Consider the following 72,089-nt stretch of genomic DNA (forward strand, 5'->3'; position numbering starts at 1 on the left):
ATCATTAAACATGAAAAAATGTACATTCCAGAGGAAAAAACCCTGCTTTATCACAAGTAGAGATGAGCGAGCACTAAAATGCTCAGGTACTCGTTATTCGAGACGAACTTTTCCCGATGCTCGAGTGCTCGTCTCGAATAACGAGCCCCATTGAAGTCAATGGGAGACTCGAGCATTTTTCAAGGGGTCCAAGGCTCTGCACAGGGAAGCTTGGCCAAACACCTGGGAACCTCAGAAAAGGATGGAAACACCACGGAAATGGACAGGAAACAGCAGGGGCAGCATGCATGGATGCCTCTGAGGCTGCTTAATCGCACCATTATGCAAAAATTATGGGCAACAGCATGGCCATGACAGAGTGACCGAATGAGGCTAGATAGCATCTAAAACATGCAATAATTGACCCTGACACTCTAGGGGACGGCATGCAGAGGCAGCGGCAGCAGTGGCAGGCTAGAGAGTCTCATGGCGACATACCCTAAATGGACTCAGGTTTCACCAAAGGAGGTGAAATGATTTCCTATGTGAACAAAAGGTTGACGGTATATTTAGTCGATAACACAGCATGGTGGCGACATAGTGACCAAGTTCCATAACGTATCTGGTGAAACACCCGAAAAATGAGCCTGACACAGCTCTTTTGATAAGGGGACGACATGTGGAGGCAGCCATGGAGACGACTTCCATGATTAAGAGCGACAGTATGGGGCATTCATATTGCGCTGCTATGATTGCAACTTCAGGTCTCCAGCATGGCGGCGACAGATGGGCCGAGTTCCACTATGTATCTGGTGAAACACCTGAAAATTCTGCCTGACACAGCTCGTTTGATAAGGGGACCATGTATGGAGGCAGTGAACTAGTAGTAGATTAAAGGTGCTGCAGTTAAAACTATGTTAGTTGGATCTTGAGATGGAGCTGGCGCTCCGCTGCCAGGCGAGCTTTCGCCAATCCAAGCCCCTGTCTCTAGGCTACTCCCCAAACAGCACTTCTAAGAACCTTTTGTATAAGATCAAGTGTAGTAGCGTTCTTATAAGTTTAGGATATGGCGGGTGAGGGGAATGTAAACAGATGCGCAAGAAGCGCTGAAATAATATCGGTAAATGCCTCTGCCTCTTCCAACCTGTTCTGCTATAGGACTCGCCTCCGTCTCAGAAGCACTGTGTTCACCCGGCCTATCAACCCAGCTTGGGTCTGTCACCTCATCATCCTCCGATCCCTCAGTCTGCTCCCCCCTCGGACTTCCTGCCCTGACAACAACTTCACCACTGTCTGACAACCGTGTCTCCTCATCGTCCGACACCTCTTTACACACTTCTTCCACTACGTCAATAATGTCATCATCACCCACAGACTGCGACTGGTGGAAAACCTGGGCATCGGAAAATTGCTCAGCAGCAACCGGACAAGTGGTTTGTGACTGTGGGAAGGGTCCAGAAAACAGTTCCTCAGAGTATGCCGGTTCAAATGCCAAATTTTGCTGGGAGGGGGCAGACTGGGGGGAAGGAGGCTGAGGTGGAGGAGCTGGAGGAGTGCTGATTTCGGTGACATGGGTGGACTGCGTGGAAGACTGACTGGTGGACAAATGGCTAGAAGTATTGTCCGCAATCCACGACATCACCTCTTCGCACTGTTCTGGCCTCAACAGTGCTCTACCACGAGTCCCAGTAACTTGAGACATGATGAACCTAGGGAGTGTAGCTCTGCGGCGTTCCCCTGCTCCCTCATCAGCAGGTGGTGTCTCACCCCGCCCAGGACCACGGCCTCTGACCCCTGCAGTAGTTGGACGCCCGCGTCCACACCCTCGTCCTCTACCCCTAGCCCTCGGGTTAAACATTTTCAAAATTAAAGTGTAAACTTCACATTTTTTTTTTTTTGTGTTTTTTTTTAAACAAAACGATGCTATCCTATTGCTATGGCTAGTTTCTAACCTACACTGACAGCACACAACTGGATTTTGTGCTGTGCCAGATGACTTTGAGTTATAAGATAAACGTAAAAAATAGGCACAGACTGTGCCTAATTCAAATCAAACCCCTAATAAATTGTCCCACTTCGGTGTTTGAGGTGGATATGTGTGTCACTAAGAGCTAAACACAACGGTCGCAAGTCTCCCTGCAAATAACTCACAATATGGTACTAGCTGCACTACTAATGCCAGCAAGCCCAGCCACAAGCAAACCAAAAAAAAAAAGGAAAATATAACGCTATTGTAGGCCTAAATAAGCCGTTGGGGTTCTCCTATGGCTATTTTCTAGCCCACACTCAAAGCACACTGCTTTGGCAGATTAATGTGAGTTCTAAAAAGAAATAAACGTAAAAAAAAATAAATCAGCAGACTCGGCGTAATTCAAATCAAACCCCTAATAAATTGTCCCACTTCGGTGTTTGAGGTGGATATGTGTGTCACTAAGAGCTAAACACAAGTCTCCCTGCAAATTACTCACAATATGGTACTAGCTGCACTACTAGTGCCAGCAAGCCCAGCCACAAGCAAACCAAAAAAAAGGAAAATAAAACGTTATTGTAGCCCTAAGAAGGACTGTTGGGTTCTTATAGAATCACTCCTGCCTAACACTATTCTAATAGAACACCCTAACGCTTTCCCTGACCAGCAGCAGCTCTCTCCCTAGCGGCATCCAGACACAGAATGATCCGAGCAGCGCGGGCAGGGGCTAGTCTATCCCAGGGTCACCTGATCTGGCCAGCCAACCACTGCTATCGACGTGTAAGGGTACCACGTCATGCTGGGTGGAGTGCAGAGTCTCCTGGCTTGTGATTGGCTCTATTTCTGGCCGCCAAAAAGCAAAACGGCGGAAGATGCCATTTTCTCGAGCGGGCGAAGTATTCGTCCGAGCAACGAGCAGTTTCGAGTACGCTAATGCTCGAACGAGCATCAAGCTCGGACGAGTATGTTCGCTCATCTTTAATCACAAGCAAAGAATTGAACGAGGTGCTGGATTCAGCATTAAAAGCAGGCCTCTCAAAGAACAATTTGTTCTAGGGAATAGGTCAGCCACCCAGCAACAGCTCCCCCCCCCCATCTCTTTAGAGGTTTTAAGGATCCTAATAGTGTCTCCTAGGAAACTAAAACTATTGCAATTCTATTCCAATAGGATTGAAGACTCGGAAACCAACCACGTCACAGGATGCGACAGAAGTTAAGAAATAGCCTGGCGAGAACAGAATAGAAAGCTTCACCTATTCTGTTATTGGACTTTATTTCAGTTCCAGTTATCTGTTGTTGTCCATGAAAAAAAAAATCGTTCTTCATGTAGAGTGATCACAAGTGGAAAGCTTGACAACTCACCAAAGATAAATATTGCATGAGACCTGATTATCTTGGTTTTCTCTACAAATAAGTGTGACAGAAAGGATCAAACACCACATCTATAACTCTTATGACAGTACATAGGGGGTCTGACTTAAGACTTAGTGGGGGTCATTTACTAAGGGCCCGATTCGCATTTTCCCGACGTGTTACCCGAATATTGCCGATTTGCGACGATTTTCCCTGTATTGCCCCCGGTTTTTTGGCTTACGCGATCGGATTGAGGCACATCGGCGCCGGCATGCACAAGACGGAAATCGGGGAGCGTCGCCGAACGAAAACCCGACGGATTCGGAAAAAACGCTGCATTTAAAAAATCTTTCGCCACGCGCTTACCTTCACTCAGCTCGGCTCGGAGTACTCCAGTGCGTTCCGATGCTCTTCAACGCAGCAGCGCCACCTGGTGGACGTCGGAGGAACTGCCTTAGTGAATCGCCGGAAGACCCGAATCCACCGCATAGAACACGGCGCTGGATCGCGAATGGGCCGGGTAAGTAAAACTGCCCCAGTGTCTGCAAAATGTTCTTAGGGAAGAAGTTTGGCATTTCAGTACGCCAACAGAATCAGAAGGAAGCAGCCGCTGGAAACTTTAGCTGTTGCTGGGTGGCTGATCTTTTCCCTAGAACAAAGATTCCTGCAAACTGAGCTTGACCGCCCAATGCAGTTGATCGACATCGCAGGACCAATCAAATTGGTCCTGTGATTTCAGCGGTTAGGTGTCGCCTTGCGATCCCCACCTGTCCCCTATAGCTAGCATAAGAGAGAGGAGCCCTTATAGGTACTATGCTTGATTGTTATTGGTTTATACTAATTTGGTCATGTATCCGTGTATTCGCAGAGAGGTACATAGAATAGGCAGCTTATCATGTGATTTATATATACACGTTATATGTAAGTATTGTAATGTTCCCTCTTCTAGGCTGCTGAAAATTGGTTTTCTGTAACTCTGGTTGTAGTACATTAGTTCCCTGGTTTGTTAACTTATGTGTGGATGACGCTTATTTTCTACTTCTCTCATTAGGCCGACCACCTAATGCTCCATTCTCTTCTGCCTGGTATCACCACCTGGGAGCTATGTACCAAAACCAGGGGATGTGCTGTCACAATATAAAACCTTATAATATATATATGTTCTGTTCTACTTTCCTGCTGCACAGTGGGGCAGATTTACTTACCCGGTCCTGTCGTGATCCTGTGGTGCATTATCCGACGAGGATTCGGGTTTGCCGCGATTCACTAAGGTTGTGCGCCTGAGTTCCTGCATCCGTCGCTTCGGCGCTAAGGTCCACCGGAGTTCACCTTCTTCTTCCCGGTGCTTGTAAGTGAATGTCTTGCGACACAATTCTAAATGTTAAATCTCGCGCGTAGTCCAAATCCGTTGCCAAAATCTGATCGTGTGCGTCAAAATCCCGGGGCAATTTAGCGCAAAACGGAAATCGTCAGGAAGCCTGACGAAAATGCGCTCCGCAGACCCTTAGTAAATGAGCCCCAGTGTTTGCTCTGACCTTATAAGAGACAGTAGTGATGTGTCTAATAGCCGACTCTTGTTCGTGAACGATGGGAGCTGGCTCCCCTCAGTGAGCCGGTGGCTCACTTAACCCCACCTCTAACTGGCCCACCACGTGGAGTGATGTGGGGGGACTTACTGGCCTGAGGCTCCCTATTATATATTTAATAGGGAGCAGTTCAGGAGCCACTAGAGCCGGCTCACTAAGGAGAGCCGTAATTCCCATCACAAACAGGCCAGCAGCACCTCTAGTGTTTTATAGGGTCAGCTGCAGAGAATTGTGGGAATTTTCAATTGTATGTATAATCAACGTTTATTGGACAAGACAAAATATAGAACAGTACAATACAATGAGATAATGACTGTACAAGGCTGATCGCGCAGGATCAGAAATAGCAAGAACATTTGTTCATTATAAATTGTAAATTAGGGGTTGGAACCAACTTGCATTACATTGAGTAAGAAACCCCAAGGGTCCCTCTTGTACAGAATAACTATTACAATATGCCCAATATGGGGATATAAACTGACAAACATAGGCATATAATAGAAGAAAAAAGGAACGAAAAGGAGAGGGGGGGGGGGGAAGGGGGAGGGAAAGGTGCGTGAAAAGGAGGGGATACGTACAAGGGGTGGTGGACCTGTAAGACCGGGTTTCAGCGAATAGGGGAGGGCTGTGGCATGTGCCTGCCTATGATAGAAAGTCGTGGAGTTCCTGAGAATTCGAGAATGGGATCCAAGCTGTGTTCGCCTTGCCTGGATCTGCTGAGTCATTAGCTACCAACTCCTCCATTCTATGAATAAACCCAAGCTCTTGGATCCATTCAACTATTGTGGGAGGATATGGGCTCTTCCAATGTCTGGGAATTACTGTACGAGCTGCGGTTAAAAAGTGACGAAGCAGGCCTTTCTTGATGGTAGAGATAGTATCGGGTATAATCGATAATAAAGCTAACTGAGGAGAAGGAGTGGCACTTTTACCAGTGACCTGATGGTAGGCGTAAAAGACTTTATTCCAGAACGGCTGGAGGACCGGACAGCTCCACCATATATGGAGCAAAGTACCCACTTCCGCACCGCAGCGCCAGCACACGTCTGAAACCTCAGGGAAAATACTGTGAAGCCATGAGGGGCACCTGTACCACCTGGATAGTATTTTATAGTTCTTTTCCTGCGCACTACAGGGAAGTGGCATTTTATGCGAGAATAGAAAAGCCTTATCTAGTTCCTCTTCTTTAGTTCTATAGAGAGAGCTGTCTCCCATGCTCCGATGTAATTCGGCCTACCTGGAGTGGCATCCTCCAGCAACAGGCCATATATGGTTGAAAGAGCATGAGCTGGTGGGGAGGACAATCTAAGCAATGCTTCTAAGGCCGTGGGAGACGACCCCAACGCAGTACGATCAGGGTCAGCCGTTATGTATGATGCTAGTTGTCTATGTTCCAGCCAGGATAGTGAAATATCAGGGTGGGAGGCCCTCAGGGACTCCATTGTGGGGATGGTCCCACCAACCACAATCTGGCCCAGACGGGTGTCAGAAGAAGCCTCCCAACAGAGGAATCGCTGTCTACCCACACCAGGTGGGAATGCAGGGTTATGAAATAGAGGAGTCAAAGGGCCCCCCATCCTAAGTAATGTATTCTTGCTCATCAGTCCATCCCACGTGAAGAAGAAGTATGGGGAGAATAGTGAGTGAACGAGGTCCGGCGGTTTAGAGTTAACCGGGACCCAGGGAAGGTAACGTAGCGTAGGGGAGACCAAGTCACGTTCCAGCCGTGCCCACTGTTTAGTCTCTGTATTGTAAATCCAATCTACCAGTCGCTGGACGATGGCCGCTGTATGATATAGCTGTGGATCAGGGAGTCCCATCCCCCCCTAGCTTTTGTACGGGACAGCACTGAAAAGCTAATGCGACTAGAACCGCCTCCCCAGATAAACTTCCGAAAAGCGGTACGGAGTTTCGAGAAAAAAAAACTTGGGGGTCGGATCGGCAGTGTCTGGAATAAGTAAAGAAAACGGGGCATTGTGTCCATCTTTAAGACATTAACTCGGCCGAACCAGGAGAGGTGGCGGCCACGGTACTGGCTGAGGTCGCTGAGGGTTCTCTCTAAGAGAGGTTTGTAGTTCAAGGCATACAGAGAGGAAAGGTCCGCTGAGATATTGTGATACAAATGTGAAGCATTTGGAGTGTGAATGATAATTACATCAATTAGAATGTGACAATGTGGCCTATTAAGTTTCTAATAAGGACTATACAAAATGGAGTAAAACCTTGTCCTTTGTCTCATCCATGATGTGATCACGCAGTGTTAAAAGCGAGAATCACGCGCTGCACAGGACAATAACAAGTCTTCTGCACATACCAGCGCGTGATCATTGATACATATGTTACAAAATGATGATGTGACAGTATCTAGTACGGAATAATGCCTTTGTTCATTTCATGTTCATATATGATACAAAATGATGATGCGGCAGTATCTAATATAGATAATGCCTTTGTTTATGAAATGTTATAAAAGCAAGGGGATCCGGACAGGGGGCAGGGACTTTCCAGACAGGACAAGTGGACGCACGTCTGTCTGTGATGCAAGCCGGGAAACTGCCTTCCTCTGTCGAGGTCCCCCGATAGGAAAGTGATGCTACAATATCCGGTAAATATATTGATGTTTGCTTCTCATGATTATAAGAACTAGGTGATAAGGATATAATTATATGGTTTTATGTAATTTTCAATAATAAAGTATTACTGTTTTATTAATCCCAATCTGTGTGTTGGTGAGCGCTTCGTATGTTTGGGCACTGCCCGCACTTAGCTGACTCAGTAATACATAAATTGGCGTAGTCAAGGCAGGATATCGGAAGCGATATCTAAAGAACCATAGGGGATATCCTAAAACTAACTACATAGGGTGGAAGCATATTGGACACCGTACATTAGTGCAAATTTTTGACAATTGGCACGGTGCCAAGATGTTCCGGAAAAAGAAAGATACCAAAACTACGCCACATGTACACGTCCCGGGCTGGTCCCAGGCTCCGTATGATAATGGGGTGCAGGAATTGTGTAGTTCAGGATTGTTGGAACCATGGGAAGCAAAATTAAAAGGGTCAGAACACCTTCATCTAGTACACATACTAGAGGAGGTCCCTGTTAGGACAGGTGATGTAGTAACCCCTTCATCTAGTACACATACTAGAGGAGGTCCCTGTTAGGACAGGTGATGCAGTAACACCTTCATCTAGTACACATACTAGAGGAGGTCCCTGTTAGGACAGGTGATGCAGTAACCCCTTCATCTAGTACACATACTAGAGGAGGTCCCTGTTAGGACAGGTGATGCAGTAACACCTTCATCTAGTACACATACTAGAGGAGGTCCCTGTTAGGACAGGTGATGCAGTAACACCTTCATCTAGTACACATACTAGAGGAGGTCCCTGTTAAGTCAGGTGATGCAGTTGCTTTAGGCAGACATTGTTGGATATTGACCAGTGCCTACAGACGTATGCATGAGCGCAATCAACAACTTCATAGGAAAGAGTCTCAGTTAGAGCAGAAACTGAGTTGGGAGGGAAGAAGGTGGTGTTGGAATGTAATACCCGCCTTCTGAATGATAAACTACAGCATTATAAGAGCATTGCAGAAAATACTGCTGTAAAAATAGCCCAGAATAAGTACAGGAAAAGAAAGAGCAAAGTTAACAAAAACAAGGTGCACAAAATTATTGCAGAAGCATCAATAGATTGGAATCCAGGTAAGTGGGATGGGGATGTGTGGGATTCTTCCTCTAATTCAGAATGGGAGGACCCCCCAGACCCTGTAATAGAACCCCCCCCCCCCCCCGAGTGTGTTAGCCAAACCTATCAGAAAAAGATTAGAGAGAACAGGAGAAAGTGAGATGCAGTGGTTGGTCAGAGTAAGTGAATATGGAGGAACGGGAGTAATGCTGGATGAGGGAGATGTGGGAAAGTTTATCACTCTATCCAAAGACCCTATTACACAGTGTTCTTTTAAGACCTACTTTGTGGATACCGGGATAAGGGTGCAGTATTTACATTTAATTCTGGCTCACTGTTTCCAGAACAGGTATCCGGCAGAGTCAGATTTGCCGTTGAATGAGAAACCCTGGTATACTATAAGGGATGGTCTTGAGAGACTAAAAGAGGAGGCAATGCGTAGCGCCTTATCTGTATTAGGGATGGAAGATGATTTTCTGAACTACCCTCTCACAGCCAGCATAAGAAATAGTCACACCTCCAGCATATAAAGCAGTCATTTTAACCCTTACGGTAGCAATGACTGGAGAAGCTATTAGCACAGTGTTGGCCAGAATGAGAAAGTTGCAAGATATTAGAGATTCGAAAGAGCCTGCAGCCCCCAAACACTCGGGGAACAGTAAACCTTATAACTCAGATTGGAGGAAAAAACAAGAAGGGGATTCTAGTAGGGTCTTGAGGAAAGATATGTTCCAAGCTCTGCTGAAAGCTGGGGTGAAAAAGGAACATATCGATGGGAAGGAAACTCAGGAATTATAGAGAATGTATAAACAAAAAGTATTATCAGTAAAAAAGGCTAGCACAGGAAAGCCCCTAAAAGAAGGACGTTCTTAAGCCATAGGAAATTTCTTGGACAGATTATCAAGCTGTGTATCCTTGGGAGGAACTGGCGGCCGCGGTTGCAACCAAGGTAACACAAGAAATGGAGAAAAAGTAATTAATCACTGATTTAGGATCAGATAATGAAACAGCATGAGTAGCCAGCCAAACCCCTGTGTTTATAAAAAGAGATGATCACCCCTATGTTAATCTTAGCATCCACTGGAACGGGGGTAATGTTCAAAGAGTCCCAGCTTTGATACGGGGACGGAGGCTACTTTAATATGTGGAAATCCCTACAAATTTAAAGGTCCTAAAGTACAAATAGCAGGATTAGGTGGTAAGGTGATTACAGGGGTACAAACCAAAGTGGCCCTTAAAATAGGCAACTTGCCCATTAGAAACTACCCCGTTTTGGGATATTCTTAAAGGGATAACACTACATTTGAAAGAAGGAAAATTTGCATTTGGGGTAAGAAAAACGGAAAATTAAGCATGTCCGTTATTGGAAGGGAAGGTATAAATGCCCCCAATACATATTCTCCCGGCTTCTAAACTAGTTGCCCTGAAACAGTATCAAATTTCCGGGGGGATACAAATAAATTGTTGAATACACCCCTACTACTGTTTTTCATGTTGATGCTCATGTACCAACTGATTCACTTGAACGTTTGTTTAATTCCAAAGCAGATAAACAAGCAGCGATCAGAACAGCAGACACTTCTTCCAGAAAGAAAAGCAATCATGGCTTCAGGGTACACAACAAAAGTGGACACTTGAAAAAAAAAAAAAAGCTACTTACAGGTGGACCCAAGATAGAGGAATTCCTCTAACACTTGACATAATTAAAGATACCATCCAGAATTGCCCAATATGTCAACATAGCCAGAAAAGAGAAGTTCCCCACACAGTAATGGGACACATAGGTCGAGGACAACTACCAGCTCAAATTTGGCAAATTGATTTCATTGGTCCTCTGCCAGAAAGCAGGGGATGCAGATATTTGTGTACGGCAGTGGATACATACTCAGGATTGAGGGTAGGATTTCCTTGTAAGTCTGCCACTCAATGGAGTACACTGAGAACTTTGGAAATTGTTACCCAGTATTGTGGAGTCCCGTTGCAAATGCAATCAGACAATGGGTCACATTTTACTGGAAAACAGGATAAAAAGTATGCACAAAACAACAACATCCACTGGGTATATCATATGCCTTACTATCCTCAAGCAGCAGTGTTAGTGGAAAGGATGAATGGGTTGCTTAAAAGCACCCTAAAGAAGCTAAACCCGTCAGACAGTGCATATGGGCAATGGAGGGATCACCTTAGTGAGGATCTACAGATTTTAAATAATAGGCCCATTACTGATTCAATGACTCCTTTAATGAGGATGTTGACCCCTAATATCACTGTAAAAGTTAATAATATAGTAGATTCACTGCTGTATAAGAAAATTCAGGAGAATGCAGTTACACCCATTCGAGCTACACCACTGTCGGCAGGTTTGGATCTCAGCTCAATGGAGGTAAATCTTATCTCCTCAGGTAAGGTTCAGGAAATAGCCACTTGTTTAGGATGTAAAATTACAAAAGTTCACTATGAGCAAATAGTCACAAGATCTAGTTTAGCTCTGAAAGGATGTGTAGTGTTGGGAGGCGTAATTGATGAAGATTATCAGGGTGAGATGATCAACTTGGGTACAGAGAAAAACCAAACAATTGCCCAGTTATTTCTTATTCCCATCAATAATGCTACTCCAAAAGAAGGGTCTGTCCCATTAGAAGTTAAAATAAGGGGAGATAAAAGTTTTGGCTCTTCTGATGCTACCAATTTTGGAGCTAAAATATGGGTTCTACATAACCAAGGACCGCCCTCTCCCACAGAAGTGATAGCAGTGGGGAAAGCTAGAACCTTGTTGATCATGAGACCTGGAGTAGAAAAATGGGAATATGTTCCACAGGAAAAATGTTACTTGAGAGAATGAGGAAATATAATGTTTGTGTTTCTTTCCCTTAGACGTACCTAACTATTGGAATCCTTGGAGGCCGGTATTTGGCCGGTAGTAAAACCTGAACGCCTGGTGCCTTATTGGAAAAGACTAACATCACCACACTAGGATGGAGTTGGAAAGGAAATCCTACTAATCGAACCTAGGATAATTTCACCTGTTTTGCAAAGAAAACATGTTTGGTTGCTGATATATCTTTTGAACAAGGACAAGGTTGGAGAGGACCACCGGAATCCTCCAGCAACCTATTTAGGCCTTGGTATTTGATGTACCAGGACAATTTGAATACAATCATTGATTCTAAAGTACAATTAAAATGTTGTAAACAGCTAGCAAATTAGCCATGTGCCATGTACCTAGTCCTAATAACAAAAGTAGATCCAGGACATATTAAAAGAATACCCTCTACTTGTGCCAAAGTGGGAACAAAAAAAAAACTGTTATAATGACTACAGTGACATTTCTTCCTCTACCTGAATGTAACCAGAAAAGAAAAAGAAGAGCTTGGTATGATATTTTACTGGGAGGATACGGTGCAGTAACCGGTACTCTCAATGGATTTGATATTGAGACTATAGCCAACAAGCTAAGCCAAGCTGGAAAAGGAATTCAAGATGCATTGACTCTACGGTGACAATGGATGCCTACCATATGGCACCCTTGGCGATAAGCCATTGATGTGGACACTTTTCTATCAAGGACTGTTAATAGAACTGATAATATTTTAGAGGGTTTAGAGGTTAATACTGGCACAGTTTTGAATTTCACTCTATGTACTATGCAAGTAGTATACTATATACAACAGCATGATGCTATACAAACTAAGTTGATGACTGGGAATGAAGCAGTGTGGCGAGAAGTGTTTAAAACTGCCATACCGAGTCAATCCTGGCTCAAGATTGATGCTCCAAAAATGATATATATATATATATGGTATAATCAATGTATACAATGTAACCAAGGTAAAAACTATGTGTAAATTTGTAGTAATGTTTATACTGTTGGGGCCCCCAGGATCTCAGCACTATTGGATGCAAGAGTTCCAGGGGACCTACATAGATTCACAGAATTATACTCATGATTTATCTTTTTGCAATGACACATTAGAGGGAAAGATTTGTAGATTACAATCCAAGACTTATGAATCATGCTTGTTACAGGGCTCTATTAATGTATGTAAATTTACTATATTGCCATTAACCTATCAGTTATTAGTTGAAGTAGCCCCTCAAAAAATATGTGTGGTCACTAATGTTCCTGTTATTCCAAGAATGGAAACGCCCTTTGTAGGATGCATGAAAAATGTATCTGTGTTAGTTTGGAATAATGAAACTTTCTTGTTAATTCATTATCACATCATATCCAAAGATATAAAATGGACTCCACTTACTCTAGAAGTGCAGTCATGGGATTTGAATTTGACTAAGTTAAAACAACTAATCCAACATTCAGAGTTTGGACAACAATTGATTCAACAATTGAATAAGAGTGTGCAATACCATACTGTCACAACAACTATAGTAGCTGATAAAATAGTTAAGATGGGTTCTTCCATCCAAGAAGCTACATCACATCACTGGTGGGACATTTTCATGGGATATTCTCCATCTGCAGAGAGGATGTTAAATTGGTTGATACATCCTGTGCTTGTAATTGCTATTATTGTAATTACATTATCTATCTGGAATTGCTATATGACTTATAAATTGTTTACCAGACCACGAGTTGTCATGGTCAACTACAGAAACATCAAATAGTCTACATTGTCAAGGACCGATTGTGATACAAATGTGAAGCATTTGGAGTGTGAATGATAATTACATCAATTAGAATGTGACAATGTGGCCTATTAAGTTTCTAATAAGGACTATACAAAATGGAGTAAAACCTTGTCCTTTGTCTCATCCATGATGTGATCACGCAGTGTTAAAAGCGAGAATCACGCGCTGCACAGGACAATAACAAGTCTTCTGCACATACCAGCGCGTGATCATTGATACATATGTTACAAAATGATGATGTGACAGTATCTAGTACGGAATAATGCCTTTGTTCATTTCATGTTCATATATGATACAAAATGATGATGCGGCAGTATCTAATATAGATAATGCCTTTGTTTATGAAATGTTATAAAAGCAAGGGGATCCGGACAGGGGGCAGGGACTTTCCAGACAGGACAAGTGGACGCACGTCTGTCTGTGATGCAAGCCGGGAAACTGCCTTCCTCTGTCGAGGTCCCCCGATAGGGAAGTGATGCTACAATATCCGGTAAATATATTGATGTTTGCTTCTCATGATTATAAGAATTATGTGATAAGGATATAATTATATGGTTTTATGTAATTTTCAATAATAAAGTATTACTGTTTTATTAATCCCAATCTGTGTGTTGGTGAGCGCTTCGTATGTTTGGGCACTGCCCGCACTTAGCTGACTCAGTAATACAGATATAAATACCCAGGTAGCATATGTGGGAGCTCTTCCATTTAAAGGGGAATTGAGAGGCCAGGTGGAGCGCTTTAAGATCTCTGATTTTGAGAGGTTCACCTTAAAATTACCAAGGGAGCCGAATTTTGTATATTCTTCCAAAACATTGGGGAGAGTAATTCTAGGCTGCGAGACATATAAAAGGAGATCATCAGCGTAAAGGGCCGTCTTGTAATGGTGGGTTCCAATTTGAAGACCATGTACACTAGGGTTCCGACGGAGGGCAACAGCCAAGTGTTCCATGGCTATAACATACAAGAGAGGAGATAGGGGGCAGCCCTGTCTGGTGCCATTCTTAATACGGAAGGGATCAGACAGGATACCGTTAGTTTGGACCTGGGCCGTGGGGGCCGAGTATAATGCCTGCACCAGGCCCAGAAAGCGAGGACCGATGCCCAGCTGTTTCAGCGAGGCCCAAAGGAAACCCCAGTGTACACGGTCGAAAGCTTTCTCTGCATCCACCGAAAGCAAGCACATCTGCTGTCTGGTCGACTTAGCCCTAGAAATAAGAAGCAGAGTCTTATTAGTGTTATCGTGTGCTTCCCTCCCCTGGATGAAGCCCACCTGGTCATTATGGATAACGGCTGGGAGTAAGGGCCCTAGGCGGTTGGCCATTAATTTAGAGAGTATTTTTATATCCATATTAATAATGGAAATTGGGCGGTAGCTGGCGCAAATGGAGTGGTCTTTGCCGGGGTTGGGGAGCACGGAAATAGAAGCCTGTAACGATTGCGGTGGGAGGGGAGCCTCTAGGTCCTCACGGCCCTCCCTAATCAGTCTTGGAAGAGCAGTATCCTTAATGTATGCTTGTATTCTCTCCAGCTCTCTGGCCCCAGCCGAGTCAGATAATGGGCCCTGCAGGTTATATAAACTTTCATAGTAGCTCTGAAAAATTGTATTAATCTCTTTGGGGTCATGGGTCAGTCTGTCTGAACGGTCTTTGATTTGTGGAATATATGTACCGATCGTACGGGGGTGAAGATACCTAGCCATGGCTCTCCCACACTTATTAGAATACTCATAGAAGAAACGCTTGTTCCTATCTACAGACCTCAAGTAGTTCTGGTTAAGTAATTCCTTCAGTTCCTCACGAGTATTCAAAAGTTCATTCAATACCGCCTGGGACCCACCATTTTTGTGTTCCTGATCTAGGGTACTGATCCTGGACAGAAGTGCCAGGGTACTGGCCGATCTCTCCCGCTTCAGACGGGCCCCATGTTTAATAAATACAAGTTGGAGCATACCCTTGAGGGTCTCCCACTGCATTGGAAGGGGAGGCTGTTGTCCCGAGTGAGTAGTGAGGAACTCGGCAATTTGCTTGCGGACATCCGCAAGACAAACGGAGTCCCTGAGCAAATTATCATTAAGACGCCACCGCCATGGCGAGGCATAAGGACCTGGAATGTCTAGAGCGAGAGAGATCGGAGCATGGTCTGACCACAAGGAAGGAGCCACCGACGCGGCGAGCCTCCATGTAAGGGCATGGTGACTCAAAAAGAACATATCCAGCCGGCTGTGAGACCGATGAGCCGGGGAGTAATAAGTATAGTCTCTGGAATGCGGATGGAGGATTCTCCAAACGTCTATTAATTGTGATTCCCACAAGGCTTTACGTAGCTTCCGCATTTGGACTGGGGCCAGGGAGGGTCGTGCTACGGAGCAGTCAACAGTCGGGTCCATCAGGAAATTAAAGTGTCCCCCCCATAACCACTATGCCCTCCGAGAAGTCCCGTAGCCTAGCCAGGAATTTACGGCAGAATCGTATCTGATCTCTATTGGGGAGGTACACTGAAGCTAGCGTCAGCAGGTGGCCCCATAGTTTTATTTTTACAAAGACATATCTACCCTCAGGGTCAGTCTGGGAGTCAATAACTTCGCGCAGCAGGCGCTTGTGGATAGCAATAGATGCCCCTCGGTCCTAAGTGGATAGGTACGCACTGGGGGAGGATAACAATGGGGTAGGGAGACAACAGTAGGAAAGATTCAAAGAAAGTCAAACGATGGGAAAGGGGATTCAAGAACAACAAATAAAGAAAGAAGAAAAAAAAACAATAATAAGGCAGCTTCAAGGGCTGCTAAGGTTCTAGGGTAAAATTTTGTCATAGGCGACAGAAATGAGCCTATTGGGGTCAAGTTATACCACGAGTAGACCTGCTAGTCGTGGGGCCCACTGGGAAACGAGCTGTCTATGCAGGGCGCCCCCGGGGGCCAGGGACCGCCAAAAATACAATGCACATTTATCCATGCCTTACTTTAAACAAAACTCAGGCAGAGCAATCATGTATATATGCAACCAATGCAACGATTCAACATTGTAATTATATAACAAGGCAGCCAACAATGGGCCACTAAAAAGGATACGTTAGAGGACCGGAAACACCATTCCTGAGTATGAGGGTAGAGACCCAAGTTGTCTTGGAGGGAGGATGCGAAGTTCAAATAAAAGGCAAAGGGTCCTCATCTCAGCTGGGGGGACCCTGGACGTTATCTTCTCCTCTGTCAGGAGAGCGTCTCCTGCCTCTCCGGCGGGGGAACCTCTTGGTGGTTGGAAGGGTAGATTGGGTGGGAGGAAAGAGGGCCAGTCCGATATAAGAACATCCGGCAAATTAAGAGCAGCAAGGAATGCAGGAAGGTCTCCAGGATGACGAAGCGCTGTTGTTAGGCCATCACGCCTAACCTGGAGGCGAAACGGGAAGCCCCAAGAATATGGTATATTCCTGTCCTGTAGGATGCTCAGGAGGGGCTTGAGGGCCCTGCGTTTCAAATCAGTTAAGCGAGACAAATCAGGCAGCAGCTGGATTTCTGCATCCCGGTAGCGCACCCTGTCGGCCTCCCGTGCTCTATTCATAATTTGCTCCTTGATCTGGTATCTATGGACTCTACAGATGATGTCTCTAGGTCGAGAAGGATCATTTGGGCGAGGGCCCAAGGCTCGATGGGCTCTGTCGAGCTCTAAAGGGGAGTCCACAGGGACCCCAAGAATGTTGTTGAATATGGCTCTGAGGGTACTGTCAATCTGCTGGTTATCAATGGCTTCTGGTAGTCCCTGCACTCTGATATTGTTCCTGCGGCCCCTATTCTCGGCATCATCCAGCTGCTCAGTGAGGGACAGAATTTGTTGTGAGTGAAGAGAGATCTGTGTGTCATGGGCTGTGAGTCTTTCAGTAACGGTGCGATGAGAGGACTCATTGGTGGATACTCTCTGTTCAAGCTGTTGAACTTCACCGCGCAGGCCGGCCATCTTCACTCTGTACGATTGTTCAAGGCGAGCCACATAACTCTCCATATCCTCTCTGGTTGGGATGGCTCTGATATGATTACGGAGGGCACGTAGGTCTGCCAGCACACCCGCTTCAATCGGGTTGCATTGATAATTTGAAAAAGGCTGCGGGGGAGTTGAGGCTGCCCTCACGGGCGAATCACCAAGAGATTGATCAGGATCACTATCCTGGGTGCCATTGTAGTATAAACGCGGGCTCCTTGATAAGGAGGACTCTGGAGGACCAGGAGACTGTTCTACCGGCGCATCCTGAGGCCAGGTACCAGGAGAGTCGGAGGGGGCTCCCAGGGAGCACCTAGCAGGGCTAGCAGGTTGGTGTGGGGGCGATGAGCCTCGCTTGTCACTCAGCAGGGGGGCCTTCAGGACTTTCACAGTCGGGTATATCCCTGCATGATGTGAGGATATATGTGGAGCTGACCCATAGGCAAGGGCCCCCTCTGTGCCTGGGGGGTAAAACTCTGGGGCCAGGGGACATAAGTCTGTGGCCTTCCCTGGCTGAGACCCAGTGGCCTCCTGCTCTTGTGAGACCCTAATCGGGTCAAAGTCCAGCACCTCAGGGGGGATTTGTCGCTCACCTGTCACCGCTGGAGCTGCAGAGGGGCTGTGCTGCGGAGTGGTGTCACTCCGGACTGGAGTGAGGCATGTGCCGTTCATCCCTGACCGGAGGGCAGCAAGGTCGGGAGGTGATGTGTGGGGCCTCTCAGGGGTCCATAAGGCGACGTTCCCTCTCAGGGCCTTCGGCACCGGAACGCTAATGGCCTCCGCTATTACCTCTGGAGCCGGGGCAGAGTCGGGAGAGGTCGGATCCACGCCAGTGCGGTGTGTGCGGTATGTCGGGGACCCGGCGGAAGTGTAGGCCTGCGCCTGAAGGTGAGAGGAGGCCGTGACATCTGCCATTTTGGCGCGCTCTCCATGCTGCTCTGGGAGCCCGGAATCGAGTCCCTCCGCTGGCTGCGGTCTGTATTCTGGTGAGCAGGGAAGAGTTGTGGGAGAGGACCCTTGAGGTGGGTTGTCCGGGGGAGCCAAATCAATCAGGTCCCTCGCGTCCGCTGGAGAAGGCCGCGTGTCCTGGGAGGCCTGAGGGACCAGGTACCGGTCAATTCCCTTCGGTACGGGCCTCGTTGGGGTTGGGGCGGCAGGCCCTGTTTCCCTCTTCTTTCTGGGACCCATGTGGGGTAGAATCAGGCAGGATGGATGTAGATTCTGCGGTGGAATCCTGGCTAAACCCGGGAGCTAAGCAAGGTTGCTTCCTTACTCCTCCATAGCCAGGCCACGCCCCCCTTCAATTGTATAAAAGGTGTCACTGACCAGAAATCAGGGGGGATTTTGATTGTGGAGATTCTTTTTTTGCCTTCTGATTATTCGTGTAACTACAAGAACCTGATGTCTATTGAATCTGTTATGTTATATATGGACTTTCCTTTGTGAAAACATGGACTTTTCAATACAAACTCCTTTGGATTATTTCCATCAAGCAAGGTCTGGTTGTCCATTGAAAAGCCTATGCCTTACATATGGGGGCACATTTACTAAGGGCTTTGCGCTGCACTTTTGTCAGACTGTTCACGTTCTTCTAGGCTAAAACAGCTTGCACAGGTATTTAAGATGTGTGTGCTGAGATTGTGTTGCACGTGACTCTTTTGTTGCGCAGCTGCGCTGGTCTCCATGCGACACACATTATGGGGCATGTCGTCGGTTGGTCCGACTGATTCGGACCAAGTGTCATATTTCACCTGCAAATTGTGTTGCACGCTGTATGTTAAAGATGCACCACAAAAAAGATGGTGAACTCTGTTGGACCAATGCGGGGAAGCGCCAGATTAATGGCACACAATCTTAGTTAATCGCAGTGTCGGGGTCGGGTCAATCCCGCCTTACACTCTTCTCTCAGACACTCCAAATTAGTTGAGCATGCGTGCACGTTTGGATAAGAAAAGACAGAAGACTGAAGTTCTGTTTTATCTTAGGTTCATGCTCTTAACTTGCCGAACAGAAAAGAGAAATGAACTGTGTTTATTTCCTGATTACATAGCTTCTTATACCCATAGAAAAAAGTGTGGTTACATACATTAAAATCATTATAATTGGTTATAGCTAAGCATATATGTCTGGCCCCCGACCCCTGCTGATTGGTCCTCAAAACTAGGCCTTGGTTGCTATGCCAGGGGAATTTCCAGTCACCGTTGTCTACAGTAAATTGACCACTAGTCTGGATGCTGATGCTATTCTTAACAAACATCTACTCTTCCATCTTCTGCTTTCCATCACAAGACTTGAGTTCTGCTGACAGTTGCATGTCTGGTTAAAACTGATGTAAGGGAAAAACTCTGTATTTCATAACAAACAGTGTACAAAAATATAGGGCAAAGGGCACATATATACAATCATAAAGCATATAATTATTATGGACACATAATCATTACTTTGACCCTCACAATTCCCCCCTAAATACTGAGCTTTTTCCTACACTTTGCTGCGATTCGTTTTTCTTATAGGCTGTCCATGTGGTGGGAGAGGGGAGTGGATTGCTTCACTGAGTCATTGACCCAACGTGCCCTTGTGACACCTGGATCGATTTCCCAGCACTAACCTTACTAACACATGGAGTCCTCCTTCTTTCCCTTATACTAAAGCTTCCACTATTGGGGAAGGGGCTAAGTATTCCGAGATCACAATGGCAGATAGGTTATCTATCGGGGAAGAATTTGGGTGTTCCAGAACTGGAACATCAGACTGTTCTGACAAAATTGAGATCTCAGGCAAATCGGGCAGATTTCTATTCCTCATGGATATATAACAAACAGACTGTTTATCGATATTCGGAAAAACTCCTTTAGCCTTGTTATTTGCAATTTTTTTGGCCAACCTCTTGTATAATAGTATATAACAACATAAAAAAAATAGAGCCAGGATGAACATCCCGAATAGTACCAATTCTATTTGTTGGAAAAGTGCTTTCCACCCTCCTGTCTAGCTAATAAACCATGCTGCCCAGGAGGTATCTACCCCTGCATTTTCCTTCATCTCGGCCGCCAATGCTGTGATTTTCTTTATTGCTATCAGTGTTTTACCACCAGCACCTGAATTCTGAGGGATGTAAGTGCAACAGTCTTCTCCTATCATTCCACACATTCCACTTTTTTCTGTGAGTATTATATCTAGGGTCATTCTATTTTGTAAAGTCATTCTAGTATTGGGGCCCAGTTCTTCCACAATACTAGTGAAAGCATCCCTACTGTAATTTACAAACCTCTGTTCATTATAGTAAATGTAATTTATCCAGTTCATATTTTTGTTGATTTGCACTTGGGGAATGGATGCGAATCCGGCTGCAATCTGATCCTGAGCCTTGTATCGGTCTGGGACCCCCCTTTGGATACTAATACTATCTATGTAAATATCAGGGTCTTGTCCGTAATCGGTGTCACTTAGTGACCTTTTTATTTTTACCTGTTCATTTTTATAAGTTGGATCCCAGGGTAATATCAAAAAAGGCAGGACTAATTTAATTAGGGCACATTATACACTAAAATAGCACTTTTCCGACGTTCTGAGTAAATGTGCCCCCAGGTGTCAGAAGTGCTCACATGACTCGTTTTTGGCGCATGAAACCAAAAGAAACTGTTCATGTGAAGCAAGTTTCTGCAACTAAATCCAGCAAGATGGAAAGTTCAGGTGCCAGACCTAAAATCAGGTCACCTGCAGAGAAAGAGAAGGAATCAGAGGTCCAAGGAGCTGCTGCTGCTTCATCAACTCCAGGTGTGACCAAAGCTCCCGAAAAGGCTTTACCTGAGAACATTACCGACCTGATGAAATGATTAACTGTGCAGCAGATTGTAGCAGAAAAAAGGCAAATGGAGGAGATCAGGAAAAATAGAGAAGAATTGCAATGTCAGGATGAACGCTGGACAGGGGTGTTGCAGACACCAACATTGGAAGGGCAAGCTGTTTCACCTCCTCATCCTGCACCTGTGACCGTGTCTCCTTGGAAAGACCCTCATATGACAAAACTTACTCCACAAGATGATATTAGGGCATATTTTACGATGTTCAAAAGAATTGCAAGTACATGTCAGTGACCTAAGGAATAAGGTCGGTAGAAAGACTTGGCCTTCATCTTACTGGACAAGCCCAGTTGGCGTATAACCACATGGACATACATGATGCTAATAACTAGGACATGGTTATAGAGACTATTTTGAAATGATATTACATCAGTGAGGAAACCTAGCGAGGAGACAGAGGTTCAGACAGCTCAAGTATTATCTCACTGATAATCCAGGAGAATTCTTTACCTGCCTGCAAGACTTAAAATGGATGAAACCAGAGAGACCAGAACCTTTGATCAGATAAGTAAAGTTATTGTACTTGAACAGTTTCGATAAATTCTTCTGCTTGGGTTCAAAAATACAGACCCAAAAACTATCATCCACAGACAGACGGGCTAACTGAGCGGTAGAACTAAACCTAGAAGAAAATGCTTAGGAAATTTGTACACAATGACCCAAAACATTGGGACAAATGTTACCTTTTCTGTTATTCGCTTATCGTGAAGAACCATAAGAGTCTACTGGGTTTAGCCCATTTGAATTGTTATATGGGAAACGACCAAGGGGACTTGGATGTTATCAAAGAGGATTGGGAAGATAAACCTGGTTTCATAAAAATGTCAGAATATGTGTTACAAATGAGAGAGAGACTCAACAATTGATGAAGGTAGCCCCTGATAATGAACACAAAGCCAAAAGTTACAAAGAGAAATGGTATGTTCAACATTTCATGGTGACAAGGTACTTCATTTGCTTCCTAGCCATAAAGATAAGTTGTTGGCAAAACGGCAAGAGCCTTACAGAGTCATCAGACAGACAGGTCCAGTTGATTTTGAACTTGAAACCCCAGATAAAAAACAAAGCAGTAAGGTTTCCCATGTAATGAAACATTGGCTAGAACCAGAGGATTTTCCAGAAGCTAACACTGCTTGTACCATTGTCACGAAGTCTTCACAGGATATGTCTGAAAAGTTCTATGATTTGTTGTACAATTTTGTAGATTGGTCAGAGGTAACTTTAAATCCAGAGTTATCTAAGGAGCAACAATGTAGCTTGAGAAACCTTATTAGGTCAAGTTCACATACGTTCGGAAGTAATCCTGGGTGTGTGTACTTTGTTCATCATGAAATAAATACTGGGACCATGCTCCAGTCAGACAGAAGCCTTAACGACTACCAGAAAAAGTGCATGGCTGAAAGTGAAGTACAGGAAAGGCTAAAACTAGGAGTTATTGAACCATCCAAAAGTCCTTGGTCTTCACCTGTAGTGATGGTCGGGTAAAGATAGGACACTGGGGCAGATTTACTTACCCAGTTCATTCGCGATCCAGCGCCGCCGCATTCTGTGTGGAGGAGTCGGGTCTTCCGGTGATTCACTAAGGTAATACGCCCGATGTCCACTAGGTGTTGCTGCTGAGCTTAAGTCCGTCGGAGTTCACTGGAATTCACCAAGCTATCGTGGGTGCAGGTAAGTGCGTGTCAAGCGACACTTTTTAAAAAAAAATATGGCGGTTTTTCTGAATCCGTCGGGTTTTCTTACGGCCACCCCCACCGATTTCCGTCGCGTGCATGCTGGCGCCGATGTGCTACAATCCAATCGCGTGCGCCAAAAACCCGGGGCAATTCTGGGAAAATCGGGTAACCCGGCGGAGAAACACGATTCGGGCCCTTAGTAACTGACCCCCAATAAGTTTTGCCAAAGATTTTTGCTAAATTAATGCCATCTATAGATTTGACCGCTATGCATTGATGACCTTTTTGAAAAATTGAGCAATGCAGCAAATATTTCCACTTTAGATTTACGCAAGGGATATTGGCAAATTCCACTTGATGACAAATCAACAGCAAAAACTGCTTTTGCGATGTCTAGTGGTTTGTACCAGTTGCCATTGGGTCTTCATAGCGCTCCAGCCACATTTCATAGAGCCATGGCCATTCTATTAAGGGATTATGTAGAACACAGTTTCATATCTAGACAATGGGGCACATTTACTAAGGGTCCGTACGGCGCATTTTCGCCGGGTTTCCAGACTATCTCCAATTTGCGCCGCATTTAATTGGGGTTTTTGGCGCACGTGATCGGATTTGACTTTTATGCGACACAAATCGGGGGACATGGCCGATGGACAACTCGACTGATTCGGACTAAGCGTGGGATTTATAATTCAAATTGTATCTCCAGAGATGCACTCACATACACCGGGAAGAAGAAGGTGAACTCCGGCGGACCTCAGCGGAGAAGCAACAGATGCAGGATCTCGGGCGCACAATCTTGAAGAATTGCGCCGGACTTCATCCTCGTCGGACAACACACCTCGGGGACCGTGACAGGACCGGGTAAGTAAATGTGCCCCATTGTTTTGATATTTAGTAGAACATGGAGAGACCATTTGCATCAGTTGGAAATGGTCATAGCTGAAATTACTAATGCAGGCTTCACAATTAATCCACGTAAATGTGCTTTGGGATTTCAGGAAACAAAGTCCCTTTGGTTTATTGTGAGTAATGTGAAAGTACAGGGCCGAGCAATACAGATTCTTCTCATGAATAGTTTCTACTGTTTCACGCTGTAGTGTCTTGGCATCGGTCCCTCCAACCTGCATTCCCAAATGAGCTTACACACACACAGACTCTCACATTTCCTGCCGGCAAACAGATGCATGAGGAACGTAAACCTACAACCTACAGGCAAGATAAAAGCTTTAAATTAGGGGAAGGAGGCACAGTAGAGCTAACTGTGTGTGTGTGATATAGCTGAATTAGCAGTGCTGGAGAGTGTAATTGTGTCATATGCATCTCATAGATCTCATCATCTCTCATCTCTGATCTGTCTCATCTCTATTTTTCTGTGTGCCAGATACTAGTGAATGTTCAGAAGCTAAATAAAATTGTAGATTAACCTGGATCCTGCTAATGTAACCAAATTGTCAGCATACAGGGATCATAATGTGTCTGCTTAGAGAGTCCCTGCTCAAAAAATGGAATTTTACATTGACCATTGCTGAGTGGTAGGAGATAAAACAGCAATACAATGGAGGAAAATGGACAGGAAAGGGGTTCGTCAGATACAACCCTTAGTTGGCATGGCCCAGGAGCAGGTAGGAGGCCCTCATTTGTCCTCAGCCTTCCTTTCCCTCAGCCAGAAAGCTACTAGGTGGTCTAGGCTCAGCACCACTATAAAGCGAGGACGAAGTGTTTGAGGACAGTCAGCAGCTGCTTGGCAGTGAAGAGGTGGGGCAGACATCCGCTGCTTCATGCAGTAGGCGGCAAAGTAAAGATGTGGACAGTGGCATGGGAGTTTATGTTGCACTTGCAAGTAGTCAGGCTGTGAGGTACTGAGACCGTTGAGGAGAATAGCAGCGACAGGGAAACACAAATTGATGATGATGTAGCCGATCGCACTTGGGAGCCGGGTGAAGCAAGGGCTTCATCATCATCGTCGGGAGAAGAGGGTGTCAGCTTGCCATAGGCCAATATGACACAGTCTACCAGAAGTACAAGGACTCCATCCAAAGGAGAACACTTTGAGAATGGTGAACTGGGTCTGACCGTTGTCAAGATGAATCAGGCTTGGATCGGCCAGGATTTCAACACCAATGCCTTATGCATCAAATTAGATCAGCCATGATGCCTCCCTCAAACGTTTAGAAATAAGTCTAGATTCTAACTACCTGCCTCAGCCACTATTCTGACGCTGCCACATGCCTGATGCAACACATCTACTGCCAGTTGCTGAATCTGCCTCCCACCATCTTTATCAAGGACTGCAATTTTCACCCACAGTCACTCTCTGTCATTGTGCCACTTTCTGACCTCCTGCTGCTGCTGGCACCTCCAAACTCATTGTGCCACACTGTGGCCTACCATGTTGCTGCCACCACCTGAGTTTGTCATTCTGCCACTCTCTGACCTCCTGCTGCTGCCACCTCCTCTGTCATTGTACCACACTGTGACCTATCATGTTGCTGCCACCACCTGAATTCATCATTGTGCTACTCTCTGACCTCCTGCTACTGCTGCCACCTCCACACTCTGTCATTGTGCCACACTGTGGCCTACCATGTTGCTGTTTCCTCCATAATTTGTCATTGTGCCACTCTGCGGCCTACTCATGCTGCCGCCAACTGACCGCTGTCTCCCTGGGACACCCTGTGATTACCATAATGCTGTTTTCACCCTCCACCACTCTATGACGTTGCCACTATGTTTGGTTTTCCCCTTAATTTCATCTTCAGGATTTATGGCCAAAAGCAGGAGTGGATACAGAACACAGAGGACATGCAAATATCCCATTTACTGGCATATCTGTTTTGGATCAACTCCTGTTTGCTTTAACAATAATGATGGATTATTAAATGATTAAAAGCGGACACTGATGGATGAAAAGAAGGGCAAAATGATCAGTGACGTCAATGCAAAATTACTGCCGACACCCTCTGCACTCTTTTAGGGGGGTTTCTAAATGTATCCACGTTTAACAGAACAGGTTGTGTCGTCTATGGAATCATCTGATGTCAGTGTAAAAAGAGTGCACTCTTTGAAGTTACAGTGGGATCTTGGCCCTCAGCTCAGTCCTTTGGAGCTGGCACAGACGTTACCTTGTCAGGCTGCATTCTCGCTTCACTTATTTGGTGAAGTTGGCCCCTGGAAGTGCCCATGGAATTGAAGAGTGAAGCGATTCTAAGAGCGGCGGCTGTCATGTGCGTGTCATACTAAAACACAGCATTGTTTGAAGACCAAACCACGCTCCCTATGCATCTTTGAGCATGGCACAACGTTCTACAACACCCTACAGGCTCTCTGCAGCCAGGAAATACCTGTTTTTAATATGATTCGTCATGATTCGATTAAGGTCAAATCGAATTTCATCAGAAAATCTGAATAGTATCAGTGCCGTGATCCCTGCCGCTCCAATGGTTTTGTTTAATACAGATCTCTAACTAAATCACGGAATAGGAAGCTGGGGCCTAGGCTGAATGTGAAGAGCGGCCTAAATAGCTGTACACTCAAATCCTGACTGATACCTTCTCCTCAGCATCTAGTCACAACTGGCTCCTCCCTCTAGTTCACAGGTTTGACTTGGGAGACTCCTCCCTCAGAAGATTCTAGAGGCTTCCCCAGGAAGCCTGGCTGAGGAAAGGTCATGTGACCACAACTCTCACACCTATACAATTATGCCAGTAGGTGGCAGCATAGAGCACACTGAATCACATAATACATTTGGCAAATCATCAACCACGTGACAACTACATTACCCAGTAGCTGGGATGAGGTTCTGGGACACTACACGCTGAGGCCAAGAGCTATAGTATTCAGGCTATTAGAGAAGGAAGGTCCAGAAGGTCCGCAATACATATTGTCTTTATATAATGCATCACATAATCCAGATTATAGACTATGTAAGACATTCTCTTCTCTGTATCCACCTGTAAGGAGGGACAAACTTCCTTGTTCAGTGGTTGCCTGTCCAGGTGACTAGACCTGCGTCATGAGGAAGGGACCAGGGAAGGAATTAGAGAACCTTACCAAAGAATTGTGAGAAAATTCACAAGGACTGATGCTGACTATAAGAACTACTCCTGCAGCTAGTTTAGTAACCGAATGAGAACCAGGACTGATATTTGGCAGCTGAGGCCTAGGTGTCCCCCTGGATGCAGGGGAGCTGTAGTGCGGCTCAGTTCCTTTTGTACTTCCATCTATTTCCAGCCATGGGTTTTAAAAGGTGAAAGGAAAAGTCCTGAAAGCTGAGTGTCCCTGTAAGTGATTGCTTCCTGGAGGAAGTTTTATATCGAGTCCATCGATCTCTCTGGCGACCAGTGGTTGTCGTGTTGATGATTTGTGGACTTTGCTCCATTACTTGCAGGACGAATAAAACATTTTCTGCATTCTGAACATGAAAATGGCTTCTGCCCCAAGTTCTGTGATGTTGGAAAAGCTTTACTTTGCTACAAATACATTTCTAACATTCTGTACATGAAAGTGGCCTCTCTCCTGTGTAACATCTCTGGTGTTAGACAAAATTGATTTTTCCGGTAAAAGATTTTCCACTTTCTGGAAATAAAAATAATTTCTCTTCTTTGTGAGTTCTCTTGTGTCTAACAAGATTTGATCTATTAACGAAACACTTACTGCATTCGGAGCATGAAAATGGTTTCTCTCCTGTGTGAGTTCTCTGATGATTAAAAAGACCTCCTTTCTGTCTAAAACATCTCCCACATTCTAGACATGAAAATGGCTTTGCCCCTGTGTGAATTGTCTGATGTGCAGTAAGTCTGGATTTCTCGCTGAAACATTTTTCACATTCAGTACATGAAAATGGCTTCTCTCCTGTGTGAATTCTCTGATGTGTAACAAGAATGGATTTCTTTGTAAAACATTTCCCACATTCAGTACATGAGAATGGCTTCTCTCCTGTGTGAATTTTCTGATGTTTAATAAGCCAGGATTTCTCTCTAAAACATTTCCCACATTCAGTACATGAAAATGGCTTCTCTCCTGTGTGAATTCTCCGATGTACATCAAGATGTGATTCCTGGGTAAAACATTTCCCACATTCAGTACATGAAAATGGCTTCTCTCCTGTGTGAATTCTCAGATGTACAACAAGATGTGATTCCTGGTTAAAACATTTCCCACATTCAGTACATGAAAATGGAAACTCTCCTGTGTGAGTTCTCTGATGTTTAACAAGACTGGATTTATCTCTCAAACATTTCCCACATTTAGTACAAGAAAATGGCTTCTCTCCCGTGTGAGTTCTCTGATGTGCAGCAAGGGTTGATTCATGGGCAAAACATTTCCCACATTTAGTACATGAAAATGGCTTCTCTCCTGTGTGAGTTCTCTGATGTACAGCAAGGGTTGATTCATGGGCAAAACATTTCCCACATTCAGTACATGAAAATGGTTTCTCTCCTGTGTGAGTTCTCTGATGTACCACAAGATTTGATTCCTGGATAAAACATTTGCCACATTCAGTACATGAAAATTGCTTCTCCCCAGTGTGAGTTCTCTGATGTATAACAAGAGATGATTTCCGGGAAAAACATTTCCCACATTCAGTACATGAAAATGGCTTCTCTCCTGTGTGAATTCTCTGATGTACAACAAGATGTGATTCCCGGGTAAAACATTTCCCACATTCAGTACATGAAAATGGCTTCTCTCCTGTGTGAATTCTCTGATGTACAACAAGATGTGATTCCCGGGTAAAACATTTCCCACATTCAGTACATGAGAATGGCTTCTCTCCTGTGTGAATTTTCTGATGTGTAACAAGCCAGGATTTCTCTCTAAAACATTTCCCACATTCAGTACATGAAAATGGCTTCTCTCCTGTGTGAATTCTCTGATGTACAACAAGATGTGATTCCCGGGTAAAACATTTACCACATTCAGTACATGAAAATGGCTTCTCTCCTGTGTGAATCCTCTGATGTACAACAAGATGTGATTCCAGGTTAAAACATTTCCCACATTCAGTACATGAAAAGGGCTTCTCTCCTTTGTGAGTTTTCTGATGTACCACAAAACTTGATTCCCGGGTAAAACATTTACCACATTCAGTACATGAAAATGGCTTCTCTCCTGTGTGAATTCTCTGATGTACAACAAGATGTGATTCCCAGGTAAAACATTTACCACATTCAGTACATGAAAATGGCTTCTCTCTTGTGTGAATTCTCTGATGTACAACAAGATGTGATTCCTGGGTAAAACATTTCCCACATTCAGTACATGAGAATGGCTTCTCCAGTGTGTGAATTTTCTTATGTACAACAAGATCTGATTTCACACTAAAATGTTTCCCACATCTGAAACATGAATATGGCTTCTCTCCTGTGTGAGTTCTCAGGTGTTGATCAAGATTTGATTTCGAGGTAACACGTTTTCCATGTTTCGGACATGATAACTGCCTCTTATCTCCATGATTTCCCTCCTCTGAGTAAAGATGTGACTGATTGTCTTCTACTTCACCACAAGGAGATGAGGGGGGACGTCCATGGGAACCTCTTGTACTTTCCTCTCCTAAAAAATAAAGTCAAGAAATCAATATTGGAAGTTTCCTTTTCTCCAGTTACAAGCATTAGTAAAGCAGCCAGTCAGTAACATACAGTCATCTATGGAGAGAAAGGTCATGAATATTAATCCATTGAAATACAATTTGAATAAAATCCAACCATGAAATAAATCATCAAATCCTTAGAAACTGGAATCTTCCCAGACATAAGAGGGTTGTGTAACCAGAGATTCCCATCCCCCTCTGGAGCGGAGCCTCGCAGTCCTAGAAAACCAGTAAAGTGGGTGGGAGAAGCCCCCGGCAGCCGTATATACAGGGGCTTCTACTGGAGGATTTACCACTCATCAGGTGCTACTTGTATATTATAAAATCAACAAACTCAGCTCACCTGCCCCTCTCACGTCCGATAGGTGCACGGGTCTCCGCCCCGAAGCAGGTGCCAAACAAAGTAAAAGAAAGAGATTGTACTCCAGCACTCAGTCGGATAATATGAGTCTTCTATACTATAATAAAAAGTCCATAGTGCACAGAGAATACAACCCTTACACCGACGCGTTTCATCTAAACATATTATTAATCATGGTATCATAAAGAAGACCCGTATTATCCGATTGAGTGCTGGAGTACAAACTCTCTCTATTACTCTACTTGTATATTAGTTATACAGCTCCTGCACGACCTAGAAATAATACGCATTGATCTAAAAGAAGGCAAAAGCTCTGCAACACTGATACCAATTAGCCCAAAACATGGAAAAAAAATCCTTCCCGACCCTAATATAGCGGTCAGAATAACGCCCTGGTTTATTCCCATACAATGTGATATTATTATTCTCCAGAAAGGAGTCCAGACCCCTCTCTAACATGTTCAAATTATCAGCCAATGCAACTTCCTGCGGCAGAGAGTTCCACAGTCTCACTGCTCTTACAGTAAAGAATCCCTGTCTATGGTGATGGTAGAACCTCCTCTCCTCTAGGTGTAGAGGATGCCTCCTGTCTATGGTGATGGTAGATCCTCCTCTCCTCTAGGTGTAGAGGATGCCCCCTGTCTATGGTGATGGTAGAACCTCCTCTCCTCTAGGTGTAGAGGATGCCCTGGTCTATGGTGATGATAGAACCTCCTCTCCTCTAGGTGTAGAGGATGCCCCCTGTCTATGGTGATGGTAGAACCTCCTCTCCTCTAGGTGTAGAGGATGCCCCCTGTCTATGGTGATGGTAGAACCTCGTCTCCTCAAGGTGTAGAGGATGCCCCCTGTCTATGGTGATGGTAGAGCCTCCTCTCCTCTAGATGTAGAGGATGCCCCCTGTCTATGGTGATGGTAGAGCCTCCTCTCCTCTAGATGTAGAGGATGCCCCCTGTCTATGGTGATGGTAGAGCCTCCTCTCCTCTAGGTGTAGAGGATGCCCCCTATCTATGGTGATGGTAGAACCTCCTCTCCTCTAGGTGTAGAGGATGCCCCCTATCTATGGTGATGGTAGAACCTCCTCTCCTCTAGGTGTAGAGGATGCCCTCTGTCTATGGTGATGCTAGAACCTCGTCTCCTCTAGGTGTAGAGAATGCCCCCTGTCTATGGTGATGGTAGAACCTCGTCTCCTCAAGGTGTAGAGGATGCCCCCTGTCTATGGTGATGGTAGAGCCTCCTCTCCTCAAGGTGTAGAGGATGCCCCCTGTCTATGGTGATGGTAGAGCCTCCTCTCCTCTAGGTGTAGAGGATGCCCCCTGTCTATGGTGATGGTAGAGCCTCCTCTCCTCTAGATGTAGAGGATGCCCCCTGTCTATGGTGATGGTAGAGCCTCCTCTCCTCTAGGTGTAGAGGATGCCCCCTATCTATGGTGATGGTAGAACCTCCTCTCCTCTAGGTGTAGAGGATGCCCCCTATCTATGGTGATGGTAGAACCTCCTCTCCTCTAGGTGTAGAGGATGCCCCCTATCTATGGTGATGGTAGAACCTCCTCTCCTCTAGGTGTAGAGGATGCCCCCTATCTATGGTGATGGTAGAACCTCCTCTCCTCTAGGTGTAGAGGATGCCCACTATCTATGGTGATGGTAGAACCTCCTCTCCTCTAGGTGTAGAGGATGCCCCCTGTCTATGGTGATGGTAGAACCTCCTCTCCTCTAGGTGTAGAGGATGCCTCCTATCTATGCTGTTGGTAGAACCTCCTCTCCTCTAGGTGTAGAGGATGCCCCCTGTCTATGTTGATGGTAGAACCTCGTCTCCTCTAGGTGTAGAGGATGCCCCCTGTCTATGGTGATGGTAGAGCCCCCTCTCCTCTAGGTGTAGAGGATGCCCCTGTCTATGGTGATGGTAGAACCTCCTCTCCTCTAGGTGTAGAGGATGCCCCCTGTCTATGGTGATGGTAGAGCCTCCTCTCCTCTAGATGTAGAGAATGCCCCCTGTCTATGGTGATGGTAGAGCCTCCTCTCCTCTAGGTGTAGAGGATGCCCCCTATCTATGGTGATGGTAGAACCTCCTCTCCTCTAGGTGTAGAGGATGCCCCCTATCTATGGTGATGGTAGAACCTCCTCTCCTCTAGGTGTAGAGGATGCCCCCTATCTATGGTGATGGTAGAACCTCCTCTCCTCTAGGTGTAGAGGATGCCCCCTGTCTATGGTGATGGTAGAACCTCCTCTCCTCTGGGTGTAGAGGATGCCCCCTGTCTATGGTGATGGTAGATCCTCCTCTCCTCTAGGTGTAGAGGATGCCCCTGTCTATGGTGATGATAGAATTGCCACTTCTCTAGGTGTAGAGGATGCCCCCTGTCTATGGTGATGGTAGAACCTCCTCTCCTCTAGGTGTAGAGGATGCCCCCTGTCTATGGTGATGGTAGAACCACCTCTCCTCTAGGCGTAGAGGATTTCCCCTACTCTTGATGGCAGGCCCAGGTATAAAAAGATATTTGGAGAGACCCTTGTTCAGGTATTTTTACATTGTAATGAGGTCTCCCCTCAGCCGTCTTTTTTCTAAGTTGAATAACCCCAAAATTAGTAATCTGTCGTTGTATTCTAATCCCCCTATTCCCCTAATAATATTGGTTGCTTTTCTCTGCACCCATTCCAGTTCTACCAGGTAATGTGCGGTCTGACCAGTGATTTATATAAAAGTAAAACTATCATAACACCATGATAATCTATTCCTCTCCTGATTCATCCCATAAATGTACTTGCTTTAGAAGCAGATGCCTGACACTGATCACTAAAACATAATTTACTATACACCCCAAGTCTTTTTTTAGTTTTAACAAGAAAGTTACCATTTAAAACATAAAATTTCCATTTCCTTGACCCAAGTCCATAACCTTACATTTATCTACATTAAACCTCATCTGCCATTTGGCAGCCCATGACTCCAATTTCCACAAATTTATATATAATATTATACTATCCTCCTCTCTATTAATTACTTTACAGAGCTTAGTATCATCTACAAATATTGAAACTCTACTTTGTAAAACCTCTATAACGACCCTCTGTTTTCTAGCACTAAGCCAATTGCTTACTCAAATACACAGATTTTCCCCTCGTCCCAGCATTTCTCATTGTATGCCTTTTATATGGCACTGTATCTAATACCTTGGAAAAGTTCATATACTGTATACAACATCCCCGGCCTCCCTCAGGTCCAGACTAGAACTTACCCCGTCGTTGAAACCGATCAGATTAGTCTGACAGGACCGATCCTTCATAAACCTGAAGCTGGATTATAAGGTTATGTGCAGTGAGATACTCCAGGATAGCATCTCTAACAAACCCTTCAAATATTTTCCCAACAACCGATCTATGCTATTTGGGTCTTATGATTTGTCTATTTTATCGATTGCATTTGTGATTTTGTTTTCTCATCCTTTATATTGCATTTTATTTAGTATAGTGCAGTCGTTATTTCTCACACTTTATTCATTATGTATTTTCTAAGACTTCATGTTTTGGTAATTTTTGGTTTGGTAATCGTTCCTCATTTAGCACTTTATACTTTTAACCCCTTAAGGACGCAGCCATTTCGCAGCTAAAGGCTCATCCCCATTTTTTGGATTCTGAATTGCGTCGCTTTATATGGTTAGAACTTTTGAAGATTTGTAGTCATCGCTACTTACCTCATAATATGTAGATGCTGTATACTTTGAATATGTATGACTAGATGTAATAGGAGATTTCTTACCATGGTATGTTCTGTATCTTTGAAATGTACAAACCATCATGAATATGTATATTGTATCCATTCGTGGTTAAAAATTTTTAATAAAAACAGAATTGATAAAAAAAAAAAAACTTTTGAAGACTGTTACTTATCAAAGCGATTCTGAGATTGTTTTTTCCCCTCACATGTTTTATTCCTTTACTTCATTTTAGTGGTAAATTTTGGCTGATAAGTTTTGCGTTTATTTACAAAAAAAAAGAAAGAAATAATGATTTTTTTGAAAAATTAGCCATTTTTGAAATTTGAAATCATTACCACCTAAATAAGTTGCTGCATAACATTTCCCATGTGTCTACTTTACATTTTCATAACTTTTGAAATGTCTGGATAATTTATTTTGATGTCACACAGCTTACAAATATCGCTTTTTTACGTATTTTCAGAATTTACTATATCAGAATTACCGTTCTGAATTAAATTTTAAATATTTAGCATCAAACCCCCTGTATAACCAACCCATTTTTAAATCTGCACCCCTCAAGCTATCAGAAACAGCTTTTAGGAAGATTGTTAACCCCTTTAGATCTTCATAATAATTAAATCAAAATGGAGGTGAAATTTAGAATGGTAAAATTTTGTCGGTTATACGTTCATTTCGCCCTAAAATTTACACTTTTCCAAAAGATATTTGTTATGCAATTTCTCCCGAGTACAGAGACCCCCCCACATGTGGCCGTTACTTGTACAGCGAGGCGCAGGAGGGAAGGAGGGACCTGCAGCTGCCAGGATTTTAGTTTCCTCATTGGCCCCTTTTGTAGGCTATAAAATTTTAGCTTTTTCGTTATTGGGGCCATGTGATGGCATTTTTTTGCGACAGGGTGCCACCAAGTAGTTTCATGGGTACGACTAGCCCGTAGTGGCAGCCAAGGTAGCGATGCAGGACACAGTCCGAGCCCGGGGTGACAGCAGGAGAACAGCGCAGGAGGAACACTGGAACTCACAGCAGAAACACGGATACAGGAACACGGAACAGACTGGAACACGGGAGCAGGAACTGGAATGCAGGAACGCTGATAAATTAAGAACACAGGAGGGCTTTCACTTCACAAACATGGCTTGAAGATCCTGCAGGGAATGATGGTAGACGCCATGTTTAAATAGCAGAGCCGAAAGTGACCAGCTCCAATAACCTGTGCGCTGGCCCTTTTAATCTCCAAGTACCACCGGGCGCAGCCTGGGGAGAGGGGACACGCACGTGGCCTAGTCCAGACAGGAGCGGGAACGTGGAAAGGTAAGTTCGGAAAGGGGCCCAGGGCAGTGTGACGGAGAGGCCTTAGGTCTCCCCCTCTTCTTTTTGGTCCCAAGAAACCTCTGGAGGAAAGTCCAATCCAAAATGTTCTCTTCGGGCTTCCAGGATCTCTCTTCAGGCCCGAACCCCTTCCAGTCTACAAGGAAGAATCGCTTACCTCTCATGGTCTTCATGTCCAGGACCTCCTTAACTTTATAGACATCAGGGGAAATCAGCCTCAGGAGCAGGAGGAGAAGATTGCTGAGGGAAGCGGTTCAAAATGACTGGCTTCAGGAGAGAGACATGGAAGGAGTTCGGGATGCGCATTGATGGAGGAAGGTGGAGCTTGTAGGCCACTTGATTTATGCGCTTGATTACCTCAAAGGGACCAAGGAATCGGGGATCAAGTTCGTAGCTGGGTATCTTCAGCCAGACTTATCTGGGGGATAACCACACCTTGTCACCCGGAAAGAAGACAGGAGGAGTTCAACGTTTCTTATTAGCCTGGGTCTTGGTGCGGTCAATGGCTTGTGAGAAAAGACTGGTGGGTCTGGTCCCAAATTGATTTGAGGTCCTGCACCAGATCCTCTAACGCAGGGACAACTGAGGGAGTAGACAGCGGAAGAGGAGGACGAGGGACTCGTCCGTAGATCACAAAGAACAAAGCCGCGCCAGCAGACCCAGAGTCCAGGGAATTGTAAGAGAACTCAATGGTAGCAGATCAGTCCAGTTATCTTGACGGGCTAAGACGAAGAGGCGGAGGTAACAGCCTAAAGTCTGGTTCACCCTTTCTACTTGGCCTTTCGACTGAGGGTGGTAGGCAGAGGAAAAGTCAAGGTTGACTTGTAGCTGGTTACACGAGGAACGCCAGAACTTGGAAACAAACTGGACAACTCGGTCAGACACGATGTGAAGTGGAAGACCATGCAGCCGGAAGATATGTTTGAAGAACAAACTGGCAAGCCGTGGAGAAGACGGAAGACCTCGAAGAGGAACAAAATGGGACATCTTGGAAAACCGGTCCATCACCACCCAGATGACAGTATTGCCCGAGGAGACAGGCAGATCAGTGATAAAGTCCATTGCCTCATCGTAGCACTCACCAAGAAAGGTGCCAATCCACGTGCCTGGCCTCCTACAGCTGAAGAGACCTTCTCCAAGCTAAAGTCCGCCTTTTCCTCGGCTTCTGTGCTCACTAAGCCTGACACAGACAAACCCTTTCATCTCGAGGTGAATGCATCCTCCGTAGGAGCTGTGCTCACCCAGAAAGGGCCTAATGGCTGAACTCTTACATGCGGCTTCTTTTCAAAGACTTTTTCTTCCACTGAGAAAAATTATTCGATTGGTGACAGAGAACTGTTAGCCATCAAACTTCCTCTGGAAGAATGGCGGCATCTTCTGGAGGGAGCTCTCCAACCCATTTGTGTGTACACTAACCACAGGAACTTACTGTCTGCTTACTAACCTTAAAATACAATTCATTTAGAGGGGCGTGGCCTACTGACGAGCAGAGCCGATGCTCATATCTCAATACTCCGTCACTCTCTTGTAAATCCCTCACCATCTGGACTTCATACAGGACACTCACTACATCAAGTGCCCCAGGACTGTCACCTGCCATTTTTAGGCAATTACGGGTCCGACTTTGGCCCCCAGACTGCTGCAGCCTATGCACCTCATGAAGCCAGGACCTCAAGTACTAACAGTACCAGTCAGCAGATACTTCTGCCCAGCCTGAAACTTCGTCGCCAAGCGCTCTACAGAGCACACCTAGCCCTAGGGCGCGCGCTGGCTCACGAAGATTGGCGCTGTATGGCACTGCCCAGTTCCAGGTTTTCCTTATAAGCCGGCTGCTCCCATCAACCCCTGCCGGATCTTTGAGCTTCATGCCATTCATAGTATCATAGTTTTACGGTTGAAAAAAGACACATGTCCATCAAGTTCAACCAAGGAAGGGAAGGGATGGGATTGGATGAGGAAGGGATTTAGGGGAAACAATTCTATATAACATAACCATCAATGTTATTTACGTGTAAAAAGGCATCTAGGCCCTTCTTGAAGCTCTCTGCTGTCCCTGCTGTGACCAGCGCCTGAGCTCCGCTATTCCACAGATTGACCATAATTATAGTAAAAAAGTCCTGTCGCCTCTGGTGATTAAACCTGGTTTTCTCCAGATGCAGACTCCGCCCCCTTGCTTTTTGATTTGATTTAATCTGGAACAACTTACTACCATATAATGTATTGTGTATGGACCATCCATATATTTATATAAGTTGATCATGTCCCCTCTTAGTCGTCTCTAGACTCTATAAATCTAATTGATTTAATCTTTCCTCATAACTGAGACCCTCCATACCCCTTATCGTTTTTGTGTCTCTACGTTGAACCTTCTCCAGCTCCAGGGCTTCCGTTTTATGGACCGGTGCCCAGAACTGAAAAACAGTTTCAGTTGATCCAGAGACTTACTCCAGAGGTTGGGGGAAATTTCCCTACTTTGGGTGGTGTTCGGTCTTTTGCTCACACATATGTTTCAGCACATTCTGCTGTGTTTCCCATGGCTGTGCTGAAACTGGTACCGCCAGTCCAACACTGACCGGATGAGAAGGTAGAAGAAGAGGAAACTGAGGAGGAGGCAACCCGGAAGCAAGGAGTGATGTCCTGAAATCCTCAGTGGTGGAAGTACATGCGCCACAGCGATTCCTACCTCGGTCCCAAGATGTAACGTCCCTGCCTGTGCTTACTGGTCCACATATCAGTATCATATCACTGCTACATGTAAATGAGCCTGGAAGGCGACACCATAACCCCTCCCATCTTTTATATAATCACTTCACTTTTCAGGCTTACTACCACCACCACCCCAGCCTTAGAGACGTCATCCGGTTTTCTATTTGCAAAAATTGCTAGGGGGAAGGGGACTGGCTAGCTATATACTGAGAGAGCCTGTGACTAATGCATTTACCACCCTAGGCTTATACTCGAGTCAATGGGCTTTCCCAGTATTTTTGTGGTAATATTATGTGCTTCGGCTTATAATTGAGTACACATCGCTCTCTACCTGGGATGAGGGAGATATAGATACAGACTGATCCGACCCCTGGATGTGACCTCTCCCTGCAATGTATAAGGGAAGAATAACCCACAAGATACATGAAAGGCTCTTACCCTCCTCTGTCACTGATGAGGGGATTTCCTCTCCGCTCCTCCTTCCACCACAACTTTCCTGGAAAGATCCAACATGAAGGACATGAGAAAACAAGGAAATGTCTCCAGAGATTCTCTTATATCCAAGTGATGGACAGAAACCTCCAGAACCAGGAACTAAGGGAATAATCTCCTGCAGGAGGAGACGGGATCCACATTCATCCCAATATTTTACACATCAACATCAATGTTCCGGTTATATTACTGCATAACCCGATGTGACCCGATCCTGAGGTGGAGACTCATGGACACCAGGGACAAGATTATTCACTTCTCCTGCTCTTCTACCATTTGTAGTTATGACCGACCAACATCTCCCCATAGACCCTCCACCCACTGCTGCTGGAGAAGGTAAGTAGCCTCATTACATCCATCTATAGAGGATTCACAGGAACCTCAGCTCCATCTACCTGATGATCCAGTGGGACGTTCTCCTCCAGCTCCTCTTTAATATCCCGGGAATCTCCAGGACGGGGACATCTCTCTGGTTCCTGTGTAATATCCCGGGAATCTCCAGGACTGGGACATCTCTCTGGTTCCTGTGTAATATCCCGGGAATCTCCAGGACGGGGACATCTCTCTGGTTCCTGTGTAATATCCCGGGAATCTCCAGGACTGGGACATCTCTCTGGTTCCTGTGTAATATCCCGGGAATCTCCAGGACGGGGACATCTCTCTGGTTCCTGTGTAATATCCCGGGAATCTCCAGGACTGGGACATCTCTCTGGTTCCTGTGTAATATCCCGGGAATCTCCAGGACTGGGACATCTCTCTGGTTCCTGTGTAATATCTCGGGAATCTCCAGGACGGGGACATCTCTCTGGTTCCTGTGTAATATCTCGGGAATCTCCAGGACTGGGACATCTCTCTGGTGGATTTCTCTGACTGGATCCATCTATAGGAAATATACACAGTGACTGATCCATTGTCTATATGTGATGATGAGATGATGGAGGAGGTGACCTCACACCTGCTCTGTCCTCTATAATCAGGAAGGTCTCCTCTTACCTGGTGATGTGAGGGGCTGGTGGTCCATCATGATGTCCTTGTACTGGTCCTTGTGTCCTTCTATATACTCCCACTCCTCCATGGAGAAATAGACAGTGACGTCCTGACACCTTATAGGAACCTGACACCCACAATGACACAGTCATCACCCAGACCCCTCCCTTGTGTTATTGTACAATGTCCCAGCATTCCCGGCAGCGCTCACCTCTCCGCTCAGCAGCTCAGTGATCCTGGAGGTAAGTTCTAGGATCTTCTGCTCATGTATCAGTGAATGAGGTGGAGGCTCGGTGATGGGGCTCTGGGTCCATCCTCCTGACACACGGGGGGTCACACACTCACCAGACGACTTCTTCACTACTGTGTAATCCTGTGTATGGGGAGACACTGATCACTACATAGATCCTAAGAATCCTTCACCTCTCCAGTCATTTCCCGCTGTTATTCCTAGAGATAAGAGCCGTGTCCTGGGAGACTCTCACCTCTCCGGTTATCAAGGAGATCATCTCCAGGGTGAGCTCCAGGATCCTGGCCGCCATCTGCTCTCTGTCCTTCTCCCGGATCCCTGGTGGATCATTGATGGAAAGGATCATCTTTAGGAGAAACCTCTGGGAGTCCTGGATCTATAGAACCTGAGGAAACATGACAAGAACTAAGAGCAAACTCTATATGAAGCAATTGTGTCCATGACATGTGTGATGTGACAGATGGGGATTCTCCAGACAATGGAGGGGAGGTCACTGGACTGAGGGAGGAGTGATGGCGCTGGACTGTGCCGCTCCTCACTAATAGCACATACTGGACCCCACATGGAGGGACCTGGAGCATGCTGGGAGTTGTAGTCCCTACATATAGTGTGTGCTCCTGGAGCATGCTGGGAGGTGTAGTCCCTCCATATAGTGTGTGTGCTCCAGGAGCATGCTGGGAGTTGTAGTCCCTCCATACGGTGTGTGTACTCCTGGAGCATGCTGGGAGTTGTAGTCTCTCCATATAGTGTGTGTGCCCCTGGAGCATGCTGAGAGTTGTAGTCCCTTCATATAGTGTGTGCTCCTGGAGCATGCTGAGAGTTGTAGTCCCTCCATATAGTGTGTGTGCTCCTGGAGCATGCTGGGAGTTGTAGTCCCTCCATATAGTGTGTGTGCTCCTGGAGCATGCTGGGAGTTGTAGTCCCTCCTCTGGTCACTTACCTCTTCTCTCCTCAGTGCAGGACACTCTGTGCCTCACACACGTCCTCGTGCTTACTATCCACTAGTCATGTGACCCGGGGAGTGTGATGTCACTGAGGGCGGGGATTTCCCAGGAATACCTGTGTATAGAGGAGAAGTATTGGCCTGTGTAAGGACCTGTGATGATGTAATAAATCATGTGATCAGTGTGGGCGGGGCGCTGGTTGTGAGGGGGAGGGCACAGTTGCTCAGAGACTCTTCCATCCTGGAGGGTGTGAGGAGAGATGAAGAACTGGGTGATTTTGTGAGGCGTATAAGGAGTTTATATGGCGGCATTTTTAGTTGTGTATTGGTTAATGGAGTTACTGGACGGAGGATAAGAGTTAGTTCAGGAGTAAGGCAGGGCGGCCGCTGAGAGATGAGGTGATAAGAGGTGTTATGGTTCCTGGAAGTGGTGGTAGGGAGTAGAATGGCTACATGGATGACGTGTGTGGTGTGTGATTGTGAAAGTGCGGTTACAAGAGTGAAGCTGTTAGTGTCGATATTTTGTGGGGCCTTTAGAGTGAATTGGAGTAAAAGTGAGTATATGGTGTTTGGGGGCGAATGATTTAAGGGAGGATATTGGATTAAATAAAGTGGAGGATGGGATTAAAATTTTGGGGATTAAGTTTAATAAAAAGTTGGATGGAAGTGCATGCTGGGTGGATGTTGGAGACAGGATTGAAAGGAAATGATGTATGTGGAGGTTGTGGCAGTGGACTTTTTTTGGAAAAATGATTATTAAAAATGTTATTTTTGGGGGTGTGGCTAGCCACCGTCTAAGATGGCTGCGCGAGAGCTGAGCTCCGGGTCCCTGGCGCTGATTTCGCCCTCTAACAGAAGTGCACGCTGGCACCGAAGCTCAGAAGACGCTCCGAGAGGGAGCAGAAGCCCGCAGCTTCACATCAGAAGCCGTCCCGGCTGAAATCTCGGCCCCTGGACCGTTACTTGAGGCCGGTCCTCTCGCTACCCGGACCGGCACAGCACAGCACTGCCTCTTGAGAGACGCAGGAAGTGCCGGAGAGACACGCGGCCACCCAGGAGGCAAACATGTCTCCGACTGCAGCAGCAGGACGCTCCGCTAATCCACCAACGAGCAAAGGGAAGGGTGAGTCGGCTAAACTGCCACAGCAATCAAAGGCAGCACTAACGGCACGGAGGCAGACATCTCCGGAGGCCGTACATAAAACCTCCGCAGGAGGATACTCCCCCAAGTCCCCGGGCACGTCAGGGAAAGAGAATCGGCCAGGCAGCCCCCAAAAGTATGACTCTGAAAGAGGGCCCACAGAATCCCCTCCCAAACCCTGCACCACAATTCAGGGGAAATCATATAGTGCAGCAGCGCAGTCTGTATGCCTTCAGAGGGCCTTACCCACGTCACCTCATCTGCCAAAACCTCAATGGGAGGTGCGTGCCCCCCATACCCGAGACCCCCCACAATGGGACTCAGAGGATATGCAGGAAGATGATATAAGGGCCACAAGTCCAGATGTCACAAGTCCAGATGACTGTAGCCTCTCACACTGACGCTATGAGAGACATGACTAGACACCTGGAAGATTTAGACAACCGTGGTAGACGGAACAATATAAGAGTGCGTTGGGTCCCGGAGGCAAATGGAAAAGAGGATGTGAAAGCCACCCTGACATCTCTGTTTTCTACTATATTGGAAGATGACACTATACAAATTAAATTTGAAAGAGCCCATAGGGCATTGCGATCCAAATCATCGACCGCTAATCCAAGGGACATTATTTGTTGTTTGCAAGACTTTGAGCTTAAGGAGTGGATAATGTTTGCAGCAAGAAAGCACCGAGAAGTGGCATTTGGCCCAGTTGTTCCAAGATCTTTCCTGGATTACCCTACAGAAAAGGAGACACCTGCGCCCTCTGCTGGACACTTTGAGGCAACATGGCATCCTGTACAAATGGGGCTTTCCATTTGCCCTTATAGCAACTAAAGAAGGAAGATCGGCTACCTTACGATCCTACTATGATCTGGAACCCAGCGCCAGATATAAGGGACAGGGAAATTGGATACCCGCCTCCTATGTTACCGCCAGTCTGGGAAACAGTCCAGAAGAAGAAAAGAAGAAGGCCTTCAGGGGGTTCCCAAAGGGGACCGCCACTCTAAGCATTGTCCTATATTCGTAGTGGTATCCTTTTTTAAAACAAAAAAAAAAGAATTTTTCTAGGGGACACTCTGCATTGTCTACGGGCTACTGTAGTTGAATATTAATGCCGGTCTTATATAGATCATGATAGTGCCAGGGATCAGGACATTGTTGTTTTCTATACTAGATTCATCTAACGAAACCATTAGTTTTGATTTATCTAGAGGCGTAATAAAATCTGTAGAGGGGGGCTCTAGCCGCGTTTACCCCCACATTAAGGGTCATACTTAGGCTCCCCTGGGTAATCCAGGGTAGACTAAGCCAATCGGCTGTACACTCCTGTAGATTTCACAGGAGCGGTTGGTGCGATACCTTAACCAGAGGAAAGGGTTCTCCTCCACACCTCTGAGTGTTTATACTAAGTTGGTATTGTTTTATTTGTACGACTTGTCTTGTGTCTTTCCCCTCCCTCCCCCCTCTCTTATCCTACCCCTTCCCCATCCTCCGCCCTCAGATATCCTAGCTGATACGCCTTGAACGAAGCTTGACTGCCCCCCTTGTCTGAGGAACGGAGCTGTCCGGGGCCTGATTTGAATAGTACTGCAGACAGTCCTATTCCCTCTCCCCATCGAACTAATTCGGATTGAATAGTACGCCAGATTGGACCGGGAAAAGGAGGTAATCTTTTTTCTAGGGTCAGAAGATTGGTAGGCCTTACAACATGGTTAAAATTATCACACTTAACGCTAAGGGGCTGAACTCTCCTGCAAAGCGCAGACTACTGCTCAAAGAACTTAAATTACATAAAGCAGATATTGTCTTCCTGCAGGAGACCCACTTTGACTCAAAGGGCATGTTTAATTTTACAAATCACATGTACCCGGTGACATACACTGCATCGCATGATAGCAAGAAGGCGGGGGTGGCGATCCTACTTTCCACCACATGCCCAGTGCAGGTGGTATCAGCAATAACCGATCCAATGGGTAGATACATTATTTTGAGAGAAACGTTAAATGGAAACCCGATTCATCTCTACAATGTCTATGCTCCAAATTCCTCCCAGATAAGGTTTCTAAATAAGGTCCTGAACAAAACCGTGAAACTCCCGCCAGCACCACTTCTAGTTGGAGGAGACTTCAACCTTATCTTCTCCGAATCTATGGATAGACTAGCACTCGCAAATGCCCCAGTAAGCAGATCCCAAAAGGGTTTAGCCACTGAGTTTCGCAAATTGGTGAGACGCTTTGCCCTATATGACCTATGGCGAGTCTGTAGACCTAGAGACCTAGAGATAAGGCATTCTCGTTTTTTTCCCCGCCCCATGGCACCCATACCCGCATCGATTATGGGCCTTGTCCATTAACATTCCAGAAGAGACGGTAGCATTGTTAAAGTCAAATTATAAATATTCCTGGAAAACGGATACACTAAAATATTTAGGGATAAGCCTCACCTCTTCCTACAAAACTCTTTACGAACATAATTTCCCGAAGTTAATCGGAGAAATTCGATCTTTACTGGATAAATTGAATGGTTTGCCGTTGTCCCTATTCGGAAGAACAGCCTCTGTGAAAATGACAATACTCCCCAAATTGATGTACCTGTTTGAAACACTCCCGATCCCGGTTCCCATGAAAGTGCTCAAATCCCTGCAAGCTTCCCTCCTTCACTTTGTGTGGGCTCAAAAGCGACACCGAGTAGCTAAATCCGTCATGCTCTCGCATAAGTTGAAGGGTGGACTCTCAATGCCAGATTTAATTAAGTATTACTGGGCAGCACATTTGATGCGTATCCCAGCTTGGTCGCAACTTTGGGCCTACTCAAAGTGGATGGAAATTGAAAAGTTATGGCTGGCCCCATACCATCCTAACTCTTATCTGTGGTCTCAGAGATCCCTCTCACCTCCCACCATGGCGCTAGGCCCTATTAACTTTACATTGAGCATATGGAACACTTGTAAAGCCAAGTTCCCACTAGCATCACCGAAACCCCCATTGCAATCCTTCCTTTACAACACAGAGACAGAAGATTTTATGATAGGGAGAGATGTGAAGCCATGGCATGAAAAATGCCTATTCCGCTTCGCAGATATAGTAGATCACATGACTTAGAAAATTCTGCCTTTTGAAACACTCCAAGAGAAATTTGGTATCCCACCATCCTCACGATATCATTACCTACAGATACGTCACTTTTTACAGAATGTCAGTAAATCAGATAGGGTTTCCAAACCCACAGAATTTGAACACATATGTTAAACGACAACCCATACTGCAGGACTGATTTCGGTGATATACCTACTGCTGCTACACCCTGATCCGGAAGCTACCCCTTCACACCCGTACATGGCCAAGTGGGAGGAAATCGTTGGGGCCCCGATAGCTCGAGAGTCGTGGCAGCGCATATGGCAATACGCAGCTCAGACCTCCATGTGCACGGCCTATAAAGAGAATCAATATAAATTGCTTCTCCATTGGTACTATACCCCGGCCTTCTTGCATCGCATATTCCCAAATGTATCGGACAGGTGTTGGAGATGTGGGTCAAAGAGAGGCTCCCTGCAACATATTTTCTGGACATGCACTCTTATACAGCCGTTCTGGGAGGATGTGAGGAAATTGCTTAAAGAAATCCTCAAAGTAGATATTCCTTTGAATCCTCTATTCTACCTATTGAATGTTTCCGCCTTACCGATGGCGAAAGCGGTTAGGAAGCTTTGCCTTCACATCCTTACCGCAGCTCGCTGTCTGATTGCACAACACTGGAAAAGACGGGCTCCTCCAAACCACACACAGTTATTGGCTAGGGTGAGAGAAGTCCGAAGTATGGAGACAATGACAGCTTCCATGAATAACCAGTCAGACCTTTTCACAAAAGTATGGAACCTATGGGACGAATACTGGGCATTATCTCCATAGGGTACCAGTGGAGTTATAAGTAGAACGGAAATCCGTTGGATCGGATACTAGGGACCATCCCTCCCCCCGCCCCCTTACTTCCCATCCCTACCCCCCCCCTTACTTCCCATCCCCCTCCTGATGTTTGTGAAGTTGGTATACTGTTTATGGTCACTATTCCAGCCATATATCCCGGTTAGATGGGATTCCATATACATGACTTATAGATTATGTACTTTCTATATATGTATATATTATTTTGTATTACTGAAGATTGTAATTTTGACAATGTCTGCAGACCGGAGATCCGGTAGATGTTTTGTGTTCAAGTAGAATCTGTACTTTACATGTTTTAAAAAATATAATAAAAAATTCAGTTAAAAAAAAAAAAAATGTTATTTTACCTATTATTTTGTATATAGCGGTAGTCTTTCAACCTAATATGGTGGAATTAAGAAGGTTAAACCGGGTTCTTTTTGTGTTTTTTTTGGAGTTCAAAGTATGAGAAGCATTGATAAAGGTGGACTGGGGTTTCCTAATTTGGAGGTGTATGTGGGGGTGAATGTTTTGGCGTTTGTGTTAAGATCTATTAAAAAGAGAGTTTGTTGGCTTGTATGTGTAAGTATAGTGGTGGAAGTTTGTTTATTAATGAAGGATGGATGGAAAGTTGTTTAATGAAACCGGTAGTGTTTGAATGGCCGAGGAGGTATGAATGGTTGAATAAGTTTCTGAGGAAGTATGAACTGAATGGGCTTAGTAAGGAGTTTTTGATAAATAAGAGGGGGATAGTGAAGTTAATCCAAAGTAAAGAGTTAGAAGTGAGTATTAATATGGTGAGAGGTGAAGATACTAAAGTTGTATGAGAGAGAGGAGCAGAGGATGGATTGTCGAATGTACAAAAAGAAATTTTGTGGCAAAGTTGACACGGGGTGTTACCGCTGCATGATTTTCAAAAAAGTCATGGTTTTGTTAAAACTGATGAGTGCCCTAGGGAGAATTGTGGAGGGTGTGAAGGGTTGGTACATTTATTCTGGAATTGTGGATACACCAGGAGGGTTATTAAGACTGTGTAAGGAATTGAAAGGAGTTCATTTTTTAACCTTTGAAAAATGTATGTTTGGTGAACGGTGGGAAGAAAGAAGCAAGGGTGTTTTGGCTAATGATGGCTTGTATTAAGGCAATGTTATGGGGTGTGAGATGTGCTTATGTATTTAAGAAAAAAGAAGTACGTGTGCAAGAGTGTGTGGAGATGATTCTTGGGAAAATGTATATATGTTATTTATGGGACAAAAGGAAGGGGATAGATGCAGAAGGGATGTGGAAGGTCACGAAGTGGAGACCAATTGTTTGTTAAAATGTATTTGGTTGTTTTCTTGACTTTATTTTTGACAAAAAATTGAAAGTAAATGATGGAAGGTCTGACGTTTTCTGGTGTGAAAATGCGAGAAGGAATATAGTCGAGACCCATCTGAGACTTTCAAAAAAATTAAAAAAAAACTGTGTGAAATGTCCCACTCTAGTTTGTTTGTGCAGTATTCACATATTATATATATAACATATAAGAAAAAATCAGTACTTCTTTCCAGATGGATGAACTCTCCTGCTGGGCGGCGGCCATCTTCATAGCTCTTCTTATCCCACAGTAAAGTGGCCAGTGCCATTGTGGTGAGCAGCTTGGTGCCGGCGTTGAGGTTTGCGTCGTGGCCCCGACGTTGTGAGTGCCTACATACAACGCCGTGTTGTGCATAGGCAGAACAGCGAGTGTATTAGTCCTTATTTTGACAATGCACAAGTACACTCGAGCGCGACAAAAAAGAGGCTGAGAGAGATATACACTTCTTTCTCAACAACAGAGGAAGAAGTTATTGAGCACAAGAGGAGCAAAAAGAAGGTGGTCGTGTCAGACACCTTCCAGTCAGACCCTGAGGAAAGGGCGACTCGTAGCTATAGCACCTCTAGTGAGAATGACAGAGGCGCTGGTACACACTCCGTCTTTAACAACTTAAAGCTGCAGCTCCTTCGTCTCGTTCGAGCGACATAACGAACTACAAGTTCCATGAAGTGTTCACTTCATCATACATGTCCCCAGGCACAGAGCTCCCAGGCGAGGTCGATCAGGAGTCAGAGACGGTCACCAGGTCCGCCTCATCTTTTGAGAGGGGGAAACGCAGCGAAATACAAATGACCAGAGTGGGGCTAAAAGGAAAAATCTCCCAATAAACTATTTAACCAGCGCTGGGCCATAGCAGAATTCTCAGACGTGTGAGATTTTGCAAGTCTAGCTTTCAGGACCACACTAGTCAAGGAGGATGGTCTAGTGTTACACAAACATATTGGTGTTCTGGAAATACAAGCGCTTATTGCCCCAGATATTGATCCAGCTCTGTTGTCCATTGCTGGAATCTCTAGTACTCCAGATAGTCTGGACGCCTTCTTATGTAACATACAGTTTAAGATGATGGACGCGGTCGGTGCCTTGTTATTTATGCTGTCCAAGGCAGAACAGGAGGGCAGCTTAGAGAATAACACTCAGAGGCTGCTAGCGTCTAAGATAGCGCTGCTAAAGGCCATAAGCAGAGCGGTTCTAATAGTGGGCCAAACCTTTAATTTTGACACTAATCTGAGAAAGCTCACTGCTGCTGGGATGCTAGACTTGGCCCCAAAAACACAAGTTTCCTAATTTGGAAACAGCTAACCTCTTTGGACCAGAGTTTATTCAGGTGGTAAAAGCAAGATAAAGGGCTAGGAAATTTTTTGCAGATTTTAAAAAGCCTGCCCAAAATTTTAAACATCCCCTTCATACAACGGGTCGGTCATACAAGTCCCAGGGACAGACCTGTGGCTATTCCCAGGGACCGTACAAGGAGTCAGCCAAGTCAAGAGGCTCCTCATCAGCCAGAGGTAGTTCCTACAGACCCAGAACCTCCAGAAGGGGTCAATCTGGTCAATTGGAACACTGTTCATTCCACGGCATATTTGAGTGCCTGGGAGCAGTTCATTACAGATTGTTGGGTGTCTCAGATCATTAAACAAGAAAAAAATTTACCTTCCAGAGGAAAAACTCTGCTTTATCAAAAGCAAAGAATTGAACGAGGTGCTGGATTCAGCATTAAAAGCAGGCCTCCCAAAGAGCAAAGCTCAGTTTGCAGGAATCTATGATCTGCAAACTGCATTTGTTCTAGGGAATAGGTCAGCCACCCAGCAACAGCTCCCCCCCCCCTTCCCATCTCTTTAGAGGTTTTAAGGATCCTAATAGTGTCTCTTAGGAAAGTAAAACTATTGCAATTCTATTGCAATAGGATCGAAGACTCGGAAACCAACCACGTGACAGGATGTGACAGAAGTTAAGAAATAGCCTGGCGAGAACAGAATAGAAAGCTTCATCTATTCTGTTATTGTACTTTATTTCAGTTCCAGTTATCTGTTGTGTGATCACAAGTGGAAAGCTTGACAACTCACCAAAGACTTATATTCCATGACCTGTTTATCTTGGTTTCTTTACAAATAAGTGCGACAGAAAGGAACAAACACATCTATGACTCTCATGACAGTACACAGGGGGTCTGACTTAAGACTTAGTGTCTGCAAAATGTTCTTAGGGAAGAAGTTAGGGCAACCATTAGCTGTTGCTGGGTGGCTGATCTTTTCCCTAGGCTAACCTATGGCACGGGTGCCAGAGGTGGCACTCAGAGCCCTCTCTGTGGACACCCAGGTCCTCAGCATAGAGTTCATAAGACAGGATCTATAGCCTCCTCCTGCAGTCACAGGCCACACAGGACAATTTCCACTCACTAGTATTTTAAAGCAACACATCCTTAGCTGCCTGGGTGTTAAGGAGGTCGCACTGGTTTCGGACGCCATCTTGACTACTGTCCGCCATCTTAGATACAGCGGCCACCTTGGGGGGTATGCTTCCCTCTTAGAAGCTATAGAGTTAAATGTTTTAATTCAGCTATTTTTCTCATTTAAACTGTTGTTTGCCTTTTCACAATATCCTTGGCATTTCTTACCGTCCTTCGGGCCTCTGTATTCTTGTTATTTATTTTGGTTATGAAGAAGCTTCTAGGAGCCATTGTGTAGATAAGCATGGCTGTAAACAAGGCCTAGTCATTTTTCCCAGAATGTGCTGGTACAAAAGCATAATGGCCAATAGGATCTAAGTACCTTATCAACACCCCAAATGTTGATCTCTATGTGTTAAAATATAGCTGTATCTGTTTGAAATAAACAGTTTGATTTGAGTGCATCGGAAGACCGACTGTGTCTTGCATTTACTCTGTCAGCTTGCTGCCGGCAGCTATCTCATCCTCCCTCAAAGGGTTAATTAGGACTCACCTTACAAAAGTCAAGAGGGCTGTTGGGGCCCTGCACAAAAATCCCTAACAATATTTGGCGTCCTTTCCTGGGTGGGCTTAGAAGTAAACAACAACAACACCGAGACAGCCTCCGTGAAGGGTCCCCGCCGGCTTGGTGAACAGAACTGACCAGAGCGCTCTCAGGGTAAGATATTAATTTTTCTTGTCTGCCTTGATATGTCACTTCTGGTTCACTAGTTGGACGGACCGGGTAAGACTGTCCCTGTGTTATATATTTGCCACTGTTGTTCACTGTAACCTAAGCTCAGAGTTTTTGGCAAAGAACCACTTTGTAAGGTGATGGACAGAGACTGGACAGTGACGGATGGTCAGACAGTCTGTGGTGTTATCTGGTTGGAGCTGTGGGACAGGGAAGAGTAACCCTTAGAGGTCCGCACTGCTATAATGGGAAGTGAACAAAGTAAAGTAAGCCAAGGGTGCGGACCTAGAAAAGCTACTCAGATTGTGTCCCACATGAAGGGAAAGAGATGGACAAAAGGTAGTAGTGAAATTTTAAAGGGTTTGGGTATGTCAGATGATCCCTTGAATGTACTTAAGTGGGAAACCGCTTTAGAGTAGAAAAGCGGCTGGCTTAAGGACAGAAAGTGGTATGCACAGGCAGAAGGCTGGCTTGAAGTGAGTAGAGATCTGACATTAAAGGGTGGGGGCTGTTGAAGCTGCGTTTTGTTTTGTGAAGAACTGACATGTGCTGTGTCTGTCTTATCTACGAGAGAGACGATAGTGACCTTGATGTTCACGGAAAACTGAATTTCTCCATATTGAGTTGCTTGGAATCTGTGTTCTGTTATCTCGTCGTTTACAGGCTAGTGAGAACTTTTCCATTTGGGAGGGGTAGATCGCTGCGTTTAGACTTCTCCCTGACAATCTAAAAAAGACTTGAAGGAATTTATTTGATTGTGGAACAAGAATACAGTATGATGTGATGTCCTCCTGTGTACCCCATGAACAGACTAAGCAAGAATGAGCCCCCCAACTGTATTACAGAGCCTATGATTGACTTTTGTTCCTTTTTGATTAAAAACCAACACAAGTGTACCTGGATTTTATTGAGACGTTGGAGTCTGGCCAGAACTTTATAGGAAGCACAGAACACTGGGCTGGAGATGTGGTGGAGGGACTCTGACACATTGACGTACAGAGGGAATAGAGGATGTTTCACAGACCACGCCAAAGTGAGATTGACAACATCTCCGGAAGTCTCAACCGGCCAACCCAAGTGGGCGTTGCGGGGAGGAGACATTACTGTAGTGAGTGGCGGAGACGGCCCCGACAGGGCAAGACAAGGGGGGTGGTTATGGACAAGGATGTCAGCGAGAACAGCCCCCCCAAACAGAGTCATCGCCTTGCATTGTAGAACTCTCCCCTGCTAGTCCGATGATGATTTTAGCCCATTCCCGGTCAAGAAAAGACTCAGAAAGAACAGCCAGATACATGTAGGATGGTCCATGATCTCTAAGCTGCCAATGAGTGCACTGAAGCCCAGTGGTCCCTAGCCCAAACTGGCAGCAGTCCCTGAGAGTGACCTTTTATTCACTGTTATTGATTTGGCAAATGTTTTCCTCTCTGTGCCCCTGCATGAAGATTGCCAGGACCTATTTGCCTTTACCAGTTCAGTATTCCAGTATACCTGATGTAGATTCCCACAAGGGGGGTAAAACTCACCCAGCCAGTATTCCATACTACACAGCCCTATAGGGAGTAGACTGGCAGACTAGCCCCTTACTGGATGTTCTCCTTTTCAGTATGTGGAGGACCTACTGTTTTTGTTTGCCAGGATGCATTTATTGACCTTATGTGTTTTCTGTTCCAGAAGGGTTGCAAAGTTCCCAGAGACAAACTCCGGTACTGCCAGGAGAAGGTGGTCTTCCTAGGCCACTGCTTCTCAGCCACAGGCAGATACCTGGCAGAGGAGAGAAAGCTGGCAGTCCAGAATGTGCCCCTGCCCTGAGGCCCTAAGCCTCTTCACATGATTCTAGGACTGGCCAGCTCCTGCAGGCCTGGGATAAGGTCTGCTGCCTCCAGCCCAATGCTGCCCCTTTCTGACTGAATTGCCTCTTCCCCATTTGCCCTTAGTCAGGAGGCAATTGATGCATTCCATAGCCTTAAGCTGGCAAATCCTGTCTGCCCCGGCCCTAGGCACACCCCACTGAACCAGACCTTTTGTTTTATTTTGCACTGAGTATCTAGGAGACAGGTGTCCTAGCCCAGGAACGTGGTGGCCTCCCCAGTGGCCCACTATTAGGCCCGGTTAGACTCAGTCGTGAGGGGAGCCCCTCATGTGTTAGTAGCTGCAGCCAGCAATCTGCTCAGCAAGGCCAGTGAGCTGATCCTAGACCCTAGATCACTCAGTTGCAGTGCAAACCCCACATACCTTGCACAGTGTCCTCACCCAAGTACAGCCCAAGCATGTGAGCCAAGGCCAGACAGCTCAGACTCCAGTGTGCACTCCTGATTCCCCAGGATACACTGATAAGGTGCACAGCTCTGAATCTTTCGTTCTATCGCCAGTCTTCCAGGATTCAGAGAGGGGGGGAGAGCAGGGTAATTAACCCAGATGTTGAGTTTTTTTCTCATAGATGGCTCCAGGTCTGCAGGAGAAGACAGACGGTTCTACACTGGATATACAGTGGTCAGTGGCGCACATGAGGTAGTACAAGCAGAACCACTCCCTCCACACAGGTCAGCGCAGGAGGTGAAGTGACGGCACTCAGGGAAGCGCTACAGCTGGTGGAAGGTAAAAGGGCGAACATCTATACTCAAGGTATAGTCCTGGGGTCTAAACATGACTATGAACCCATATGGAAGGCTAGAGATTTCCTCACCTCTGCAGGGACCACCTTTAAGCATGGCACGCTGGTTAAAGAGCTCATGGATGCTCTCTTACTTCCACAAGAGGTGGGGAAAAAGCAAGAAAAAGCACACACAATTTGGTAACTCCACAAGCCAAGGGCAAGTATGTGGCTGACGGGATGGCGAAGGCAGCTGCACAGATGGAACCCAGAGACTGTCCTGAAGCCTCAGCGGTGAGTTCTGAGCTAAAAGTTTGATCCACAGGTGTTCCAGTCCCTGGTGGCCCGAGTGTCATCAGAAGTGAAGGAAGAGTGGAGGAAAGCTGGAGCCCAGATGCCTATGGGACCTGGATGCTGGGAGAGAGGGTGTGCCTGCCAGGAGCCCTGCACCCGACAGTAAGTCAAGTAGCCCACGAACACACACACATATCCAAAATGGCCATGCTAGTGCTCATAAACCACCAGTGGTTTGCCCCGGGCATTACTACCCCTGTCACTAGACTAGTGAAAGCCTGTATAGTCTGTGCCCGCCACAACCCGGGTAGGGGGAAAAGACCCCACAGAAGGTGACACCCAAGCTGCTGTATCCCTTCCAGAGACTGCAGATGGATTTTATCCAGCTACCAAAAAGTGGTACGTAGGAATACGTGCTTGTGTGCATTGATCTCTTTCCAGGGTGGCCAGAAGCTTCTCCCATGACCAAGGCTACTGCCAGAGCTGCAGCCAAAGAAGTTGGTGAGTGAGATTTTTCTGCAGGTTTGGACTTCCAGAGACCATAGAGTCCGGTCGCAGAGCCCACTTCACTGGACAGGTAAAGACCTGAAACCTTGTCCCTCCTGGGTGTAGAACAGGCCCTGAACGCCCCTTGCCCTTCCCAAGTTAGTGGTGGGATTGAAAGACTAAACGGCACTCTTAAGTTAGAGATCCAGAAGGCCATGGAAGAAACAGGAAAACCATGGCGCGAGTGCTTTCCTGCTGACCATCATTCAGTTAGGACCACGCCCACCAGATTGTCCCCCTTTGAAGTACTTTTTGGCTGTGCACCCAGACTAGGCCCCTACTTCCCACAGACCCTATAGCTGATGGCAGGAAACCAGGTGGAACATGCCACACAGTTGAGCCAGGCCTTTGAAAAGGTCCGCAAAAGTGTTTCTGATTCCTTTTTCAGATCCAGACAGAGACCTCAGGATGCATAACCTGAAGCCTGGAGACTACGTGGTGGTAAAGAGACACCAGGGAGAGAGTCTGGAGCCTCGCTACGATGGTCCTTTCCAAGTCCTGCTGACCAGTGCCACGTCTGTGAAGCTAGAGGGAAGTCTGCATGCTTCCACGCTTTCTATTGCAAACTTACTTATTCTTCTTGCTAGCTGGTCTCTTCTGACTGACTGTATGCTCAGGGGCACCCCAACCATGACTATCACTGTAACTAGAGGGCTGACCAGGATGCCCCCAGGGTAGGAGACTTTACCTATGGTCGGTGCAACAAGACAATGACCTTCTTTAACATTGACAGCACAGGTAGCCCTGTATTAGCAGTGTCTGATGTGTACCGGATTTGTGGGGATAGGAGAGTAAGGTCAGGCCTAGAGGCTGGGAAGGTGAGTGTACGGTGATAACACTTGTGCATTCCTTCCTCGTGATCCCCAGGGATAAAGTTGATCAGACACATAAGAAAAGGTAGAGAATCCCAAAGGATTCTGGAGGTCTGAGAGAAGCACCTAGATGACAACGTTTATATGGATACAGTGGGAGCACCAAGGGGGGTCCCAGATGAGTACAAGGCCCACAATCAGATATGGGCAGGTCTAGAGTCCATTATTCCCCAGAGAGCTATGAGCAAAGATGTTGGTTGGGTAACTGTTTTTTATTGTAATCAACAGAGATTTGGGAATATATTCGAGATGCTTCCCAGAACCGCATGGCTTTGGAACATGAACCTTGCTGAGAAGGGAGGAGTCTGTAAGATGGTGGGTGTGGCTTGTTGCATGTACATCCCAGATGACATCGCCCCCTATGGATCCATTACCCATGCTCGTGAAAAGATTGAAGGACTGTCCAGGGAACTCAAGAGAAACTCTGAGGTGGACATTTTGTCCTTCACTTTGTGGTTGGGGGATTGGAAGGGTTTCCTTTAAGTGGGAATAATATTGGGGATTGTTATTTTGCTCTTGTCACTTATTGCGTGTTGTGTGGTCCCCCTCATCAAGTCCACCATGTCCCAGATGTCCGTCCAAGCGGTAAGAACCACGACAGGAGAAGTGCCCGGAGCAGAGGATGATGCTGCCTGTTTACAAACCTATGGACTATGGGAACTCAGTGATGTGATTTGAGTGTGCGGGCCTGTAACCCCTGAGTGACTGGCCTCCAGGGGATCTGGTGAAGAGTTAACAAGTCCAGCAGGTACGGGCTTAGCCTACCTGTGGGTACCTGGAGCTTGAGGAGGTCGCTCAGGATGGAGTTACAGGCCAGCAAAGCTCAAAGGGGGGAATTGTTAAGGAGGTCGCACTGGTTTCGGGCGCCATCTTGACTACTGTCCGCCATCTTAGATACAGCGGCCACCTTGGGGGGGGGTATGCTTCCCTTTTAGAAGCTATAGAGTTAAATGTTTTAATTCAGCTATTTTTCTCATTTAAACTGTTGTTTGCCTTTTCACAATATCCTTGGCATTTCTTACCGTCCTTCGGGCCTCTGTATTCTTGTTATTTATTTTGGTTATGAAGAAGCTTCTATGAGCCATTGTGTAGATAAGCATGGCTGTAAACAAGGCCTAGTCATTTTTCCCAGAATGTGCTGGTAAAAAAACATAATGGCCAATAGGATCTAAGTACCTTATCAACATCCCAAATGCTGATCTCTATGTGTTAAAATATAGCTGTATCTGTTTGAAATAAACAGTTTGATTTGAGTGCATCGGAAGACCGACTGTGTCTTGCATTTACTCTGCATCTCATCCTCCCTCAAAGGGTTAATTAGGACTCACCTTACAAAAGTCAAGAGGGCTGTTGGGGCCCTGCATAAAAATCCCTAACACTGGGACTGCAGGAGGAGTGAGAAGATGTGGATATCATTGCTGCACAGGGAACCCTGGAAGGAAGTTACGATAATAATCTGAATTTCTCCCCTTTCTACTGTGTTTAAGTCCTCAGGATGAAAGCGGTTGAAAGCTTTGACAAAGCAGTAAGCAATAAGTTACTGCTTAAATTGCCATGTTGGCACTTCGTAATAGATAAGTGGGTTTTTGTTGTAGTTTGGGCACTCGCTCTCTAAAAGGTTCGCCATCACTGCCCTAGAACAAATGCAGTTTGCAGATCATAGATTCATGCAAACTGAGCTTGACTGGCCAATGCAGGTGATCAGCATCCCAGGACCAATTAAATTGGTCCTGTGATGTCAGCGGTTAGGTGTCGCCTTGCGATCCCCACCTGCCCCCTATAGCTAGCATAAGAGAGAGGAGCCCTTATAGGTACTATGCTTGATTGTGATTGGTTTATACTAATTTGGTCATGTATCTGTGTATGCGCAGAGAGGTACATAGAATAGACAGCTTATCATGTGATTTATACACTCACCGGCCACTTTATTAGGTACACCTGTCCAACTGCTCGTTAACACTTAATTTCTAATCAGCCAATCACATGGCGGCAACTCAGTGCATTTAGGCATGTAGACATGGTCAAGACAATCTCCTGAAGTTCAAACCGAGCATCAGTATGGGGAAGGAAGGTGATTTGTGGCCTTTGAACGTGGCATGGTTGTTGGTGCCAGAAGGGCTAGTCTGAGTATTTCAGAAACTGCTGATCTACTGGGATTTTCACGCACAACCATCTCTAGGGTTTACAGAGAATGGTCCGAAAAAGAAAAAACATCCAGTGAGCGGCAGTTCTGTGGGCGGAAATGCCTTGTTGATGCCAGAGGTCAGAGGAGAATGGGCAGACTGGTTCGAGCTCATAGAAAGGCAACAGTGACTCAAATCGCCACCCGTTACAACCAAGGTAGGCAGAAGAGCATCTCTGAATGCACAGTACGTCCAACTTTGAGGCAGATGGGCTACAGCAACAGAAGACCACACCGGGTGCCACTCCTTTCAGCTAAGAACAGGAAACTGAGGCTACAATTTGCACAAGCTCATCGAAATTGTACAGTAGAAGATTGGAAAAATGTTGCCTGGTCTGATGAGTCTCGATTTCTGCTGCGACATTCGGATGGTAGGGTCAGAATTTGGCATCAACAACATGAAAGCATGGATCCATCCTGCTTTGTATCAACGGTTCAGGCTGGTGGTGGTGGTGTCATGGTGTGGGGAATATTTTCTTGGCACTCTTTGGGCGCCTTGGTACCAATTGAGCATCATTGCAACGCCACAGCCTACCTGAGTATTGTTGCTGACCATGTCCATCCCTTTAGAAGCACAATGTACCCTGTAACATCTGATGGCTACTTTCAGCAGGATAATGCGCCATGTCATAAAGCTGGAATCATCTCAGACTGGTTTCTTGAACATGACAATGAGGTCACTGGACACAAATGGCCTCCACAGTCACCAGATCTCAATCCAATAGAGCATCTTTGGGATGTGGTGGAACGGGAGATTCGCATCATGGATGTGCAGCCGACAAATCTGCGGCAACTGTGTGATGCCATCATGTCACTATGGACCAAAATCTCTGAGGAGCTTCCAGCACCTTGTTGAATCTATGCCACGAAGAATTGAGGCAGTTCTGAAGACAAAAGGGGGTCCAACCCGTTACTAGCATGGTGTACCTAATAAAGTGGCCGGTGAGTGTATATACACGTTTATATGTACAAGTATTGTAATGTTCCCTCTTCTAGGCTGCTGAAAACTGGTTTTCTGTAACTCTGGTTGTAGTACATTAGTTCCCTGGTTTGTTAACTTATGTGTGGATGACGCTTATTTTGCTCCATTCTCTTCTGCCTGGTATCACTACCTGGGAGCTATGTACCAAAACTAGAGGATGTGTTGTCAAAATATAATACCATATAATATATATATATATATATGTTCTGTTCTACTTTCCTGCTGCACAGTGTCTGCTCTGACCTTATATGAGGCAGTAGTGATGTGTCGTTCAAGTGCGAGCCGACTCTTGTTCGTGAACGATGGGAGCTGGCTCCCCTCAGTGAGCCGATGGCTCACTTAACCCCACCTCTAACTGGCCCACCACGCCCCCTTCATCCCGATACAATCAGGTTAAAAGTGGAGTGATGTGGGTTGACTTACTGGCCTGAGGCTCCCTATTATATATTTAATAGGGAGCAGTTCAGGAGCCACTAGAGCCGGCTCACCAAGAAGAGCCGTAATTCCCATCACAAAGAGACAGGCTAGCATCACCTCTAGTGTTTTATAGGGTCAGCTGCAGAGAACTGTGGGAATTTTCAATTGTATAAAAGATGTCACTGACCAGCAATCAGGGGGGATTTTGATTGTGGAGATTCTTGTTTTGCCTTCTGATTATTCGTGGAACTACAAGATCCTGATGTCTATTGAATCTGTTATGTTATATATGGACTTTCCTTTGTGAAAAAATGAACTTTTCAAAACAAACGCCTTTGGATTATTTCCATCAAGCAAGGTCTGGTTGTCCATTGAAAAGCCTATGCCTTACATATGGGGGCACATACTAAGGGCTTTGCGCTGCACTTATGTCAGACTGTTCACATACTTCTAGGCTAAAACAGCTTGCACAGGTATTTAAGATGTGTGTGCTGGGATTGTGTTGCACGCGACTCTTTTGTTGCGCAGCTGCGTTGGTCTCCATGCGACACACATTATGGGGCATGTCGTCGGTCGGTCCGACTGATTCGGACCAAGTGTCATATTTCATAGTATCATAGTATATAAGGCTGGAAAAAGACGCAAGTCCATCAAGTCCAACCTTTAAGAATTAAATAAATGTTTTATCCCCATAACCCGTGATATTTTTCGTCTCCAGAAAGGCATCCAGGCCTCTCTTGAACATGTACATAGAGTCCTCCATAACAACCTCCTGCGGCAGAGAGTTCCATAGTCTCACTGCTCTTACAGTAAAGAACCTTTGTCTATGGTGATGGTAGAACCTCCTCTTCTCTAGGTGTATACGATGCTCCCTGTCTATGGTGATGGTAGAACCTCCTATCATCTAGGTGTAGAGGATGCCCCCTGTCTATGGTGATGGTAGATCCTCCTCTCTTCTAGGCGTAGAGGATTACCCCTTGTCCTGGTCACAGGCCTAGGTATAAAAAGATCTTTGGAGAGATCCTTGTACTGTCCGTTCAGGTATTTGTACATTGTAATGAGGTCTCCCCTCAGTCGTCTTTTTTCTAAACTGAATAATCCCAAATTTTGTAATCTGTCAGTGTATTCTAATCCCCCCATTCCCCTAATAATCCTGCTTGCTCTCCTCTGCACCCGTTCCAGCTCTACTATATCCTTTTTATACACTAGTGCCCAAAACTGTACACAATATTCCATGTGTGGTCTGACCAGGGATTTGTATAAGGGCAAAACTATGTCTTTATCATGAGAATCTATTCCTCTCTTGATACATCCCATTATTTTATTTGCTTTAGCAGCAGCTGCCTGGCTCTGGTCACTAAAATTAAGTTTACCATCCACCAATACCCCCAAGTCCTTTTCAGCTCCAGTTTTACCAAGTAATTGACCGTTTAGAACATAATTATATTTTTTGTTTCCATGGCCCAAGTGCATAACTTTACATTTATCTACATTAAATCTCATCAACCATTTCTCTGCCCACTCCTCCAGCTTCCACAAATACCCCTGTAATGCTAAACTATCGACCTCAGTATTTATTACTTTACACAGCTTAGTATCATCTGCAAATATTGAAACTTGACTGTGTAAACCCACTACAAGGTCATTAATAAAAATATTAAAAAGAAGTGGCCCCAATACTGACCCCTGTGGCACTCCACTACCTCAACCCAATCTGAGAATGTGCCATTAATTACGACCCTCTGTTTTCTATCACTAAGCCAATTACTTACCCAAATACACAGATTTTCTCCTATTCCCAGCAGTCTCATTTTATATACCAACCTTTTATGTGGCACGGTGTCAAATGCCTTTGAAAAGTCCAGATATACAACATCCACAGCGTCCCCCAGAACCAGTCTTGAACTTACCTCCTCGTAGAAACCAATCAGATTAGTCTGACAGGACCGATCTCTCATAAACCCATGCTGACGCTGGATTATAAGGTTGTGCACAGTGAGATACTCCAGGATAGCATCTCTAATAAACCCCTCAAATATTTTCCCCACCACAGAAGTTAGACTCACGGGTCTGTAGTTTCCAGGATCGCTATTTGATCCTTTTTTGTATATTGGTACCACATTTGCTATGCGCCAGTCCTGTGGAACATAACCAGTCCCCAGTGAATCTTCAAAAATTAAAAATAATGGTCTGTCTATCACGGTACATAATTCATGCAGAACCCGGGGGTGTATGCCATCTGGCCCAGGTGATTTATCTATCTTAGTGGTTTGCGAGGTGGCGCTGTACCTCTTCCTGGGTTAAGCTGCAAATTGTGTTGCACGCTGTATGTTAAAGATGCACCACAAAAAAGATGGTGAACTCTGTTGCACCAATGCGGGGAAGCGCCAGATTAATTATTTCTGGCACACAATCTTAGTTAATCGCCATTAATCGCAGCATTTTACACGAAAATAGCACTTTTCCGACGATCTGAGTAAATGTGCCCCCAGGTGTCAGAAGTGCTCACATGACTCGTTTTTGGCGCATGAAACCAAAAGAAACTGTTCATGCGAAGCAAGTCTCTGCAACTAAATCCAGCAAGATGGAAAGTTCAGGTGCCAGACCTAAAATCAGGTCACCTGCAGAGAAAGAGGAGGAATCAGAGGTCCAAGGAGCTGCTGCTGCTTCATCAACTCCAGGTGTGACCGAAGCTCCCGAAAAGGCTTTACCTGAGAAAATTACCGACCTGATGAAATGATTAACTGTGCAGCAGATTGTAGCAGAAAAAAAGCAAATGGAGGAGATCAGGAGAAATAGAGAAGAATTGCAACGTCAGGATGAACGCTGGACGGGGCTGTTGCAGACACCAACATTGGAAGGGCAAGCTGTTTCACCTCCTCTTCCTGCACCTGTGACCGTGTCTCCTTGGAAAGACCCTCATATGACAAAACTTACTCCACAAGATGATATTAGGGCATATTTTACGACATTCAAAAGAATTGCAAGCACATGTCAGTGACCTAAGGAACAAGGTTGGTAATAAGACTTGCCCTTCATCTTACTATAGCCACATGGACATACATGATACTAATAACTAGGACATGGTTATAGAGACTATTTTGAAATGATATTACATCAGTGAGGAAACCTAGTGAGGAGACAGAGGTTCTTTACCTGCCGGCAAGATTTGAAATGGATGAAACCAGAGAAGAGAACCAACAAATTCTTCTGCTTGGGTTCAAAAATACAGACCCAAAAACTACCATCCACAGACAGACGGGCTGACTGAGCGGTAGAACTAAACCTTGAAGAAAATGCTTAGGAAATTTGTACACAATGACCCAAAACATTGGGACAAATGTTACCTTTTCTGTTATTCGCTTATCGTGAAGAGCCAGAAGAGCCTACTGGGTTTAGCCCATTTGAATTGTGGGAAATTGTGGGAATATGGGAAACGACCAAGAGGTGTTATCAAAGAGGTTTGGGAAGATAAACCTGGTTTCATAAAAATGTCATAGAATATGTGTTACAAATGAGAGAGCGACTCAACAATTGATGAAGGTAGCCCCTGATAATGTACATAAAGCCAAAAGTTACAAAGAGAAATGGTATGTTCAACATTTCATGGTGACAAGGTACTTCATTTGCTTCCTAGCCATGAATATAAGTTGTTGGCAAAACGGCAAGAGCCTTACAGAGTCATCAGACAGACAGGTCCAGTTGATTTTGAAATTGAAAACCCAGATAAAAAACTAGAACCAGAGAATCGTCCAGAAGCTAACACTGCTTGTACCATTGTCACAAAGTCTTCACAGGATATGTCTGAAAAGTTCTATGATTTGTTGAACAATTTTGTAGATTGGTCAGAGGTAACTTTAAATCCAAAGTTATCTAAGGCTTGAGAAACCTTATTAGGTCAAGTTCACATACGTTCGGAAGTAATCCTGGGTGTGTGTACTTTGTTCATCATGAAATAAATACTGGGACCATGCTCCAGTCAGACAGAAGCCTTAACGACTACCTGAAAAAGTGCAAGGCTGAAAGTGAAGTACAGGAAAGGCTAAAACTAGAAGTTATTGAACCATCCAAAAGTCCTTGGTCTTCACCTGTAGTGATGGTCGGGTAAAGATGGGACACTGGGGCAGATTTACTTACCCAGTTAATTCGCAATCCAGCGCCGCATTCTGTGTGGAGGATTCGGGTCTTCCTGCGATTCACTAAGGTAATACGCCCGATGTCCACTAGGTGTCGCTGCTGAGCTTAAGTCCGTCGGAGTTCACTGGAATTCCCCAAGCTATCGTGGGTGCAGGTAAGTGCGTGTCAAGCGACACTTTTTTTTAAAAATATGGCGGTTTTTCCGAATCTGTCGGGTTTTCTTACGGCCACCCCCACCGATTTCTGTCGCATGCATGCTGGCGCCGATGTGGCACAATCCGATCGCGTGCGCCAAAAACCTGGGGCAATTCAGGGAATATCGGGTAACCCGGCGGAGAAACGCGATTCGGGCCCTTAGTAACTGACCCCCAATAAGTTTTGCCAAAGATTTTTGCTAAATTAATGCTATCTATAGATTTGACCGCTATGCATTGATGACCTTCTTGAAAAATTGAGCAATGCAGCAAATATTTCCACTTTAGAATTACACAGGGGATATTGGCAAATTCCACTTGATGACAAATCAACAGCAAAAACTGCTTTTGCGATGTCTAGTGGTTTGTACCAGTTGCCATTGGGTCTTCATAGCGCTCCAGCCACATTTCATAGAGCCATGGCCATTCTATTAAGGGATTATGTAGAACACAGTTTCATATCTAGACAATGGGGCACATTTACTAAGGGTCCGTACGGTGCATTTTCGCTGGGTTTCCAGACTATCTCCAATTTGCGCCGCATTTAATTGGGGTTTTTGGCGCACGTGATCGGATTTGATCGGGGGACATGGCCGACGGACAACTCGACTGATTCGGACTAAGCGCGGGATTTATAATTCAAATTGTATCTCCAGAGATGCACTCACATACATCGGGAAGAAGAAGGTGAACTCCGGCGGACTTCAGCGGAGAAGCAACAGATGCAGGATCTTGAAGAATTGCGCCGGACTTCATCCTCGTCGGACAACACACCTCGGGGACCGTGACAGGACCGGGTAAGTAAATGTGCCCCATTGTTTTGATATTTAGTAGAACGTGGAGAGACCATTTGCATCACTTGGAAAAGGTCATAGCTGAAATTACTAATGCAGGCTTCACAATTAATCCACGTAAATGTGCTTTGGGATTTCAGGAAACAAAGTCCCTTTGGTTTATTGTGAGTAATGTGAAAGTACAGGGCCGAGCAATACAGATTCTTCTCATGAATAGTTTCTACTGTTTCACGCTGTAGTGTCCAACCTGCATTCCCAAATGAGCTTACACACACACAGACTCTCACATTTCCTGCCGGCAAACAGATGCAAGAGGACCGTAAACCTACAACCTACAGGCAGGATAAAAGCTTTAAATTAGGGGAAGGAGGCACAGTAGAGCTAACTGTGTGTGTGTGATATAGCTGAATTAGCAGTGCTGGAGAGTGTAATTGTGTCATATGCATCTCATAGATCTCATCATCTCTCATCTCTGATCTGTCTCATCTCTATTTTTCTGTGTGCCAGATACTAGTGAATGTTCAGAAGCTAAATAAAATTGTAGATTAACCTGGATCCTGCTAATGTAACCAAATTGTCAGCATACAGGGATCATAATGTGTCTGCTTAGAGAGTCCCTGCTCAAAAAATGGAATTTTACATTGACCATTGCTGAGTGGTAGGAGATAAAACAGCAATACAATGGAGTAAAATGGACAGGAAAGGGGTTCGTCAGATACAACCCTTAGTTGGCATGGCCCAGGAGCAGGTAGGAGGCCCTCATTTGTCCTCAGCCTTCCTTTCCCTCAGCCAGAAAGCTACTAGGTGGTCTAGGCTCAGCACCACTATAAAGCGAGGACGAAGTGTTTGAGGACAGTCAGCAGCTGCTTGGCAGTGAAGAGGTGGGGCAGACATCCGCTGCTTCATGCAGTAGGCGGCAAAGTAAAGATGTGGACAGTGGCATGGGAGTTTATGTTGCACTTGCAAGTAGTCAGGCTGTGAGGTACTGAGACCGTTGAGGAGAATAGCAGCGACAGGGAAACACAAATTGATGATGGTGTAGCCGATCGCACTTGGGTGCCGGGTGAAGCAAGGGCTTCATCATCATCGTCGGGAGAAGAGGGTGTCAGCTTGCCATAGGCCAATATGACACAGTCTACCAGAAGTACAAGGACTCCATCCAAAGGAGAACACTTTGAGAATGGTGAACTGGGTCTGACCTTTGTCAAGATGAATCAGGCTTAGATCGGCCAGGATTTCAACACCAATGCCTTATGCATCAAATTAGATCAGCCATGATGCCTCCCTCAAACGTTGAGAAATAAGTCTAGATTCTAACTACCTGCCTCAGCCACTATTCTGACGCTGCCACCTGCCTGATGCAACACATCTACTGCCAGTTGCTGAATCTGCCTCCCACCATCTTTATCAAGGACTGCAATTTTCACCCACAGTCACTCTCTGTCATTGTGCCACTTTCTGACCTCCTGCTGCTGCTGGCACCTCCAAACTCATTGTGCCACACTGTGGCCTACCATGTTGCTGCCACCACCTGAGTTTGTCATTCTGCCACTCTCTGACCTCCTGCTGCTGCCACCTCCTCTGTCATTGTACCACACTGTGACCTATCATGTTGCTGCCACCACCTGAATTCATCATTGTGCTACTCTCTGACCTCCTGCTACTGCTGCCACCTCCACACTCTGTCATTGTGCCACACTGTGGCCTACCATGTTGCTGTTTCCTCCATAATTTGTCATTGTGCCACTCTGCGGCCTACTCATGCTGCCGCCGACTGACCGCTGTCTCCCTGGGACACCCTGTGATTACCATAATGCTGTTTTCACCCTCCACCACTCTATGACGTTGCCACTATGTTTGGTTTTCCCCTTAATTTCATCTTCAGGATTTATGGCCAAAAGCAGGAGTGGATACAGAACACAGAGGACATGCAAATATCCCATTTACTGGCATATCTGTTTGCTTTAACAATACTGATGGATTATTGAACGATTAAAAGCGGACACTGATGGATGAAAAGAAGGGCAAAATGATCAGTGACGTAAATGCAAAATTACTGCCGACACCCTCTGCACTCTTTTAGGGGGGTTTCTAAATGTATCCGCGTTTAACAGAACAGGTTGTGTCGTCTATGGAATCATCTGATGTCAGTGTAAAAAGAGTGCACTCTGTGATGTTATAGTGGGATCTTGGCCCTTAGCTCAGTCCTTTGGAGCTGGCACAGACGTTACCTTGTCAGGCTGCATTCCCGCTTCACTTATTTGGTGAAGTTGGCCCCTGGAAGTGCACATGGAATTGAAGAGTGAATCGATTCTAAGAGCGGCGGCTGTCATGTGCGTGTCATACTAAAGCACAGCATTGTTTGAAGACCAAACCACGCTCCCTATGCATCTTTGAGCATGGCACAACGTTCTACAACACCCTACAGGCTCTCTGCAGCCAGGAAATACCTGTTTTTAATATGATTCGTCATGATTCGATTAAGGTCAAATCGAATTTCATCAGAAAATCTGAATAGTATCAGTGCCGTGATCCCTGCCGCTCCAATGGTTTTGTTTAATACAGATCTCTAACTAAATCACGGAATAGGAAGCTGGGGCCTAGGCTGAATGTGAAGAGCGGCCTAAATAGCTGTACACTCAAATCCTGACTGATATCTTCTCCTCAGCATCTAGTCACAACTGGCTCCTCCCTCTAGTTCACAGGTTTGACTTGGGAGACTCCTCCCTCAGAAGATTCTAGAGGCTTCCCCAGGAAGCCTGGCTGAGGAAAGGTCATGTGACCACAACTCTCACACCTATACAATTATGCCAGTAGGTGGCAGCATAGAGCACACTGAATCACATAATACATTTGGCAAATCATCAACCACGTGACAACTACATTACCCAGTAGCTGGGATGAGGTTCTGGGACACTACACGCTGAGGCCAAGAGCTATAGTATTCAGGCTATTAGAGAAGGAAGGTCCAGAAGGTCCGCAATACATATTGTCTTTATATAATGCATCACATAATCCAGATTATAGACTATGTAAGACATTCTCTTCTCTGTATCCACCTGTAAGGAGAGACAAACTTCCTTGTTCAGTGGTTGCCTGTCCAGGTGACTAGACCTGCGTCATGAGGAAGGGACCAGGGAAGGAATTAGAGAACCTTACCAAAGAATTGTGAGAAAATTCACAAGGACTGATGCTGACTATAAGAACTACTCCTGCAGCTAGTTTAGTAACCGAATGAGAACCAGGACTGATATTTGGCAGCTGAGGCCTAGGTGTCCCCCTGGATGCAGGGGAGCTGTAGTGCGGCTCAGTTCCTTTTGTACTTCCATCTATTTCCAGCCATGGGTTTTAAAAGGTGAAAGGAAAAGTCCTGAAAGCTGAGTGTCCCTGTAAGTGATTGCTTCCTGGAGGAAGTTTTATATCGAGTCCATCGATCTCTCTGGCGACCAGTGGTTGTCGTGTTGATGATTTGTGGACTTTGCTCCATTACTTGCAGGACGAATAAAACATTTTCTGCATTCTGAACATGAAAATGGCTTCTCCACCGAGTTCTGTGATGTCGGAAAAGCTTTACTTTGCTACAAATACATTTCTAACATTCTGTACATGAAAGTGGCCTCTCTCCTGTGTAACATCTCTGGTGTTAGACAAAATTTGTTTTTCCGGTAAAAGATTTTCCACTTTCTGGAAATAAAAATAATTTCTCTTCTTTGTGAGTTCTCTTGTGTCTAACAAGATTTGATCTATTAACGAAACACTTACTGCATTCGGAGCATGAAAATGGTTTCTCTCCTGTGTGACTTCTCTGATGTTCAACAAGATTTCCTTTCTGTCTAAAACATTTCCCACATTCAGTACATGAAAATGGCTTCTCCCCTGTGTGAGTTCTCTGGTGTTTAGTAAGACTGGATTTCTCCCCGAAACATTTTTCACATTCAGTACATGAAAATGGCTTCTCTCCTGTGTGAGTTCTCTGATGTACCACAAGATTTGATTCCTGGATAAAACATTTGCCACATTCAGTACATGAGAATCTCTTCTCTCCTGTGTGAATTTTCTGATGTGTAACAAGCCAGGATTTCTCTCTAAAACATTTCCCACATTCAGTACATGAAAATGGCTTCTCTCCTGTGTGAATTCTCTGATGTACAACAAGATGTGATTCCCGGGTAAAACATTTACCACATTCAGTACATGAAAATGGCTTCTCTCCTGTGTGAATTCTCTGATGTGTAACAAGAGATGATTCCTGGGTAAAACATTTACCACATTCAGTACATGAAAATGGCTTCTCTCCTGTGTGAATTCTCTGATGTGTAACAAGAGATGATTCCCGGGTAAAACATTTCCCACATTCAGTACATGAAAATGGCTTCTCTCCTGTGTGAATTCTCTGATGTACAACAAGATGTGATTCCTGGTTAAAACATTTCCCACATTCAGTACATGAAAATGGCTTCTCTCCTGTGTGAGTTCTCTGATGTTTAACAAGACTGGATTTCTCTCTCAAACATTTCCCACATTCAGTACATGAAAATGGCTTCTCTCCTGTGTGAATTCTCTGATGTACAACAAGATGTGATTCCTGGTTAAAACATTTCCCACATTCAGTACATGAAAATGGCTTCTCTCCTGTGTGAATTCTCTGATGTACAACAAGATGTGATTCCTGGGTAAAACATTTCCCACATTCAGTACATGAGAATGGCTTCTCCAGTGTGTGAATTTTCTTATGTACAACAAGATCTGATTTCACACTAAAATGTTTCCCACATCTGAAACATGAATATGGCTTCTCTCCTGTGTGAGTTCTCTGATGTTGATCAAGATTTGATTTCTGGGTAAAATGTTTTCCATGTTTCGGACATGATAACTTCCTCTTATCTCCATGATTTCCCTCCTCTGTGGAAAGATGTGACTGATTGTCACCACAAGGAGATGAGGGGGGACGTCCATGGGAACCTCTTGTACTTTCATCTCCTAAAAAATAAAGTCAAGAAATCAATATTAGAAGTTTCCTTTTCCTCAGTTACAAGCATTAGTAAAGCAGCCAGTCAGTAACATACAGTCATCTATGGAGAGAAAGGTCATGAATATTAATCCATTGAAATACAATTTGAATAAAATCCAACCATGAAATAAATCATCAAATCCTTAGAAACTGAAATCTTCCCAGACATAAGAGGGTTGTGTAACCAGAGATTCCCATCTCCCCCTGGAGCGGAGCCTCGCAGTCCTAGAAAACCAGTAAAGTGGGTGGGAGAAGCCCCCGGCAGCCGTATATACAGGGGCTTCTCCTGGAGGATTCACCACTTATCAGCTTCTACTTGTATATTATAAATCAACAAACTCAGCTCACCTGCCCCTCTCACGTCCGATAGGTGCACGGGTCTCCGCCCCGAAGCAGGTGCCAAACAAAGTAAAAGAAAGAGATTGTACTCCAGCACTCAGTCGGATAATATGAGTCTTCTATACTATAATAAAAAGTCCATAGTGCACACAGAATACAACCCTTACACCGACGCGTTTCATCTAAACATATTATTAATCATGGTATCATAAAGAAGACCCGTATTATCCGATTGAGTGCTGGAGTACAAACTCTCTCTATTACTCTACTTGTATATTAGTTATACAGCTCCTGCACGACCTAGAAATAATACGCATTGATCTAAAAGAAGGCAAAAGCTCTGCAACACTGATACCAATTAGCCCAAAACATGGAAAAAAATCCTTCCCGACCCTAATGTAGCGGTCAGAATAACGCCCTGGTTTATTCCCATACAATGTGATATTATTCTCCAGAAAGGAGTCCAGACCCCTCTCTAACATGTTCAAATTATCAGCCAATGCAACTTCCTGCAGAAGAGAGTTCCACAGTCTCACTGCTCTTACAGTAAAGAATCCCTGTCTATGGTGATGGTAGAACTTCCTCTCCTCTAGGTGTAGAGGATGCCCCCTATCTATGGTGATGGTAGAACCTCCTCTCCTCTAGGTGTAGAGGATGCCCCCTGTCTATACTGATGGTAGAACCTCCTCTCCTCTAGGTGTAGAGGATGCCCCCTGTCTATGGTGATGGTAGAACCTCCTCTCCTCTAGGTGTAGAGGATGCCCCCTGTCTATGGTGATGGTAGAACCTCCTCTCCTCTAGGTGTAGAGGATGCCCCCTGTCTATGGTGATGGTAGAGCCTCCTCTCCTCTAGGTGTAGAGGATGTCCCCTGTCTATGGTGATGGTAGAGCCTCCTTTCCTCTAGGTGTAGAGGATGCCCCTGGCTATGGTGATGGTAGCCCCTACTCTCCTCTAGGTGTAGAGGATGTCCCCTGTCAATGGTGATGGTAGAACCTCCTCTCCTCTAGGTGTAGAGGTAGTCCCCTGTCTATGGTGATGGTAGAACCTCCTCTCCTCTAGGTGTAGAGGATGTCCCCTGTCTATGGTGATGGTAGAACCTCCTCTCCTCTAGGTGTAGAGGTAGTCCCCTGTCTATGGTGATGGTAGAACCTCCTCTCCTCTAGGTGTCGAGGATGCCCCCTGTCTATGGTGATAGTAGAACCTCATCTCCTCTAGGTGTAGAGGATGTCCCCTGTCTATGGTGATGCTAGAACCTCCTCTCCTCTAGGTGTCGAGGATGCCCCCTGTCTATGGTGATGCAAGAACCTCCTCTCCTCTAGGTGTCGAGGATGTCCCCTGTCTATGGTGATGCTAGAACCTCCTCTCCTCTAGGTGTAGAGGATGCCCCCTGTCTATACTGATGGTAGAACCTCCTCTCCTCTAGGTGTAGAGGATGCCCCCTGTCTATGGTGATGGTAGAACCTCCTCTCCTCTAGGTGTAGAGGATGCCCTCTGTCTATGGTGATGGTAGAGCCTCCTCTCCTCTAGGTGTAGAGGATGTCCCCTGTCTATGGTGATGCTAGAACCTCCTCTCCTCTAGGTGTAGAGGATGCCCCTGTCTATGGTGATGGTAGAACCACCTCTCCTCTAGGTGTAGAGGATATACCCTGTCTATGGTGATGGTAGAACCACCTCTCCTCTAGGTGTAGAGGATACACCCTGTCTATGGTGATGGTAGAACCTCCTCTCCTCTAGGTGTAGAGGATGCCCTGTGTCTATGGTGATGGTAGAACCTCCTCTCCTCTTGGTGTAGAGGATGCCCCCTGTCAATGGTGATGGTAGAACCTCCTCTCCTCTAGGTGTAGAGGTAGTCCCCTGTCTATGGTGATGGTAGAGCCTCCTCCCCTCTAGGTGTAGAGGATGTCCCCTATCTATGGTGATGGTAGAACTGCCTCTTCTCTAGGTGTAGAAGATGCCCCCTGTCTATGGTGATGGTAGAACCCCCTCTCCTCTAGGCGTAGAGGATTTCCCCTACTCTTGATGGCAGGCCCAGGTATAAAAAGATATTTGGAGAGACCCTTGTTCAGGTATTTTTACATTGTAATGAGGTCTCCCCTCAGCCGTCTTTTTTCTAAGTTGAATTAGTAATCTGTCGTTGTATTCTAATCCCCCTATTCCCCTAATAATCTTGGTTGCTTTTCTCTGCACCCATTCCGGTTCTACCAGGTAATGTGCGGTCTGACCAGCGATTTATATAAAAGTAAAACTATCATAACACCATGATAATCTATTCCTCTCCTGATTCATCCCATAAATGTACTTGCTTTAGAAGCAGATGCCTGACACTGATCACTAAAACATAATTTACTATACACCAATACCCCAAGTCTTTTTTTAGTTTTAACAAGAAAGTTACCATTTAAAACATAAAATTTCCATTTCCTTGACCCAAGTCCATAACCTTACATTTATCTACATTAAACCTCATCTGCCATTTGGCAGCCCATGACTCCAATTTCCACAAATTTATATATAATATTATACTATCCTCCTCTCTATTAATTACTTTACAGAGCTTAGTATCATCTACAAATATTGAAAGTCTACTTTGTAAAACCTCTATAACGACCCTCTGTTTTCTAGCACTAAGCCAATTGCTTACTCAAATACACAGATTTTCCCCTAGTCCCAGCATTTCTCATTGTATGCCTTTTATACGGCACTGTATCTAATACCTTGGAAAAGTTCATATACTGTATACAACATCCCCGGCCTCCCTCAGGTCCAGACTAGAACTTACCCCGACGTTGAAACCGATCAGATTAGTCTGACAGGACCGATCCTTCATAAACCTGAAGCTGGATTATAAGGTTATGTGCAGTGAGATACTCCAGGATAGCATCTCTAAAAAGACCCTTCAAATATTTTCCCAACAACCGATCTATGCTATTTGGGTCTTATGATTTGTCTATTTTATCGATTGCATTTGTGATTTTGTTTTCTCATCCTTTATATTGCATTTTATTTAGTATAGTGCAGTCGTTATTTCTCACACTTTATTCATTATGTATTTTCTAAGACTTCATGTTTTGGTAATTTTTGGTTTGGTAATCGTTCCTCATTTAGCACTTTATACTTTTAGCCCCTTAAGGACGCAGCCATTTCGTACCTAAAGGCTCATCCCCATTTTTTGGATTCTGACTTGCGTCGCTTTATATGGTTAGAACTTTTGAAGATTTGTAGTCATCGCTACTTACCTCATAATATGTAGATGCTGTATACTTTGAATATGTATGACTAGATGTAATAGTAGATTTCTTACCATGGTATGTTCTGTATCTTTGAAATGTACAAACCGTCATGCTTATGTATATTGTATCCATTCGAGGTTAAAATTTTTTAATAAAAACAGAATTGATAAAAAAAAAAAACTTTTGAAGACTGTTACTTATCAAAGCGATTCTGAGATTGTTTTTCCCCTCACATGTTTTATTCCTTTACTTCATTTTAGTGGTAAATTTTGGCTGATAAGTTTTGCGTTTATTTACAAAAAAAAAGAAAGAAATAATGATTTTTTTAAAAAATTAGCCATTTTTGAAATTTGAAATCATTACCACCTAAATAAGTTGCTGCATAACATTTCCCATATGTCTACTTTACATTTTCATAACTTTTGAAATGTCTGGATAATTTATTTTGATGTCACACAGCTTACAAATATCGCTTTTTTACGTATTTTCGGAATTTACTATTTTACTATATCAGAATTACCGTTCTGAATTAAATTTTAAATATTTAGCATCAAACCCCCTGTATAACCAACCCATTTTCAAATCTGCACCCCTCAAGCTATCAGAAACAGCTTTTAGGAAGATTGTTAACCCTTTTAGATCTTCATAATAATTAAATCAAAATGGAGGTGAAATTTAGAATGGTCAAATTTTGTCGGTTATACGTTCATTTCGCCCTAAAATTTACACTTTTCCAAAAGATATTTGTTATGCAATTTCTCCCGAGTACAGAGACCCCCCACATGTGGCCGTTACTTGTTTTATGGGCGCACAGCGAGGCGCAGGAGGGAAGGAGGGACCTGCAGCTGCCAG

The 72,089-nt window shown here is 45.2% G+C and overlaps 3 protein-coding genes across 3 annotated transcripts in view; all 3 read right to left on the bottom strand.

Annotated features, from left to right (window-relative positions):
• Positions 1 to 22,953: 22,953 nt before the first annotated feature.
• Positions 22,954 to 34,900, bottom strand: LOC140116865 (uncharacterized). The gene is made up of 2 exons (XM_072133301.1): positions 34,885 to 34,900; positions 22,954 to 29,291 (listed from the first exon to the last, which is right to left on the bottom strand). The coding sequence occupies exons 1-2, from the start codon at positions 34,898 to 34,900 to the stop codon at positions 27,274 to 27,276; spliced, it is 2,034 nt and encodes a 677-aa protein (XP_071989402.1). The 3' UTR covers positions 22,954 to 27,273.
• Positions 34,901 to 38,284: 3,384 nt separating this feature from the next.
• On the bottom strand, positions 38,285 to 39,592 carry LOC140116866 (uncharacterized). Its single transcript, XM_072133302.1, has 2 exons — positions 38,919 to 39,592; positions 38,285 to 38,805 (listed from the first exon to the last, which is right to left on the bottom strand). Exons 1-2 carry the CDS (start codon positions 38,998 to 39,000, stop codon positions 38,285 to 38,287), a joined length of 603 nt encoding a protein of 200 aa, XP_071989403.1. The 5' UTR covers positions 39,001 to 39,592.
• A 23,020-nt stretch (positions 39,593 to 62,612) lies between these two features.
• The window catches only part of LOC140119824 (uncharacterized), a 13,319-nt gene continuing 3,842 nt past the window's right edge, over positions 62,613 to 72,089 (bottom strand). Inside the window, exon 2 of the mRNA XM_072139233.1 lies at positions 62,613 to 67,636. Within this exon, the coding sequence (XP_071995334.1) occupies positions 66,300 to 67,636 (1,337 nt within the window). The 3' untranslated portion in view covers positions 62,613 to 66,299. The remainder of the gene's footprint in view (positions 67,637 to 72,089) is intronic.

Source organism: Engystomops pustulosus, chromosome 2 (genome assembly GCF_040894005.1).
Source record: "Engystomops pustulosus chromosome 2, aEngPut4.maternal, whole genome shotgun sequence".
Taxonomy (NCBI): Eukaryota; Metazoa; Chordata; class Amphibia; order Anura; family Leptodactylidae; genus Engystomops; species Engystomops pustulosus.

Bases quoted from the DNA above. Each gene is read 5' to 3' on its own strand.
- LOC140116866 (XM_072133302.1), bottom strand. From the start codon at position 39,000: ATGGAGGAGTGGGAGTATATAGAAGGACACAAGGACCAGTACAAGGAC. The intron at 38,806-38,918 runs GTAAGAGGAGAC...TATTTCCTATAG, and splicing joins CCAGCCCCTCACATCACCAG to ATGGATCCAGTCAGAGAAAT.